Raw genomic sequence first — 60,948 nt, 5'->3', positions numbered from 1 at the left:
GAGCATGAAAATTGCATGAATTTTTTATTATGAATAATAACAAAATGGCCAGAGATCACCATTTCCTGCAACACATTAAGATTTTCTCAAATCTTAGTGTTATTGACAAGAGCAGAGGCAGAGAAAAACATCTGAATGTGACTTTTACAGCACAGCAGGTCATTCTTGTTCGGCTCTGTCTGTAAAGTCTGTAAACCTTTCTGGGCAGCATTGTTGAGAAAGGTGTGTTACATTCTTTGGAAAAGTGTTTTTTTCTGAGCAATCGATTTGGTCACATAGAGTGTTTTGTGCGGACTTACAGCAGGAAATGACGGCATTTATCTTAACCATGAAAGAGGTGTGGTTGTTCAGCTAGTGAATAAAGCTACTGCTGTGGAATTTGAGCTGCATTACAAGGCCCTTCCAGCATGCAGGTACGTGCCTGAAGGACAGCTGTACTTTTCTCCTTCAGTCTCCAGGTTTCAGATTATATTTAAAGGTAAATGTGTGACTGTTAACCAGGTAAGGATGCTGACTGCTGCTGGGTACGGGTTCATCTCTGCACTGCTATTGAGCTGCAGCATACATGCTAAGGTAAAAACTAAACTACACAAAGCTCGACTTTCTTTCTTTGTCTGTGATGCATTTACACAAGGTGTTTAAAAGTGTTCTGTTTTATTGCTAGAAGCTGCAGAAAGCAGGTTCTCCTCAAGGTATGTTACAAGACACTGTTCGAAACTGGTCTTTTTTTCTTGTTTGTCTTCTCACACTTGTCATGCACACCTCAGGAACAGACTGCACACAGATCTGGAAGCTCACACCACAAGCATCTAGTGGAGTTTATGTAATCCAGCCAGCCGGAGTCAAGACTCACTTTAAGGTATGGAAGCTGACAGGTTCGTAAAATCTGTCTAATAACTCACAGTTTACTGATGTGAGAATAAATCAAGTTCGAGATAATAATACAGTAAAGAGAGCGTCAGTGTGTGAACTAGGGAGGAGTAGTGTGCAAACACAGGTGGGTTACCTAAGAGGTTACACTGATAACAGGTGGGTGCAGCCATGTTGAGAAGATTACATGATGATACATGAAGATTTATAACATCTGCTATGCAACAATGTTATAACAAAGAACATGTTCTTTCAGACAGATCATGTCACTATTTTCTCAATTTACTTCCTGGTTGACAGCAAAAAGAACCACACCAAAAAACATCAAACACAAATGTCTCAATGCCAAATACTGGGCTAACATTATTTTGGCGGAGATGCAAGCAAGTCACTGTTAAACACTCCTATGCAGCACTGTCCTACAAGAATAGGAATAGGGAACAGACATTGGGACTGGTTTTTTTCTCCCACATCTAGACAGCACTATTATAAAACATCCTAAAATGAAATCTGGTTTTGTGGTTGTCAGGTGTACTGTGAGATGCGTCTGGATGGAGGTTGGACGGTGTTTCAGAAACGCAGTGGAGGAAATGTTTCCTTCAACAGAAAGTGGGAAGCTTATAAAAACGGATTTGGAAACCAGACACGTAAGTAAAAATATCTCTTTACCTGCTAACTTTCAAAAGAACAGTGGCAGTCAGGTCCCAGAAAGGGATCTATAGGATGACACAAACTTAACATGCCTTGGTGGATTATCGTTTTTTACATGTAAAGCAATGTGTTCTGTGCAAAGACACTAGAATCATGTCAGTACTCTGCTCTGTGCTCCACTGCTTCCCTCAGGTGACCACTGGCTAGGACTGAAGAAAGTTTTCCTTCTGACCAAGAACAAGTCGATGAAGTGGACCATGAGGGTGGACCTGTGGGATCATGAAGGAGGAACAGCTTATGCAGAGTACAAGAACTTCAGGCTGAAAAATGAGAAAGCAGCTTTCAAACTGCATGTGGGGAAATACACAGGAAATGCAGGTACTGACACCACAGTGTCATTTTCATGTCATTTTATGTATACAGGCTAAAGTAGCATCACATCCACTGCTCAGGTTAGAAGTGACTTGACCTTTGAGGTCTTTCACTTCTTTTACCATCTGCTGCAGAGCAAGTGTGCATGTGGCTGTCTGGCTGCATGTGGCTGCCCTCTTCCTGTTTTGAGTTGTAAACTCCCTGAATTGTCCCTATCTGTCCAAAGGTGATGCCATCCGTGGTGCTTATCCTGGCATTAACCAGGATGGCTACAGCTTCAGCACCGTCGACCGCGACAACGACGGTTGCTCCCCCTGCATATTTGGTGACATTGCCGAGACGGAGTGCGCCCTTTCACAGGGTGGTGGGTGGTGGTACAGCAAGTGTGGCTCTGCCAGTCTGAACGGCGAGTGGCATCCCACTGGTGAACACATCGGCTGGTCTTCAGGCCTCCACTGGCTCACCTGGAAACCTCCTGCACCGTACTCAGCCAAGGCCTCCCAGATGATGATCAAGTCTGTGTGAAAGAAGGGCATGCCTGAGAGTGTGCGCTCTTTAAGACACGTAAAATGAAGCTGTCAGAAAAATGGAGGGAACCTGCAGCAGGCTGCTACTGCCAAGCTGAGTTAGTTTAGTCTTAAATCACCTTTTTATAAAAAAAATTTGTTGTCATTTCAGTAGTTTTTTCTTGTTTATAGTTTCAGTTTGTATTAACTGTAGATTTTTGATTATTAAAAAAACAAGACATTAAGAATGTTACAAATAAAACACCAAACTCTATGAAGGCACTTTATTCATAGTAGACATCGCACATTCTTCCTTAACCTTGTTGTTCTAAATGATATGACCAAAATTAACAAAAACTACTCACAAAGTGCATTTGGATTTTGTGTGCACTGTATAACCACCCTGAGCTTCACAAAGTGACCCAACATTCTCACAGCAATATAGAATGATTGAATTAAATACATGGATGTCATTTATGAGTTTTGGGGAAGCTAAAAAGATCCTGCATTCATCAGCTTTCTTCACAGCCTTTAGCTGTGAAGACACAACAGCTACTAGAAGGAAGACTGGACTGAGTTAAAGTGATGGAGCTTATGTATTATTCACTCTGCTAACACACACTTTCATTTGTTGCACATTTGGTTGTCTTACATTTTTTTAAAGATGCATTATAAATATGTGGGCTGCAGTTTAATCCTCACGGTAATTGTAGACAGGTTTATTACTGGGCATGTCTGTCCGTGCATGTGCTGCAGCATCTAGCTGCCCTTTACAGGGCATATGTAGGACAAGAGAACATCAATCATATTCTTAATTATGGGGGGTTGTGGGTGGAGACTGTGCGGCAGGTGGTGGGCCAAGCCCATCTCCCAGGCGTCCACCAGATGGACATTGATTCCTTTGAACACGGCCCTGAGCACCATGTCACGCTGCAGTGAGTACCAGTCACTGTTGGTCAGCGTCTCATACAGTGTCAGAGCTTTGAGGTTAGCGGTCCGGACGACAACCAGTGTGTCTGGAGCCCTGGACAGAAGTCGCATCACCGCCTTGCGGATGCTTTGGAGTCGGTGGATGTAGACCTCGATGGGGAAAGTGCTAAAGTGCGACCATATTCCAAGAACGACAACAGTGTTGCTGCCTCCTATTACACTATCTAGTTCATTGGCAATGTAATGGAGCTCACTGGTGGGGACTTTGGCAAAACGGAGAGGAGGACCGTGACAGCGGTAAGTCACCAAGATGTTGTTTGCATAGTCCAGGGCCATTAAGGGTCCCACTTGCTTGTGGTTGTGCAGATTAAACTCCTTGAGGTCTAAAAGAGAACATATGAAGCTGAAGTGTGCAGAACATCAAGCTGCTGCTTCAGATCTCAGCAGAACAAATACCTGGTAGCTCTTTGTTAAGGTGTTCAAACCACTGCCGAATGGTGGAGTCACCATACAGGAGGACCTTCTTGCCGTTCAGGCACTGAGTGATGGCTGAGGAAGTGTTGAACTGGTGAACTGTGGACCTTCCATGTGACTGCCAGGCACCCTGATAGTAATAGCCGGAGGGTTCAGACTTCGCTGTGCTGCTCTTCACCGCTGTCTGACCTAAGGAGTGAACAGATGTGTGTTTTTTGTCTGTAGCTCTAACTTTCTTAATATTTAGAAAACTTTTGGGTTGACAAATGTACTGTCTTATTGCATGCTTAGTATTTTTACCCTCTACAGTAATTATTACTAAGAGAATGTGATCGCAAAGGTTGGCCTTTACCTTTCTGTTTTGGCATCACGGTGACACTGTCACCTCCTGAAGCTGGAATGAAGACTTTCATGTTGACACCACTGAAGCCAAAAACACACAGTAACATTACACACACCCGAACTAAAAAAAAAAGTAATAATATTGTAATGTGTGGTCAGTACGGGTTTTATGGCCATTTACTGCACAGCAGATGTTCTCAACTAATGGACACATGTTAGCTAGTGCACATGGCATTTTGCCATTGGCTATCTGGAAACATGGCTATATTTGAAAAATAGCTTAAAGTAGCAAGAGTGAAGCTTATTTTTAAATATCAAACATTTCTTTCTATGTCCCACCAGGAACATAAACAGGAACAATACCTCTGAAAGAGCTTCTCCTCCCCGGCCTGAAGGTTTTGTTTGAAATCTCCCTTGGCGTGGTAAACCCTGGCATCACAGCTCAGCCTCTTTGGTTTGTAGCAGAACCACGGCTCACCTGTGTAGGGGTCAGTGTAGTTGCACACAGGCTGCTGTGTGGGACGCAGACATACGTTACAAGTTGTTGTTTCAGTGACTGAGCCTGAGCGGAAGACGCTCTGGAAGAAAATCCTGTCAGGCTGTTCTCTGGTCAGCCTGTGCAGCACCGTGACAGCCTCACTGGGGTGGACAAGAGTCACCTAAAGGATTAAAATTACAAATAAAGTGAAAACGACAAGTTGCTTTAAAACAGTACAGCCTGTTAATTGAAAAAATCTGTTTTTGGTGGTATGTAACATTAAGTTAGTGTCACCTCCACTTGTGCTCTTCCTTCCCAAAGCAAACTGAACACAGCAGTGTAGCTGCCATTGAGATGATCCACCACTTGTCCTGCCACACCTGCACCCAGAGTCGAACTGTGTAGCCGAGCAACTATGACATCACCTCCAGACTTCTTGGGACGGCCCTGGAAATTGTACATTTTGATGAAAACCTCCAGTTTATCCCCCATGTGCCAGCGGCCCCTGCTCCTCTGAGGGAGAATGCTGAAGGTGCTGTGGGCTGGATCGCTGGTTTCATTCAGGTAGAAAGGAGAAGGCAAAGGAGGAGTATCAGGCCAGGCTATGGACTGTAGAATGACCTTTTCCTCATTGGCGTCCTTAGGGGACAGAGGTGTGAAAGTGCAGAAATCCAGAGGTACAATCGGGATGACAGAATTCACTTTTTTCTGAAACTGGAAGAAGGTTGACAGAGAGATGGTGACAAACAGACAAATAAGTACAAACATGTTTCTGGAAAAACAGAAAAAAACTAAATTCCTTTTTTTTTTAACCTTTGATTTATTTATAATGGCTTCCTTCATCATTTTTGTATCTTTTATTCTGACAGAGTTAGAGCTTAAAGTGCCCCTGAAATAGCCGCCTACCTGAGCAGGCACAGGCAGCCTTTCTGCATGTGCTCTGCATGTGCCACACAGCTGGTGAGAGAGAGAGACACAGAGGGAGGGGCATAAAAAAATCAATAAAGCACTAACATACTGACATAAAATTATATGAACACAAGGGTGTGCTGATTTATCAGCAGTTTTACAGAACATGTTCATGTTAAATTTGATTTCACCTGTAACTGTGTCTGTATTAACAACACTTAAAGAAGATGATGCTACCATGTTCTCACCTCCAGGATTCCCTTGTGAGTTAGCATGAAGATCAAGGCAAACACGGCCAGGAACACAAAGATGGTGGCATATTTGGGAAGATACGTGATGTTCAGACTTTTAAAAGTTCTGACCTTCATGATGGAGGATCAGTCTGCATCTTGGCTCTGGGTTAAAAAAAAGATATGAAAGGTTAACAACAGAATGACAGTAGACTATACCGTGTCGTTCTCTTGATGCAAACAGCATGTTGTGGCATTTGTTCATTATTAATCAAGGACAGAGGTAAAGCCAGTCGCTGCTGTACTCATGCAGTTTACACACTGACCGCTTAAATCGTTTGCAATCAGACAAAATGAACCCTCACACTCGTCAGATCAGAATATATTTGAGTCTAATTATTCTATATCTATATCTTTCTGATTTAAGAAAACAAATGCAGTGGTCTGAGTTCTTCTAACACTACTTGATTTATTTATTTCAGTGCCTGTGTTTGTGAAGCACTCCACTCATATAGTTCACTGATACTCTTATCAGATTTTGTTCAATGTTCAACCTGTTGATCCATGACAAAAGTCTGTTAGTCTTTGGGTTAAATGTAACAGGAGGCGCAGTACAAGTGAAAAGCAGGAGCGTTCTAAGCGACCAGACTACACACGGAAATGTTTTGTTTCCTTAAAAAACACTGTCATTTTATCTATATTCTGTATTCTGAAGTCATCTTGCACAATTCACACATGCCCTGGGTGACGTACAGTCAACAGACACTTTTATTTGCACTGTGTTCTCCGGCAGCCAAATAATAATCAGTCCTTGTAATAAAACCTTCTGTTGGTATTTTATTTTGAAACTATTTTACATGAAGTTCTATCTAATGCAGTAAATAACACCTAGTGATCGGTGTTCACTACTTTACACAAATATGTGATCATCAGACAAGAAAAGAGGGATATCTGTAGCAACAAGCCTGAAAAGTTGAAATGTTTATTTATGTCTCACCTCAGCAGAGGTTCATCTGAAAAGGACTCGATGTTCTCCTGCAGTCGCCCTTGTTGTTCGGAGTGTTTGTCATCTTTGTTTGACATCCACGCAATGAATGAAAGAGCAGTTCCCACTGCTGTGCAGCGAGGATCCACCTCCTCCTGTTATATCTTGTTAACTACAACCACACCCACCTGTTACACCATCCGTCGCTGAAGCATGTTGACAGTTGTTGTGAAATATTGTCCCTTTTTTATACTATTAAAGTCAAAAAGATGTGTTCTAGGACACGTCTAAGATAGTTGATGCTTAGAGGAGGTAGTGGGGGGGGGATTTTGCACTAAATGAAAAGTCATATGCTAGATGTACAAAACAAGAAAAAAAAATATGGTAAAAAAATAACATTGGTATTTATACCTTTAATTTAAACACTGTTAACACACTCATCGTTTTGTTTTCCTTTTGAGGATATAAATGATCAAACTTTTAATTTCACCAAAACCTTTTTAAATTTTGATTTTCACACAAATTCAATGTTTCCAGATAATGAAACACATGTAAAGTTTATTTTTCTTTGTACATTAAAAGGTTGTACAAAAACAACAGCATATTGCATTAAACTTTATTTCTAAATGTAATTTAGACCTGCAGACCAGTGTGTGTGAGTGTGTGACCAGGGAATCACATGAGAAAAGAAGGTCAAGAAAAGCCTGGGGACTGATCATACCACTCTTATGTGTGTTTGGCCATTGGAAGATGGCTGCCTGTGTACAGTGTTCAGTCTCTACTGTTTAAATTGCAGGTGTGTGCAGTAGTGGAGAAGGCACGAGACTCCCATGAAAACACTCCTATCATTGCTGTTAGTCATGATGACAAGGCTTGATGCAAACCTGAGATGATTTAAGGCTAAACACACCAAATCTGACACACTGCTTTATTACCAGGCAGCAGATTGGACAGCACGTTTCACACTCTGCTCGGATATGTGGGACACTATAAAGGATTATCTGACAGATCTGGGCTGTTTCCCTTGAGTCAAGGGAACTTCCTCAACAGGAGTGGTTTCTGTCTCTGAGACTCTCAGAGCACACTCAGCAGTGTATTACCACGGCTGGAAGCCAGACACACACACATACACACACACACAGCCTGCCACTGATTATCTGTGCTAATGTGTGACATGATGATCTGCAGCTACAGGATCAGGGCTGTACTCTTTGGACAGGGCCTGATGTCAGGAGGGGACCAGCGTGTGACAAACCAGGGTGCTTATGCTAACTCCTTTCCTGTTTTATAATGTTTCCACCAAGTAACAGCACTGTGGGAATTTCACTTTTTTGTCATCATCATTTTTCAGTAGGTGTTTTCTGAGATATTTAAAACAAAATGATGACCCCCCCCCTTTCTACAGACTGTAGAGGACATTTAATATTATTTGTTTTATGACCTGTAGCTTAATCCTGATTAGGGAACGTTACCTAAGAGACGCCTTGGAAGTTTCACTCGTGTTGTTAGTGGCTTTGATCCTGTACCATCAGCTGTTCATTAAGTTTGTGGTACTGTGATAATCCTTCCAGGACTCACACACACTCTGTGGTGTTTTATAGACTTTTTGTCTTGTGGACTAAGATCTCATCAACCACGTGAAGCAGCCACGCCTGCAGTCGTGCGTAAAGACCGCAACGTCTACCCGCGGCACGAGCCCAGAGAGGCTGACATGATGGAGCTGAGGTGAGCTTGTGCGGGACAGCAGGTTTGAGTAAACACACTGCTGGAAGTAGGTGGGCAGTGGGCGGAGTTAGGGATGCTTTGGGGTACAGGAGAAGTTGCTGCCCGTACCCGCCGAAGCCATGCGTAATAAGCGCGACAGCAGCCGGTGAGAGGAGAATGCTGGATCATGAAGCAGGAACCGACATGCGGCTGGTCCACAAGATCAACACAGGTATGAAGATCCAGGCCGGGGGCGAGCACATGGGCTGCAGCAAGGTGGCAGAAAATCAGGACAACCAGGTCATCTGTTTGCAATGTCAAGATGAGGGGGTGCGGGTATGTCCGGGAAGTCCGCGCAGTCCTCGCCGCTCCATCGCGACGCGCCTCTCCTCCGGATCCGCAGGTACCCTGATGTGAGAGAAGCGAGAATGCGGGCTGTGGGAGTGTTGTTCTGTTTGTCTGGATAACAACAGAGTATCCCTTTATATCATCAGCTACACTCATTCCTGGATAAAGTGAGGGTAAAATCGTTGTGCAGGAACTACCAGGGTCCTCAGAAGAAAACGGTCATTTAAACGTAGCAATTTTTATTGTTATCAGATGGACAAACACACACACACACACACACACACTACTGTTTATGTTACAACTACATATATTCAATATATCTGCATGAGCGTCTGCCTGTTTTTTTCAATGAACATCTTGCTGTGTAATTCATTCATCTGATGATGATAAATTATAGATGTCACTTGAAGCTGCTCAGAGGCTGATAGGGTCCACGGGCTGACTTCCTATGGCTTTAGAAATAAATGATATGCCCTACACGGGAGCAAATATGAGTGCTTAAGCTAAAAAAGACTCCCAGTCAGTGATGAATGTCCACAGTCTGCTGCAGTTGCTCTTTCTAGATGCAGCTGTAGGTGTTAGATTAGAGAATAAGGAAATGAGAGTTTTGTATAAAAGTTATTTGCACTGTTAAATGAGCAGAAATATTTAGATTCAGTTCTCAGCCCAAAGCAAAAATCTAATGTTTAAAAGCAGTGTGTGCAGTGCCAGTGTCAATACTCCATACAGATATGAATTAGACTGTGGTCCTATTGCATGAGGTCAAAGATTGAATCGAACACTGATGAATATTTTCATGTTTACATCACAATTCCAATGTATTAGCAGCCACATACTGTACATTAATGAAAAATGTTTTATTTCATCTGCGTTTCTACATAATTGAGTTGTCCCAGTCATGGTGTTAGTATTTGACGGCTGCATAATCCTTCAGCAGGTCAGCATGTGCCAGTCCATTAATCGATCTATCAGCATGGATTCTCAGTGTAAGCCATTGTCTAAAAGTGTGTGTCTTGCTAGATTTGGCCAAAAAACATGTGCAACACATTTGAATCTAGTACACTACTGGTACCGCACCAAAAGGCCAAATTAACTTTAAGCTGTGGAACAATGTGCACACATCAGCAGCTCAAAGACCACATTTGTCCCATACTGAGTTGGTGAAGACCAAAACAAAACTACATTTAAACTAATTAATATTCAATTAAGCTTCTTAAACCTATGCTGCTTCATATCTGATAGGTGACTATAAAGTTTGAGTAGGTGAGGTCTGATAGAGTTCAGATGATTTATCATTTGACAGACACAAGTCTATAAAATAATAAATACATTTAATTCAGTCACTTCCTGTACCCAGCAGGCATCAGCATGTAGTGCACGGAACAGTTATTAATTATGGGCTGTAGAAGGCAGCAAGGTCTGTGAGCCTGGGAAGTGTGCAGATAAAGGGACTCCTTAACATGATCAGGGTCAGTGAGGGGCTGTCCTCCTTTAAGTCTTTGAGAGTTATGATCTCATTCTCGTAACACTGCTTTCATTCACAGCATCTGACCACGGTCGGTGGTTTTATTTCCTATGTATATAAACTAAAGAACTAAAGCTGCCAGACTCATGGATTTTACTCCCCTAACTCTGCCAGGGTCAAAGTTTTCCCTTTCTGTAGAGCTCAATGTGGATCAAGGCACTAACATTTCAGGATTAGGGACTTCTGGGCTGTAACACTGCAGGGTCATGGATTTTCCCAGGCAGCCAGGAACAGCACTGGTGGACAAAAAAAAGAGAGAGAGAGAGAGAAAGAAAAAAGAAGTCTGTGCCACTGCCTGATGTGTGATCTCTGCTCCTGTCATAGACCGAGACCCCAGCAGCAGCAGCTACAATGTCTCTTCAGGAACTTTCTACAGCTGTGTCAGTCAGATCACCATCGGTAAGTAAACTGTGTAAACTTTGTGTTAGCTTTATAGTAATTGTAAGAGCACTTTAATTGCTTGGTCATTAGCGATAGTTCCCCCACTGCCTGTTTGTTGTCACAAACGATGTTTTTCCACTGCAGAAACTCAGCAGGCAGGCTCCAAGCTGGTTCATAAGGTGATACAGTATTTTAATAATAAATCAATACCCCTCGACTTGTGGCCAAATAAGCCTGACCAAATAAGCCAACAAAGCCTTGTGTTCATGTTTCATTATTCTTTTGCCATTCTTTGAAATGCGTCCCAGTCTGAATACCTGCTGTCACGATCTGGTTCATAGAACGGACAAAACTTTAGACCACACAAGACTGTATTAAATTAAGAAAATTTAATTAAAAAAATTAATTAGAAATTAAAGCTGCAAGCAGCATTGCGGACCCTCGCACACCTTGCAATCCGCGGGGCCATCGCTGTCCCCTCTCCTATGCTTTCCTTTTCTCTCATTTCCAGAGATGTACAACAAACACATGTTTACAAGAGAAAGTTCCTGTTGCCAGTAGGTGGCGCTATGACTGTATCATCCTATTAGCATATATATCTGGTCAGACTCGGGTCCATAGCAGTACTGTAAGATTTTGTCCACATTGCATGAAGTATGGTGGTGGTACCGCAGAAAATAGAGCGAGTTCCTTTGTAATGGTGAATGGTCAAATTTGAGACCACACCCCCGCCACACCTTAAGAATTTTGAAAGAGTTTTGGAATGTGTCTATTCCTATGGTGTCCTGAGTGGACACAGTGAATTTCAGCTCAATTGGGTGAAGTATGCGAGGCGTGAAAAGTTTTGTAGGAGGGTCAGAAATCGCCAAAAATGACCACAAAATTCAAAATGGGGGACTTCCTGTTGGGTTTGGAGGGGGGTTCAAGAGACTTTTTTGTGCGTCTTGGGGTGATACATATGTGTGCCAAATTTCATGATTTTGTGTCAAACTGGCCAGAGGGGCTACGTCTTAAGGGGCGCTATAGAGCCATTTTCCCATGTGCGTTTCAAAAGACAGCAAATTTCAACATTTTTCGGGCGAATTAATTTCCCTACCAAGTTTGGTGAGTCTTGGGGCTTGTTAATGCCCCCAAAAATGCAATCATTGAGTCGGAAAAAAACAATAACCCCTAGGGTTTGTAATAGGGCTCTCGCACCGTTCGGTGCTCGGGCTCTAAATAGATCAGTAAATCAGTAGTGTAGGCAGTGTTGTGTGTGGGCGTGAGTGTGTATGTGACCTGCGTAATGGTAAAACAAAGCAAAACCAAACCAAAACAGCCCAAAACTGACAGCTCAGGCACCTATATATAATGTGCCACCACCAGGTGAACAGGTGACCACTCCCAGGTCCCAGCACACTGCAAAACCCAAAGTGGATCTGAGGCCTGGGAGTGTCACACTGCACATATTGTGCTAGTTTTTCAGAGCGTACCTTTTTTTCTACATACATATAACATCACTGTGCTTCAGACAGTACAGAGGAAACAAGACAAACACAAAATTAAACAGCTGATATATAAACATACATGTTTGTCAAAGTGCCTCTCCAGTTTAAGAATGGAGTGAACAGTATTATAAAGGGTCAAAGAGTGCAGAACAAGACTGGAAAAAGATGGAAGGCCCAGAACAACACAACAACAATACACCAGGGAATTAGCTGAGACTGATGTGACAGAGAAGACATTCCTGTAAAAACTACACTTTAGCAGAAAAGACACCAGACTGAAGTATGCTGAGGATGTGGAGGAAGATTACACATACTGGAGTATGCATAGTATACTGCATACTTGTGTGTCATATGGTCAGATGAAACAAAACTAGAGCTCTTTGGTCACAGAGTTATTGTCTTAAATTGGAGGATAAAGGCACATTACACCAGTAACACAGTTCAAATATTCAGACACAGGTGGTGGTGGTATAATGTTGTGGGAATGCTTCAGTGCAGAATCATGAAAAAAGTACAATATCTAAAGGATCTTGAGAGATTAGAGATTAGAAACTCTAACAAGTCCATTTGCCCTGCTTTAAGCTCTTGAAAAGTCATCAGGTATAAATGGGGATAACTGCCAGCTTTAAGCTATAAACCAAGAAACACTTGGTGGTAATGAGGCTGTTAGATATTATAAACATTTCTACACTGTATTTTTGCAGTTTGCATTATGATATTACAGTTTGATATTTGGATCAAATATCAGTGTTATATCAGGCTGAGGGAATATGGGATCTAAAAGTTAGTATTTGCTATGCAGCAGGAAAATGAAAGATTTCCCCTGACATGCAGGTTTGTTGGTGTGTCGGGGCTTGTTGACACCAAATGGTGCATTGGTGACGAAGCTGTCTGAAATCATTTTCCTGTCAGTCACAAAACTGCAGCCTTCCTGCCATCTGCAATATTTTGGCCTTGCTTACTGACATTTTCTCGAGGAATACTACAGCGGTGTGTGTGTGTGTGTGTGTGTGTGTGTGTGTGTGCAGTGGGAGTGGCTGCAAGCTGTAAGCTGACAGTGAAAGGTTCAGTTCAGGCTGCTGCAGGTGTTCCTCTCTCTGTGCTAAATAAAAAAAAACTAATGAAGTGCTGAGGGAGAGCTTTGGACCGCTGAGACTCGCCCTGTTGGTTTTACAAAGGCAAAGATCTATAGTCTTTCCCCACTCTCTGACATCAAAAAGAGTTAGTGTGCCGCCTGTGATTTAAAAGCTCTGGCCTTTGTTTGAGTGGAAAATACAAGTCAGCATCGCTGGACGCTCCTAAAAGTTCTAATCGATGATAATCTTGCATTAACTCTGCCCTGTTGGAGGAATGTGCCTCACTTGTGCAGCTCAGAGGAAATCTCCACACTGAGGTAGGATTCAGTGAAGGATGACATGTAAAATAAACACCAACATGCCACACACTCAGAGAAACAACACGTTTGTGTCTAAACTGGCATCAGACATGAGACAGAGTCTTCAGCTTCAGAGTCGTCAGCAGTGATCTAACCGTCACACCGTCAACACTGTTTTCCAACACACCTCCATTATTAGATTATGAATTATGGGTGTTTCCATCACAGGAAGAGCAAGTCCATAGGTGCAGGACTTTGGACTTCACACACCAGGTGTGTGTGTGTGCGCGTGTGTGTGTTTTGGTCAGCAGTGTGACAATGACAATCTGTAGCTGCTCTGGACTGGTCTTGTACAGCTCTTTGAAAGTGGAGCAGGGACTCTCATGGTCTACGCTCCAGGCAGGTCACAGGTGCTGTCCACATGCTTCAGCCCCATGCTGAACTGTGTTGGACTGGGACATAAAATGGTGGTGTGCTTTGTCCTCCCTGCTTGTTTACACTCTCATGATCTGCTTGTGAGTGGTACATAGTTTGCTCAAATAATGAATAAAAGTCAGCCATCACCCACATCTATCAAATCAGCTTGTTTTAAAGAACCAAATTGTAAAGTGTTAATGCCGAAACTTGGGCAGAAGTGTGTATCAGCACAGACAGATAATACACTCCTTCACTCATTTTCCTGACTGACAGGCTGACAGTATCTGATCTCCACCCTTTTGTAATGTAATTTGGTGCATTAAAAACCATGGAGCTGTCATGCAGCACACTCTTAGTGTTTTCATAGCAGCTGCATCACTGGCAGAAGCACAGGCAACCCTCTATCCACCTCAAGGACTTCCTCAGGTAATCTTCTGCAGACACTCAGAGCTGACTCCTCATTATACAGTGCAGCTTGTGGCCCAGTTTGATGCACCTGCACATGTTTTCTTACCTCTAAGGGTGTCAGGAAGCGGAGGGGCTACAGATCTAGGCCTCGCTCTCCTCGGAGAGCTGCAGGGGCACATTTTTTCTGATGACTGCGACATACATATCGCTTAGAACACACTATGTCTGCGCACTGCAAGTTTTGGAGGTCGTTCAGATACATGCCAGGTGTAGATTACAGAAGCACCTCCACCCCTCCCCCCATTTCAGGTGACTTTTATGAGATGTTGAGAGCTGGCAATTCAAAGCAATTGTTAGTGTTTAAAAAGACACATCCGCTTAATGTTAATAATAATAATTTACTTACTCGGAGCAAGTTTAAGACCACTGAATCAGATTGTAACTTTTGGTTGGAACAGTGAATGCATCACCAGCCATTTTAGTTTAGTTGTGCTTAATAAAACATATAGCTCAAACGATCTCGATCCACAAACTGTTCATTCAACAGCACAGCAGCTGTCAAGAAGCTTTTTGGGCATTTGTCCATCAGCCTGATGAAATAGTCTGAGCTTCTTGTTCACCAAGAGAAATGAAGCCAGTGCAGGAGTGCCAGAACTGCAGTTCCACAACTGTCCACTTGAGGCAAAAGTAGGACTTCAAAGTTAAAATTCCTGGTAGTAGAGCAGAAATAAACAGCCTCCACTGTAGACCTATGGCAGCACATATACAGCATGCTTTCTAAGGACCATCCTCACTGCTCTGTATGGTGTGATCTGAAGTATAGCTGCACAACTGTAACTGATATGTCCTGCATATGAGACTGTGAGATAAATTGTCAGTGCAAACAGTGCTATTTTTGTCAAGTCTTTGTCAATAGGAGGTGGCAGTATGAGCAGACATATTGTTTTGTGTCTTAGAAGGATCTTCTTTCCTTTAAAGTTTTCTTTGCTTCCCATAGGTGTTTCCCTCATATGCAGCAGTAGTTCCAGTAATAATTCATATACTGTATTATAAATGTTAAAAAGCAGCACAGTCATTTACTGGTCTATTTTTGCTTATAAGCTTTCATCCTCTAAATAAATTTCTTCCCATAATATCCAACAGAGCTGTTGATGTTTTCTTGCCAAAAGTTACTGTACATGACAAATTCCTCCCAGGGAAAATAAAGACCTCAAACAAACATTATTTCAGGGACGCCCAGCTTTACACATCCAAACTCCATATTGCGAAAGCCCTTTGATCGTAGAGAACTGTATGTTAGATTAAATCTGCTATGAGATAAAGAGTATAGCTCAGACTTGCCACCCCCGACCCCCCACCCCCTCCCTGTGTGTGGACTGAGCTGGAGCTAGAGGCTCAGAGACGAGCAGGCATTCACTGCTCTGCTATTGATTGGCTTGTGTTTGTTCGTTGCTGATGTACCTCTGAAATCTGCTGGGCTTTGTGTTTACTGGAAACCAGGAGGTGTGTGTGTGTGTGTGTGTGTGTGTGTGTGTGTGTGTGTGTGTGTGTGTGTGTGTGTTTTGTGGGGTTTTCCAGCCCCACAGTGTGTTACATAAGTTGATAGAAAAAATCAGCACATGTATAACAATACAAACTGTATACAAACTCACTCAACATAAAGGTCTATGAATGTCAGCAAGCTAATGGCTACAAAGTGCTACTTCTAACTCATATACTGTCGGCAAATTATATACTTATATACTTTCTGAGTTGCAAAGAAAAGAGATAAATTAGAAGATCAAAAAGAAACAACATAAAAGTCTTTTATGGCCTCTCTGCCTGAGCTGGTTCTCTAGTGTTGTGAAACTGAGAGGGAAGCCTGCAGAGGGGAAATCGAAGGCCTGAGGCGACCCTAGCTGGTTCAGCAGTCTGCAGGTCCTCATGAAGAACAGAGAGCAGCAGAAAGTGTGACTGACAGAGGGATCAGGGAGAGCCTCCTACACCTCGTCATCACCCACTCCACACCTGAAAATTGACATGTTTAAGGAGTTGTTTTAAAAAAATTATGATAGAATGATGATTCACTGATGTTGGCAGCTTCCACCACTAGAGGGCAACATTGCTGAGGATAATTTCTTTGGTTGTTATGGTTCGTTTATCCAAATATAAAGATATAATGTCAATAGGAGCACTTTTAGTAGAAGCAGTTATATTTCCATGTTTTTTCAGTGTATGTTTATCATGACAAATATTCTCACCCTTTGTCTTTGTTCTGCTTATTGTCCTTTTGCAGAGTTTGACCTCGGGGGTCAAGTGGCCATCGGCTTTTCCCACTGGAAGAGTCCTTTCCCAGCAAGCGGACAGAATCTCCCCAGTCCAGACTGCATCCACTCAGAGGCTTCTGCTGTCCCAGTCATCAGTGAGCACCCTGAGCCGGTGTCCTGTCCTGCCTCATTGTCTATCACCCCGCTGCCCACCTGCAGTGCCAGCCAGGAGACGCTGTGCGACAGCAGTACGAGTACGTATTAGGTCACTGTGTATGAATATTTAACTAATATTTAACTATCAAAGGCTAAATATTATCATTATTATTATTTTTATTATGTGTGTGCTTGTTTGTGTACTTGTTTGTGTGTGCCCTTCAGTCTCAGATTCACACACTCACAGTGTCATAAGTACCAACTGTCGTTGTTTTGGGCTGCAGCAACACTGACACAGCCAGCCCTTTTTTCTGATTGGCCACTGTCAGAGCAGCCTGATCTGTCATTGGCTGCCCAGGAGCCTGATTAAGCCTGAATGCCTATGAGGGGAGAGGCACGCACCTCCTCTCTCTCTCTCTCTCTCTCTCTCTTTCTCTCTCTCTCTCTCACACACACTGTAAACATCCTGCTCATGCTTGTTTTTTTCTCTCTGAGAGGATCTTTGACAGCTTTTACGAGCTTTCTCTGCTTACAGGTTTTAGCATCTTCAGTGTGACAGATCAGTATGAGTGTGGGTTTGTGTGTGTGTGATGATGCTGGATCGAGCGATGCAGTGATTAGGGGTGAGAAGTGAAACAGTTGGGATGCTGGTTTCCCTCGTGGGACGTCGTGTTTGTTTGTTTCCCTCAGTGAGGTCATTTGCGCGATGGGGCTGGAGGGGCAGAGGAGGTGATCACAGCGTGTGTGTGCATGTTTGTGTGCGCGTGTGTGTGGAGGAGTCATCAGGCTGTATTGGCATTTGCTGCGGCTCAGCTGGGAAGGCCCCCCCCAACCGCTTTCCTCCCCTCTGAGGGGAGAAGCTGCCTTTCTACCTCTGCCCACCTTCACACGGTGAGTGTCGTCAAGTTGTCTTGAAGCAAAGGCAGCTTGTTCTCCAGAGTGGATGTTTCATTGCTGCAGTGCGCTCGCTCATGTGTTGCTGTGACTCTCACTCCCCCCCTTATTATGCTGCTTCATCTCTCACATGTAGTTGTGACCATGCAAGCATATGACCTTCACACACTCTCTCTTTCCAAGCTGTCCCCTTTTTTTCTCGTGATTGTAATTCCACATTTTCTCATACACTCTACTTCTTCATCCTCCATGATGCTTCGGTTGTAAGACACAGAAATGGGTCACATCTCTGTGAAGACTGCTGCGACTGTGTCATCCAGGCACCAGTAGCAGGTCGGCAGCTTGCGAAATCTCCATCCCCCTGGCCATCGGGGAGAGCGTTCAGCTTAGGGATGATGGGTGCATCCAGATGGAACAAACGCTCCCTCCTCACAAGTGACTGACACCCAATCCTCTTGGCAACAAATCGCACACACACCCCCATCTCCCATTCTTCTTCCCTTTCCTCAATGCAATCTTTTATTCTCTCAGTGTGAGCTGTTGTGCTGGGCTGTGTTGCGCAAGAAACGTACAGTGTCAATAGAACATATATAAGACAGTTAATGTGGTCTCATTTATCACAAAAATATAAATTTCATTATTAAATAAAACATGTTTTATGAACTTTGTTGAATAGGGCTTACAGGGGAAAAAAGCAATAAATAACTTACAACAACACTCTTTTAAGATGCTTCTTGTTTTAAGTCTTATTTTGAAAGTCAGCTATAAGCCTGATTACATCATCAGAGTTATTTACCAAAGGTGTGTTCACACACAAAAAAAACATCCTCACATATTCTACCATATTGTACCAGCTGTAACCTACAGATGCTAGCAGAACTACACAGCAGTGGACACATGGGCTGAGGGTGTGTGCATGTGTGTGTGTTCTTATCCAGATCAGCCTCTCGGTAATCTCAGCAACAGAAACTCCCATCAGACACTACATCACTCTGCTCTGTGCAGTCAGAAAACAGTGAGCTTCACATCAAGCTTTTTCTCCGTAGAATTGCTGTGCTAAAGCTGCAAATCTGAATCTCCTGCACAGACTGCTGGATGTCAATAGTGCATGTCCAGTTATATAAACTGACGCTGAAGAGTGAAATTTTTGGAATGTCCCTTTAAATCCAAATGAAGATGTGCGGTACATTATGAAAGCTGTATTAGACAATGCTTGCCAATGAGGCATCAATAGTATTTTAACAGTATTTAGATTCACTAACAAAACCTACATTATTTCAAATTCATAGTGTAGATATACCTTGCTGCGTTAGTAAGTGACTAAAGTAACCACAGTTACTCGCAGTTACGATAAAGTCACACTTTGTTGACAGCAGAATAACTGACAGCATAAGGGATAAAATATGTATTAAATATGTATCTGATACTCTGAAATAACAGCCGTAGCCTAGTTACTGCTGCATGTATTTATTATTGAGCTCCTCTTTTAAAAATGAGAGATTCAAATTCAAAACTATCAAGCTGGTAAATTTAAATTATTGATTCAACATACTGTAAATTAAAGGAGAATAAGTCTGCTGACACAGACACAATGGGATCTGCAGATTATTTTGATAAAAAAAAATCTTGACCCCCATGGATCTGCTCAAACTGCAAAGGACTGGCAGCTGAGGACTAAAGATGTTATCAGAACCAGTCTGTTGTTCAAAAATATTGTGTATGATAACTAAGCCAATGACCATGAGTACAGCCACAGCTTCAGTACCATGTGACCTCAGCTGTGGCTTGAGTTACAGACGTACCAATAAGGCCGTTAAAGTTTGATGGCTGCATTGTTTGACTGCTGTCTCAGCACAGCAGCATGATGTAGGCTAAGATAAGGCGTCCTCTGAGAGCCAATATTTATAGTAAGCAATTCTCCTAACCATTAATGAGACTGACGAAACGGGGTCACTGAGTGTGTGTGGAATACAGGGAGGTGAGCAGAGGTTTGGACGCTACAAGACCTCTGAAAAGGCAGATCAGATCACTTATCAGCAAAGCTTTATTCATAGTGGGAGATGTTCTGACCCAGGCATCTGGCCTTATTGATCATCGGTGTCACTCAGGCCTGCACACATATATTCCACCTTTAAATAAATTCATATTTTTGTTCACATACGGCCCCGTCATTACTATCAGTCTGACGATGATGGGCTGCGGCATCCATTGACTCTGGTGTTTTCAAGCATTACCAGCTTCCTTATATCATCCATCTTTTGCTGTTACTATGGCTCAGCAGAAAAATGTAGCTGAGTCACCTTTGCTGTCACAAAGGAAAACTCAGACCTGTAAGTCACAAAGTCTTCCTGCTCTCCAAAGGCCTGAAAGTATGAGTTACAAACCTGTTTATGTTGACTTCATTTAAGCTGTTTTGCTAAGCTTTGAATAATTTCTCCCCCCAAGAGACAGTCTGGAAGACAGATAGACCCAATTAGCCTGTGTGTGCCTGTGGAGAGTGTGTGTCTTTTCAAGGTCTTTCAAGGTTAATCCTTATTAAGGAGATAAAAGTTACTGAGCTGTCATTTCCTTTGACTTTCACATCTGCTATCAGACGCTCTTTTGCCTCTTCTTTTCATGCTACCTTCTCTCGTTTGTGTTTGCAGTATAGCAACAGCTGTGGGAAAAAGTTTAAAAGTGAGAGTAGTTACTGTATGTAACCCTGCAGCATCACTTTCATCACGCCCACAATAAATTCCGACCAATCACAGCATGGTTGCCGCACAGCCTTGAAAGACAAAGTTCGGCCCAGACCCTGTGCGGAACAGCGGGCGGTCAGAGACAAGAAATGACGTCATTTTGTGGGCGTAACGTCTGCACGGGGGAAAATGTTCTTTGTCTCGTGGAGTATGGATCCAGCTTTAGAAGAAGGGAGGGACGTAGTTCTTGTGTGTAAAGTTGGTCTCACAATTCTCCACACTCAGTCAACAGGTTCTTATATGAATGGTCTTGGTGGTTTTCCATGATCAATAACCTGCTATAACAGCTGACAGTCGGCTTCATGTGCAAAAAGGTCACATTTTTACTGCCCAATTAAACTGCTTCTTTACAGTGGAGGGGGGCATAATATATCAATGCTGATTGAAAGATTGGCTGATCAGTACAGATGACTCAGTCAATACTTGGCCAGTAGCTGACAGCAGGACTAGACTTTTTGTTGAGCCTGTAAAGTGCGAGCAAGTAATAGATTCCGAAGGCAAAACAAGCTGTATCAGAGGATTTAGGTCTTCGGCTTAAAACACTGAAAAATTCACTAAATAGAAATTTTCGGTGTTTTTCAGGTGTAAGTTTATCTCTACATGGGTCTGAGCCCCAGCCACAGAGTCCCCACCGACACAAAGTCCCACTGCAGCCCTCAGCCTCTGGCTACCAGGCTGCAGACAGACCCCTCGTCTTCCCATCTTGCGGGAAGGCTGACATCATGGAGGCCTCCTCTGCTGAAGCCCCCGACTCCAGCGCTCAGGACGATGTGCCCCCACTGGGTAAGTGCCAACACCACCTGAAACATTTGAAGTGAGTAAAATGAATACTTACCTCATCTATAGTGCTAACCCAGCATGTCCTGAGGCACTGGATGTGGTTACAGGCTGGCAGCTACATGGTATATTAATATTTATTTGTTTACAACAGATATGATCAAAATGCCTCTCGCTGCAGAATGTTTTATATCATTCATTAATTCCAGGTCAAAATAAAAAAAGCAGATTTCCTCAGAGAGATCATTTCTCCATCTCTGCAATGTGTAGGCCTATTGACTAATTGTTTTGGCTGGTAATTGTTTCTTTCATTGTTGTTCCTAACAGGACCTCATAGAGAAAAATGTTCCCTGTCTGTTATGTGATTGTGTTTTACTAATCTATCCACCATCTTTCAGCTGTGAAGGATGTTAACGTGCTGCTCGAAAGGGAAAGGTCAGAGGGCATCAGCAGCCCGTCCAGAGAGGACGAGTCCACCCTGCAGAACCAGGGTACTCACAGCAGCATCCTTGAAGACAACACAAAGTCTGAACCAGGCCTCCCAGAGGTCCGTTTTCATATCAGTTCATTCCCTGCTAAAGATCTAAGCTTGTTTTAAACAGATGTAGTAATTATGTGAATAAAGAGCAATGGCTTCCTCTATGAGTAAAAAGCACTGACCTGACTGTCTGTGTCCTCAGGGGAGGAGTAAGTCCAGTGGCCTTTGCTTCATCGATAGAAAGAGCCGCATTGACTACATCCTGGTTTACAGGAAGTCCAGTTCACAGTCAGAAAAGAGGGAAATATTTGAGCGGAACATCCGAGCAGAGGGACTGCAGATGGAGAAAGAGGTAAAGCACCGTAGGACTAGATGACAGCAAGGAAAACGTATTCTGTTAATCAGTTAAACAGAGATCATAAGCAAAAAGGCAGCCACCTGTCCAAATATTGTCTCTTTTAGAGCCAGCCTCAAGTGGCCACTGAAGGAACTGCAGTGGCCATCTGCTTGTTGTTGACCCCCAGACATTACTGACAGAAGGGCAGAATTTATAAACACATTAAAAAACTGACTGCAAATAAAAGAAGTTCAGGAGGTCCTTGTAGTGGCAAAGAATTAACTGGCCTGCAGGAAGCCACATGAGCAACAGTCTGTCTGATGGAGCTGTTTGATGCTCGCCCTGCTACATTTTAAAACCAGTCTATGTGCTGGCTCTGACAGCTGAGTGCTGGTCAGCTACCACACTCACAAAGCCAAAACAAATGTGCTGATAGCAATTTTCTCCACTGCTGCTTCTTATTTAGCACAAGTGCCACTTAGAAATGTGGATGTTGTGATGATGCGTTCAGCACTATTGCTGCTGCCAATGCTGCAGTGTGAAGGTCACCATTATCTAGAACACGCAGGGAGGAAACAGAAACACATCTACTTGTCTGTTTATTGCATGTATTTTATTATTTTAAGGCTGTTTTGTACCTTTAGACAGGCAGCTGATGTACAAACAGATAAAATCATATTTCATTTGCTTATGTGTTGTTTGATTTCTCTACAGGGCTCTTTAACAAACAGTGATGTGATCTTCCTAAAGCTCCACGCACCGTGGGACGTTCTCTGTCGCTATGCAGAGCTCATGAGCATTCGAATGCCTTTTAGGTGAGTCGACATTTCTTATATTGCAAATAAAAAAAATAACTGTAAGGTTGCCTGAGGTACCCTTAATACATTAAGGGTAGCTCAGTAAATGTGTGTTAAATGCATTCCTTTGCTATTTCTTCTTCACTGTCTTTGGCAGTATGTTTCTTGGCACAATAATGCCACCAACTGGTGGCCAGCAGAATAGCATTAAAAAACAGTGTTTTGTGTGTGTGCTTATTCTTACCTTTCTGTCGTCCAGGAGAAAAATCTTTTACATGCACAGACGGCACAAGTTCATGACCAGGTCAGTGTTCAGTCTAAGAAATGATTTATGAGTTGCACAAACTGGAGCAAAACTCTGAAACTTCTTTTACAGGATGGAGAAGCGTATCAACAAATTTCGTGGCTGGCTTCCCCGCAAGCCCATGAAGTTTGACAATGACACCTTACCAGATCTGGAGGAGAACGAGAGCTTTACCGCCCCCTTCAGTCGATCCAGGATACATCAGTGAGTTTGTTTTAGAGAACTGCCCCTATAAAGCTCAAATACCCAGAGGTGATTTGAACTCAATCTTACACTGCCCACTGGTTCACTTGCCATCTCCTCCCTTGTACTATTGCCTCATAATATTCTCTGCAGAAATAAATACAAACACACACACACACACACTCACACACACAAGGGCATGTCATTTGCAGTAGACAGATTTGTAATAACTGGCTTGTTTCACTGCAGTTTCATCATCCACAACAAAGACACATTTTTCAACAATGCCACCAGAAGTCGCATCGTCCACCACATCCTGCAGCGTGTCAAATATGAGGAGGGGAAAAATAAAATGGGTGAGTTCTTCCCTGGTAAATGGATAAAAGAAAAGAGACTATGAAATATAGAGCATCTGATATTTATATGTGCAGACAATAGCAGCTATAGGTTCTTCAAAAATGATATAGATACTGGTGAGCAAATTACAGTTCCATTCTTTATGTTAAAGGTTTGTTTTTGTTTTAAACACCTCCATGTGTTGCAGCTTAAACGTTACATTTGCCTCAGAAAAATCTCCTTGTTCACAATTCTCTCTTTTTTTATTGCAGGGCTGAATCGTCTTTTGAGTAATAATTCATACGAGGCCGCGTTCCCTCTTCATGAGGTATTTGGCTCATTCATTTCTACCCCCTGTTTTTAGATTCATCAGTGACACTACTGACTACACCACTTTATCAAATGACTCATGGACAACTGAGATTCGGGGTCCTTAGAGTGTCTGTGTTGATGCTTTTTTAGTGCTGGTATTCACAAAAGCACATTGTCCTGTTTTGTTACTGAGTAGTAGAGAAACAGTGACCTGTTTATTTAAAATAATTTAGTAAAGACAGGCTACAGATGTTGTAATCTAATCTGTGTTGATTCTGTGTAGACAGTAGATTATATATCTGTCTCTTTGTACACACTGTAACAGGGGAGCTACCACAGCAAAAACTCTATCAGAACACATGGAGCCGAGAATCATCGCCACCTTCTGTACGAGTGCTGGGCATGGTGGGGGGTTTGGTACAAGTACCAGCCACTGGATCTCATCAGGTAAAAATCACATTTAGAGTGAAAGCACCGATACAACATAAGGACACACACACACACACACACATATATATACATATATATATATATATATATATATATATATATATATATATATATATATATAGTAGCTCACCACTGCCAATGTGTGAATGTGATGTGAAAGAATAATGCATCTCAATGTAAGCGCTTTGAGTGCCTGCTCAACAGAGCAGAAAAGCGCAATATAAGACCAATGCATTATTATTATTATATATATATATATATATATATATATATATATGAATCTGCTGGTTGCTTGGTTGCTACAAACGGGCTGTTTGTGTGTTCTGCTGATGTTCTAGGAGATATTTTGGAGAGAAAATCGGTCTGTATTTCGCTTGGCTGGGCTGGTACACTGGGATGCTGTTTCCAGCAGCTCTGGTCGGCCTGCTGGTATTCCTGTATGGTGTTTTCACTCTAGAGCACTGCCAGGTCAGGTAAAGACATATCCTGTCTTTTCTGATAAAAACATGTGTCCCTAGAGCCTGAGATTTAACAGAAGAACAAGCTTTAGCTGCACACAACAGTTTGTTTGTGCTGTACAAATTCCCAATAAGTACAGTTCAGACAATCAGTTTAGTTAATGAACAGTCATGTAGCTTATGCAAAACTACTTTGGTGTAAGGCAACAGAGTGTGGAATTGTCCTTTGTAGCTGATAATGGATGCCGAAGCAAATGTACAGTGTAATTAATCAGACAAAAAAAGAACAAAACATACATTCATTGCTATGGGTTGACTGCCTTGGTCAAAGCCAGTATTTCTTGGCTATTGTAATTCTGGAATCTAATGGGTTACATGTTGTTATCCAGCAAGGAAATCTGCCAGGCCACTGACATCATCATGTGCCCCATCTGTGACCAGTATTGCCCCTACCTGAGACTGTCAGACAGCTGCATCTATGCCAAGGTACTGTCAGCACAGCACAGGCACAAAACAATTTTGCTGGCAGATTTTGCATGAATACACTGACTGATTGTATTCATGCAAAATCTGCCAGCAAAATTAACTATTAAGTTTAAAACGTGAACTTTATATCTTTGAATGTTTATTCCATTATAAAGAAAGTTCTGTGTTTATTTTAAGGTCACCCATCTCTTTGACAACGGGGCAACAGTTTTCTTTGCTGTGTTTATGGCAGTTTGGGGTAAGTCTCTAGTATTTAATATATTTAACCACATGAAGGCCAAAACCAATTTAAGATGGATGCTGTTCCTTTTAGGAAATTGACACAATTACACTGTTAAAAAAATTGACAGGATCTTCACACTCTGACAATTAGCAATGTGAGATGTGTTTTTAGCACAAAACATGAACACAAAAAGGTGCTAATTAACTTGAATGTACAAGGCAACTTTAGCATTTATGTGCGTCATTATCCACCTACTCACCTTTCTCTAAGTCTTATATTTTTAGCTCAGTTTTGGTCTCAACCAGTTGCTAAGGAAAATATGTTAATCTCTGTGTACTGGTTGTTGCTGAGTAATCACTATTTTAAACTTGGCACATGCACAGTGTGTTCATCATGATGGGACCCTTGAATGTCTACATTTACCTTGCATGAAAGGTAAAAGTATCAGAGGCTCATCAGCGCTGAACAAGGTCCCAGTGTATAGATGGTGCACACAGAGAGTCTATGGTGTGTTCAAAACTTTCCTCTGCTCCAGACATGGCAGGAGATGAACCAGCAGCATCAGTGCCACATAGCTGATAGGGGAACTCTTTAGAAATGCCTGGGTTAAAGAACGGCAGAGCTGAAGAAAAAAGGGAAGATGAAATGAAAGAAATTACTCCCATTTCCAGGCACCCATCTTGCCTTTACATCGGACTCATTGAATATTTGAGGGCCTACCTAAAATAAGCACCAAAAATACTGTGACACAAATGCTCACCACTGAGTTTTTTAGCCTCATCTGGATCTTTGAGTGCCTCTAGTACTGTCCTGTCGATTCTCCAGCATCTCAGCAGGAAGAACAGAACTAAACACAGCTGGAGGGCAAAGGCCAGGGAGACCAGCACGATTATGGAGTCATTAACTGTAGAGGAGAGAAGAGGCGAATCTTAACCTGTCACCAACTTCACATTCAACAAACACTTGATATTCAAGATATGTGAATCAAGAATGTTACTGTGGTGCAGTGTAGGTCCTGCCTGTGTGTTAATAATTCACACAGACATATTCAGTCAAGTGGTGCAGCAGAAACCCTATCTGTCACACTTACTAAATATTTTATGGTGAGTTGCAACAACAGCAGGACTCAGAGTCAAGCAGGTTAATAATTTAAAGTTACAGAATCAGGAACTTCTACTGAGCTGTTATCAGAAATGCTACAGTACCAGCTGATAATAGATGTGATGTTGACTCCCAGTGGGTGACCTCTGGTTGAGAGGAGTCCGGAGTCACGGTGTGGTTCTGGAGGATCCCCATCGTGCAGATTCCTCAAAACTCCAGAAGACTCCGTGTGCAAGCAAGGGCAGGTGTAGATCTTATTTTGAAATGTCAAAGATCAGACATGGTTTATGTTTCAATAGTGAAAAGTACTTACTGATGTTGTTTAGTAGGATGTAGTAGGTGATGACTGTGCCTAACCTACATAAGAGGAAGAAGAGGAGAAGAACTGGATGATAAACATAGCACAACTATCAGAAGAGCCCATATAAATAATAGTAAGAAGTTCAACACAGTTCCAAGCAGGTGAAAAGCTAATACATACTGAGCCAGCTATTATGTTCATGCAATTCTGCTGATGTATGTAGGAAGCTTTGACAGCTTTGACCAGAAATACATTTTAAATAACTATAAAAACAATTAATAATAAAAGCTGTCCCCCGTTACTGGCACGTGCAGTGGTCAGCAGGACAGAAGAGTACACCAAAATACATATATACAAAAGAAAGGTCCTCTGGCCAGTAGGTGGCGCAGTGACTGTAGCTTATTAGTATATCAATGCGTGCAGAGTCAGATGTTCAGCAAGTTTCATCCACATAGGATGAAGTATGTGGGAAACACAACCACACAAACATCTATTTCCTGTGAGTTGGCGAAGGGTCAATTTCGTGGTGGCGCCACAGGCAGAGCGTGTAATAAAGCTCTACACTTTTGATAAGTTTTGGTCCTTATGGAATGGCGACAGTGTCAAGTCGCGGTTTTCGTCGGGGGACAATTTTGTGCCAAATTTGGTTAGTTTTTGAGCACGTTCAGGGGGTCAAAATTGCAAAACCGTGGGCGGAACAAGAGTAAGGATTAATTAACACTTGCATTTTAATAGGGCTCTCGCAGGTTTCGTGCTCGGGCCCTAATAACACCAGATCGTATCCAAACCAGCTAACATTACTGCAGCAGTTGAAAAACCAGAGCTAATGCTAACCAAGTCAGTTATTGCTCAGCTGAGTGACAACAACACAGTCACTTACACTGACACAGTAACATAGTTATTACACATAATGTCCAAAACAACTTAACATCAGATGGTATCAGGTTGGGGTTGTGAGCATATTATAATGAGCTGCAGTCAGTGACCTGCTGAACAAGCACATACACAAACAGTAGTTTGGGCTGTTTGTCAGCCTGAGGCCTGTATGATGCGTCAACAGCTCATCTGAATGTCCTGACACTCCACACTGCACAGCCTTCATCCCCAGCAAACATTTACTAACACAGAAACACATAAAACTGACACAAAGGTAGCAACTTTAGATAAAGCTCTGCAGACACTTTTTAATGAACATTTAGTGGCTGTTTTCAGCTGCTTGTGTATTGACAGGACAGAATGGTTAAAGGGTTTAAACAAAAGAAGATTTTTAATTAAATTATGTTAATGTAGTACTCTGTAGTCAAAAGCAATCTCTCACTGATCTGTCTTCAACAACATTTAAATGAGTTACAAACCTCTAAACTAAAATGTTGGACCACACAGTTAAACCATGTAAACAGGCATTTTTTCTTACAATAATGCCACATCGCAGTAGCTTTTGAATTGTAAAGTCTGTTGCATAATGCATCCTCATATTTAAAGCAGTTGTTACAGCCACAAAGGCATATTAGATACAACAAACATCGAACACACTTACCTTGCAATCACTCGTCTCAGTGCTGTTGCTGCATTTGTCCAGATGAATATATTTGAGGGTTCAACTGCAGTACAGAATCCAGTTAAACCCCTCATTAAAGCTCCTCAGAAGTGTGCCCCCCTGCTGGCTCTCCATGGATAGCAGTGCCCCCTCTCAGACAGCTGAACCTTCACTTTCAAAACATCTTATAAAAAGGAATGTGAACACGACAAAGAAAAAAAACTAAGAGCATGTTGGAATTACCGAGAAGAGAAGCTTCTGATCAGAGCAGGAATACGGCAGTATTTAGCAGAGAGCAGGATCAACGTGTGCAATAATTAAGCTATCCACAGGACTTTGTTCAGCAATTCTACCCTCCAGGGTTCAGCACTGTCTCTGGGAGTGTCCTTTCTGTGTGCAAATGTGAATGAATGTCATCATGCACTGTAAACACTGGATCAGTCTGACTTTATCCAGGACACATCAAACTGTTTTATTAGCATCATATCTGCTTACTTATTAGTTATGACACGATTTCTATAAAGCTTCATTACCTTTTCATTTACCACTTTTATACAGTACTCATGATAGTAGGCTGACATTTGGTCTGTTCGGTTTGTGGTGTTAAATAGCATTGCTTATAGCAGCTCATTGTGTTGTTTTAACACTTTTGAATGAATGATGGTTGTATTAGGAGCTGAGTTGATCTATAGCCAGAGCAACTAGATGCTAACTGTTTGCTAATGTTTAATAATGTGCCTCTGCACAGGTACCTGAGAATTTGTTCCCGTGCTAAGATAGTATTGTATAGTACATCTGGTTATGTATATCACACTATGTATATCACACTGTTGGTCAGTCAGACAAATGGTTTTCCCCTGACTTTGTTTCCCCTGATGTCCACCAGCAACAGTCTTCCTGGAGTTCTGGAAAAGACGCAGAGCTGTCCTAGCATACGACTGGGACCTCATCGACTGGGAGGAAGAGGAGGTGCGGCATTTATTTCTGCTCCCTTTCACATACCATAGGTCCTGTGAAAACAAATGTAAACAGTTTAAACTTCTTTTTTGTTGAAAGGTTGTTCCTGAACTTTAAGTTTCACCGCAAACAATGAGACTATCAGGCCCTAATGCTTTTTTTGCCCTTTTTTAAGTCCATGTCAGTTTTCAGGAAGATTTAAAAAAAAAAAAAAAGCTGAGCTGACAAGCTCAAGCCCTCACACAGTTATCAACCATTGTACAAACATTGATAATGTCATCTGTGATATGTGTCATCCTCTAACCCTTGTCTGTCAATGGCAGCTCTTCCAGAGGGTGTAAGTGACTCAGGATGACAAAAACAAATGACGAGGCCATTAATAAACTCTGGCTCTGGTTTTTTGACAAAGCTTTAGGATATAAAACCTGTTTAGCTGCTTCCTGTAGCAGTCGCTAATTATAGTGACAGCTGGACACAGGTAAGAAAAAAAGAAAAACTATAAGTGGATAAAGCTTTGCATGCTAATATCAGACTACATTTTGCAGGTTTCATTGAAAATACACTTTAAATTTAACTAAAATATATTTTACTCACACCGCAGCATAACCTAAATTTAGTTTTTTGTTTTATTGGTTTAATTACATGTTTTAATAGAAATACCACTTTTGCTCACATGTCCTCTGAATTGTCTCTCAGGAGGAAATACGCCCCCAGTTTGAGGCCAAATACTCCAAAAAGGAGAGGATGAACCCCATTTCTGGAAAGCCTGAGCCTTACCAGGCCTTCACTGATAAATACAGTCGCCTCATTGTGTCAACATCTGGAATATTTTTCATGGTGAGCTCACACTTTTGCATTAATGCCTAATTTAATTTAACTACTGCAAATAATGATTTTAACATATTTCTGTTATTTATTTTCATACCAAGACCCATTTTGTTTGATGTCAGAAACTAAGTGCAGTCAAACAGTGTTTCTTCCTGTCTCTGTCATGTCACAGATACTGGTGGTGATTGCTGCCGTGTTTGGCATTGTTATTTACCGCGTGATCACCGTCAGCACCTTCGCCGCCTTCGGCTGGGCTCTCATCAGGAATAACTCTCAGGTGGCAACAACGGGCACAGCAGTGTGCATCAACTTCTGTGTTATCATGCTCCTCAACGTGGTGAGATTCTGCTGCTAGTCTATGAATGGGTTCCAGGCAGTGACAATTAATGTCTGTTGCACTTTGTATTTGTAAATGCTCAAATGATTTACTTTCTTAAGATAAAGTAATTATCCCTTTTTTCCAGCTTTATGAAAAAGTTGCTCTCCTACTCACTAATTTAGGTAGGTCCTAAGGCCAAAATGTTAACTGTTATGTTGTTTTATTTACTCATACTGTTATAAAATAAGTGCTTAAAATGGATGATTAAAATGTAATGTTATGATCTCCTGAGACTTCCTTCTTGCTGAATGTGCCACCACAGAGCAGCCAAGGACGGAGTCAGAGTGGGAAAACAGCTTTACTCTCAAGATGTTCCTTTTCCAGTTTGTCAACCTCAACAGTTCAACCTTCTACATTGCCTTCTTTCTGGGAAGGTGAGGGAGTCACACATGCATGTGACACTGCAGAAGTAACACAGCCATTAATGTAGTTCTTAATTTATACAACCTGTTTTACACAGACAGCGGCACCATGTACATTGTGCAGTACCAACTGTTGTGATTTTTCTTTGGCTGACAGATTCACAGGGCGGCCTGGTGCATATCTGCGCCTTATCAATCGCTGGAAACTGGAAGAAGTGAGTAATGACTTTGCTTTTCCCATTGAGGACTTACAGCAAAGCACTATGAATCTGAGTATTTCTAAGTTGGACATTAATCTATTACTGTATTTAATCCTCATCAGCAGTAAGCAGTGCCCATGGGAACATGCAGGGAAAAAAATAACATCGAGAAGTGGTCTAAGGGGACAAAAGGCCTGAGCCAGCACTTTTAGGTGCTGAGCTAATGTGCTCCCACAGGTGCAAACATGTACAGTATGAGTGTAATTCCAGTCAGCCTTTTGTCATCATATAGAATCATAACTGTGCTCAGTGAAGCCCTTTAATGCAAATATGCAAAGTTGCTACAGCCTGCAGGGACAAGCTGTAATAACTGTATGGAAAATAATGATGGTACTACAGACTTGTAGACTTGTTTGCATGATTAAAACAACAGATGGAAATATAGCCAGTGCCTCCAGCTCTTATGTTTTAAAGGACCAGGTTTTGATTCTCTCTCTCTCTCTCTGTCCCTCCCTCTCTCTATCCCTGCAGTGTCACCCCAGTGGCTGCCTCATTGACCTCTGTATGCAGATGGGGATCATTATGGTGCTAAAACAAACATGGAACAACTTTATGGAGCTTGGCTACCCGTGAGTCTCATGTTTTGCTAGCCATGATAGCAACAGTGGTTAGGGGATCCATGTTGGCTTTGGCTCAGGCTGAACAGCACTACATGTGTTGACATGGTAAATAGGTTCAGCCTGTGTGTACCGGTAGTTCTGTCTGTAGGTCTAAATTTGATATGATGATTCTGACCATTCTACAATCTCCTACATCTACCATTCCTCTATATGTGGACAGTATAATAACATCCTCTGTTGTCTGACTAGGCTGATCCAGAACTGGTGGACACAGCGGAGGCTGAGGAGAGAGCACGGCCAGAACGCCGCAGCCAGCTTCCCACAGTGGGAGCGAGACTACAACCTGCAGCCAATGAATGCCTATGGACTCTTTGATGAATACCTGGAGATGAGTACGTTTTACCTCCAGCACAATGTTAACTTCCTTTGCTGATAAATCTTTAATCAATCAATTTTGAACTGTAACGTTACCCCAAATGCACTCCTCACAGTTTAATCTTCCATAACATAGTTTTTTTAAACAATACATGTTTTTCATTTTGTGACCAGCAGCTGCAATCCATGTTATGTAATAGTGACATGCACTTGCAGTGGATTGAATTTGAGCTGGAGGCTTTTCCATGTGCTCCAATCTTTCTTGCAGCTCTCCATCCTGTTATATCCGTATCTGTCCCTATATTTTCATATGATACATAATATGACTGCAACGTTACTCCCACATTTTTTCTGCCAAAAATTAACTAGTTATGAATAAAATGATAATTTGAACACAGTGTAATAGAAAGTAGCCATTAAACCTCTCTGGGGCAATTTTACTTGAGAAGTACTTTTACATTTTTTTCTATTTTTTTCCTATACTGCAGCTAGTTACCAGGTGGAAACTAAAATTTTTAGCCTCACTTTTGGAAAAAAACTCATGCGGTCCATACAGTCATAATACATTGTAAAATTTTTAGGAAAAACTACAAGAGCATTTGAAACTGAGAAATTATTAGTTTTCCCTGATTCATTACTTTTAATGAGATGCTACTACAGTCTGTAGTCATTTATGTAGTTTACCTGCACCACATATTAGCAGCCAAAGATGTCTCACAACCACAACCTATCACAGTCATCCAGCTAATCTTCATATGGTTCTGTAGAAACAAATAAACTAGATTAGTGCCCCCACCTGATCAAAGATCTGCCTTTACCTGTTTCAGTTTTACAGTTTGGCTTCACCACCATCTTTGTAGCAGCGTTCCCTTTGGCCCCCCTCTTGGCTCTGCTCAACAACGTCATTGAGATCCGCTTAGATGCCTATAAGTTTGTCACACAGTGGCGGCGACCACTGCCATCACAAGCCAAAGACATCGGTACTTGTTATCTTCTCCATTTAAAGAGACAGTTTCCTGTTTTAGGATCTAACTGATGCATTTGTGTGTTCGTGACAGGAATCTGGTATGGTATTCTGGAGGGAATTGGCATCTTGTCTGTCATCACCAACGCCTTTGTCATCGCCGTTACCTCAGATTTCATCCCTCGCCTTGTTTATGCCTACAAGTATGGACCGTGTGCTGGTCAGGGTCGAGCAGGGGAGGGGTGAGTAATGATAAAACATGGTTTTCATGTTATCAGTTTAGAATTCTAACTCTCTGTGTGATCCTCAGGTGTCTGATGGGTTATGTTAACGCCAGTCTCTCAGTTTTCCGGGTGTCTGACTTTGAGAGGAGATCACAGCCAAGGACAAATGGCTCCGAGCTGTTTGGGGAAGCTGTGAAGTACTGCAGGTAGTTTTTGCAAATGTGTGTCTGCACCGTTGATCATCAAGCATAAAATGTTAAAATGGTTAGTGCCTGAGGTGCCTGTGGCTCTCACAAAGAACCCCCCAATGGTTTCAGCTGCAAGTTATACAATCACTGTTCACACAAACAGCTAAATGGGCTAAATACAACACTTAAATCACATGGTGAATCACGGAGTTGAGCAGATCATCAGTGCTGCTCTGTGATGAGCTCTGACCTTTCTCCCCAACACCAGGTATCGTGACTACAGGGAGCCTCCAGACTCTGCTGAACCCTACTCATATACGCTGCAGTTCTGGCATGTTCTGGCAGCCCGTCTGGCATTCATCATTGTTTTCGAGGTCAGTGTTTTTACAGATGACACCAGGAAGCAGCACACAAAATGGATTATTCCTTATTGTTGTGTCATGCTGTTTACTTTTTATGTCTTCAGCATGGGTGGCAGGATACATGTTCCTCAGTGTTAATGCAAATACAGACCTTACATCTGTTCATTCAAAATGCATGTTATATTTTTACATCTGTACAATATTCCCTTTAAAACATAGAAAAACAATTGTGGAATAAGCAAAAAAGGTAAGAAAATGTGTATAGACATGAAAGGTCAGAAATGTTTCAAATATCAGTGTAACAGGTAGAGGATGGCTCACCTGGCAGAGCAGGTGACCGCCCTCATTGCACCTGCCTGCCCCCAGTTAAAGGACTTAGCATTTAAAGGCCAAAATATCTTTCAAATATGCAACTTCCCTGTTTTATCATTGCATTTTATCACTGATATATTAATAGCCATACCCATATATTCTTTGGGTCTGTTTTTGCAGCACATGGTCTTTGCCATCAAGACCCTGATTGCGTACCTGATCCCTGACCTTCCCAAGGACCTGCGGGACAGAATGCGCAGAGAGAAGTACCTGATTCAGGAGATGATGTACGAGGCTGAACTGGAGAGGCTGCAGAAGGAGAAAAACGAGAAGAAAAAGAAAGACAGAGCACATCATAAGGAATGGCCCTGAACACACCAACGGGCACAGGTATGGAGACTCAGACTAAATAAGGTCCAATGGTAGGGTTGGAACTTTGCCTCCCTCCAGTCCACAAACAGTGGTTGGTAGCTAAAAGTGAAAAGGCCTGCATTTCTCTGGTTAAACCCTAGATGCAGAAAAAGTAGACCTGTTTGTTTCCCTGTGTTTACAGGCTTTACATAGATTTTCTCATATTACCAGGACACATGACTCGTGTTTTCACCACACAGTGAAGGGAGAGTGCTGGTTTCCCTGCATGTACTAGACCATCACCTTCTTCCTGCTGCTGTCAGACCAGCACCATCTGTTGGACAGTCGCTGTCAGCATCCAGCACACAGTGACCATGGAGCCTCTGTGTCTGCATACATAACACATGTCTCTTGGAATATTTGGCAGCAGATTTTTCTTCCACAGAGTTTTCCTCCACTTTGGACTCTCAGCAGCGTATGTCTTCATATCCTGAATGTAGATTTCAAGCAAGACATAACTTTTTAGATGAGAGGAACCCCTCTCCTGAGCTTACTGAATGATAAACCCTGTTTACATTTCTCCTAGTTTAAGGAGTTCATGTTTTGTTTCATTGTAAATAGAGATATTTAAATGAATGTCAGGCCATCCGCTCAGTTGTAGTGTAGTGCAATAAAATAAAAAAAATAACAGTTACATGAAGATCTATCCAGGCTGTGGCACTGTCCACTGTTTGCTTATGTTGGAAACACGTTCCACGACAATTTAGATTGATAACCTCCATAATAAACATTATTTATTGTAAATAAATTTGACTGTGTCCTTCTGGATTTTTTTATTCTCTTTGAACGGTGGTGAACCACTACACAACCTAAATATAATGCTCCACTGTGACCAGCTACACTGTGATAATAATACTTTATAATAATAAACATGTTGGCATTTTACTTAAAAAACTTTAACATTCAATATTTTCAGAATTTTTTATTTATTTTAATTGAATTTCCTGTTTTTCTCTTTTTGTAAGATTTTAAATCAAAAACTGCAACTAAGTATTTATATATCTATGTTTTTTATTTGAATCTTAACAACATGGAGTCTACAAATATTAGATTTAGTTCAATCAGGAGAGACTAGATGTTTGGATGAGAAAGTATTTATTGAAGTACAATGAATGAATGAATTGTGCTTTGGCGTTCTAGACCCCAATGCGATGACCGACATCCGAAGGGGGAAAAGACAGGAGATGTGGCCGCTTAGACAGGAATCCCCCCCGGGTCTAGACCTGGTGGTGGTGAAGGAGCAGAAGAGCAGGAGATAAGAGGCCTTGCCCTGATGAGGAACTGGTGGTGCTTGGGGTGGAGGAGGGTTGCCGAAATCGATCTGAAAGACAGCTGGAGAGGAGATGGAGAAATTTTAAATGAATTGCTGAGCAGTGATTGGGCAGCAGAGAGACGGCTCGGCCGCTGATTGGTGGGGGAGTTGCTCTATATTAACCAGCTGATTAAGTGGGAGGCAGAGAGAGAGAAAAGGGACGAGGGAGAAGGAGGGATAAGTGCGAGGAGGATGATGAGGGAGAGGTGGTTGAAGGAAGTGATGAAAGAGTGAAGATAGTCTTCCTGATTGAACTTGCGCTAAGAGCTTCATTTTTGAAATCTTGTCATCATTTGATCACATTTGACCACACCAGCAGTTCTCTTTTATACCACGAGAGGGGAGCAGAGTCTTTAGTTGCTGTTGAGCAGAAGCTTTTCACGTAGATCTCTCCCATGACATGACCTTGGTCAACACAAACCACTGGAGAAATGAAAGGGTGGGGGATGTGTGGGCATCACTTTGTGCATCATGGTTCTTTTCTCAAGGCTCAGCAGCCTGTTAATTCCTCTCATTTCACATAAGCAGACTTTTTTTGCTCTACAACTTAACATAATGCACAACGCTGCATTGATGTTGAGTCCATTACTGTTTTGTTGTGTGAATGCGTCACCACCAGTAACAATGCCATCCGGACCGGCAGTGTGTTGCTAGACATTCCTGCATTGTAATGCCCCAATGCATCTGTTTATCCAATGTCTATCACTACGTGCATATTTTGAATTTACAAATAATCATAGATTAGAGTGCAGAGGCTTGTCCTCCAGCATGGATTACTCTGATATGGGAGTCGTTTGCACAAACTCCATTTTGATTATTAAAAGCAGGGCATGGAGGAGGCAAACTGTGTTTTGTTTCCTATTAAGGCGACTCTTCTCCCCTGTAAGAGGATTATTCCTGACACACGCTCAGGAATTATGTAAGGCTGTCAGAGGATAAAATCTGACATCTCCTCATATCCTGCATTTTGGAAGCTTGGTGTAGTTGTATGAGGTGTGGTAGAGCTCTGACCATGCAATATTTCTAACAAACACACCATATAACTGTGATTTGGCTTACAGTAACAAAAAGCTCAGTTTATCGTTTCTATTTATTTCTACGTTCTCTGCATCACGCCAGAGCTTGCTGTGCTACTGTACCATTATTATCTAAAGAGTTTTGTCATAACCACCTCAGTCTTTAATACCCTAAAGGGGGCATCTGCTCATTGTCATTTCCTTTTCAGGGAAATGACTGCAGACAAAATAATGATAAATAATATCATATATATATATAAACATTCGAGCCTCACAACAATGCAAGAAAGAAAGATCTACAGGAAAAGATTAGGGAGTTGGCAGGAAAACAGGACAGGAATCATCCAAACTCCTCTCTTCTCTATCCCCACCTCCCAAAAAATAAAACTTCCCTCCTCTCGCTCCTCTTTTCATTAACATATTGGATATTCAGCGTGTATAAATTCAATATTATTCTTCCCTAGTTTGAAGTATCCTAACTCAGTGGCCCTGCTGACTCTGTCAGAAGTCAAGAAGTCAGGGACACCCCTGCAAAAAAAAAAAAAACTTTTCCACAGGGAGCTGATCCCTGGGGCCTTTCTGTGCTGTGTTTGATTGAACTTGTGGTGTTTTTGTTGGTCTAGCCCATATACCTGTGCATATAGTTAAGCTATTTTAACATTTTTTAGGTTAATATTATGGAAGATCCTCAGATGAAACAGAACAGCAGATTCTTGAGTGGATTTGATTTTAGTGTGATGCACATTCTGCAAATACATTGTACATTGTAGATGAAAAAAATCAACAAATTCTAATTTATTACATGGCAAGTAAGTAAAAAGAAGGCAACCTGTAACTTTGGTATATAGGATGGGTGTCTGTTATATGCAAGAGGTCAGATGGGATCCAAACACAGACATAAGATGGCCAAGAAATCCAACAAAAGGTGAGCTTTATTACAGCCACAGATATATATATATATATATATAGATAGATATGTATATATATATATATATATACACACATATATATAGATATGTATATATATATATATACACACACACACACACACACACACATATATATATATATATATATATATATATATATATATATATATATATATATATATTAGATCAGACATTCTGAAGGACAAAACTATCACTGCCTTCCTCAGAGACAGAGAAAATTACTGCAACCAAAATACAGTCCTTTCACCTTCCCTCCCATGAAATCTGGGTCAGCTTCAGCTGTAGTGACCACTACCGTCTTTTCACTGAGAAATGTAGCCCCTCAAAACACACAGTGTTGCCTTAGAGAGTTATTGCTGTACATTTTTACATTCAAAAAACATGGATTGGTATTAATATACAATTGCCTTAAATCAATTGATGAATGATCCAAACACAGTAAAGAGTATCAAGTTTCATGTGGTCAATAAGCAATTAATACAAATCTAATCTGATGAAGAAGCATTAGTGTGGTGTAAAGGTTGTTACCTGTAGCTGTAACCAGGGGCTTATGTGAAATAAAAGCTTTGTTCTTGCTCCCCAATGGGTTTCTTCATTCTTCGTCACACTACCATCATTAGTGCCTGGCAGAAAATTAACTCACTTTATTTTTGGCAGTCATTTTTTCTATGTAATTGGCTTTCTCTCTTTCCCCTTTAACATTATATTGATTACTGGAATAATCTCATTGTCCTTAGAGTTGTAAGAATCCATTGGTAACAGTTATTATAGTTTTGACATTATGTTTAAACATGGCTGGAGCCGTTTTGATGAAGTGTAAACTGCACAGATGTTTGCTCCCTATTTCAGGCACATCTTACTGGCAATTTTACAGATAATGTGCTGTGTTTATCCTGTGAATTCAACTGAATGATCTCACACTGCTCGCAGCACACAGCATGAAAATGGCAACAATATGCAGCAATAGCTGGCACAAATCAATGTATATGCCAGATACACTTGTGTACAGTCCTAACATTACTATTCCTCCCTGTCTCATTGTGGACTAAACACTCAGCCCTTGAACAAATATTCACATTGGTCTCTGAATCACATTCTTCTTCCTCCACTCACACTGATATGCACCTTCAACTAAAGTATATTAGCAGATGAAACATCCATTCTCTTTATTAAGCACTCACTGTTTTGGGTTGAAGCACTTTGTCATTCAAAGCTTACAGAAATATATTTTGAACTCTCCGCACATCTCTGGAATTTTAAGCTAATTGTTAGATATATAGCAGAGGATTGCGTTGATATTACAGAGGGTGGTTTGCTCTTAGACTAAAGAGAATTAAGGGACCTGCACTTTATGTAAAAATTTTAAAACTGCCCAGCTTGGACCCCTGTCTGGCAGTCAAGAGTGATGCAGGTTAGACAGTGAGCTGAAACTTAGCTGTAACATTAGCTAGTGACATGCAAGCCAGTGTTTTCCCCAGGAATTTACATAAATGCCCATGTTCAACACATTAGTAGTCGGTCATTGCATTAGCAGGCAAACTTAGCTAGCTATCTATAGTTTGGGCTACTCTGTACATGTAAAGACACTGCACTGCTTCATGCCCATCGGCCTCCCTGAGCTGACCACCAGCATCAGATCCCATCACGGCTCAACCTGTCTCTGGAAACAGGATATGTACCGCAGATACTTGAAAAACCTTCACTGGACCTGGACGTCTTAGGAAACTACAGACCGATCTCCAACCTCACCTTTTTTCTAAAATATTCGAAAGAGCTGTTGTAAGTCAGCTAAATGACCACCTGCATAGGAACAGTCTGCTCGATGCTTTCCAGTCTGGATTCAGAGCCCATCACAGCACAGAAACAGCACTGCTTAAAGTCACTAATGACTCTTGGCATAGGACCGTGGACTCGTCTCTGTACTCGTTCTACTGGATCTTAGTGCTGCCTTCGACACAGTAGATCATCGCATCCTGCTACACAGATTAGAACACGAGATTAGGATTACAGGAACAGCACTGGTTTAAATCATATTTATCTGACAGATTTCACTTTGTTCATGTTAATGATGTTTCCTCCACATGTACAAGGGTTAATCACGGTGTTCCACAGGGTTCCGTGCTCGGACCGATCTTGTTCACCCTCTGCATGCTGCCTCTAGGAAACATCATCCAGAAGCACGGCATAAACTTTCATTGTTATGCTGATGATACCCAGCTGTATTTATTCATGAAGCCTGAAGAAACTGAGCTGCTAGTCAGACTACAGGCGTGTCTAAAGGACATAAAGGACTGGATGACCTTCAACTTTTTACTATTAAACTCGGACAAGACTGAGGTCATTGTTTTTGGACCTAAACATCTCAGAACTAGTTTATCAGATAATACTTTCTCTCTGGATGGAATTACTTCCTCCAGTACGACTGTGAGGAACCTTGGAGTTATCTTTGATCAAGACATGTTGTTTGTCTCTCATATTGAACAGGTCTCCAAGACCGCTTTCTTTCACCTGCGTAATATTGCTAAGATCAGGAGCATCCTCTCTCAGAGTGATGCTGAAAAGCTCATCCATGCTTTTGTCACTTCAAGACTGGACTACTGCAACTCTATTGTCTGGATGCCCACATTACTCAATCAACAGCCTGCAGCTGATCCAGAATGCAGCAGCTAGAGTTCTGACAGGAAGCAGCCAAAGGGATCATATCTCTCCTGTTCTAGCGTCTCTTCACATAATCTGTGTTTACTGTCATCCTCGTAGTTTTGTGCCTCGCTCTCGCTCTCTCTCTTTGCAGGTCTCAAGACCTGCATGCTGACCTGCAGTCCGGCCCCTGAACTCTCCTGTGCTCATTGACTTCATCAGCCCCTGCTGCTCATCTTTGCTTTGATTACTATCAAATTACTATTACTACTTATGGACTGACGATATATATAGATATCCATTATAATATAATCACTGTTTCATCTTGCTTGTCATGTTTGCTCCTCTCTCTCTCTCTCTCTCTCTCTCTCTCTCCATCCTCCCTGTCCTGTCTCCCCTTTCTTCTCCTCCTCTACCCAGCCGACTGGCAGCAGGACTGGTTCCCCCTTAAGTAGACGGGTCCTGCTCAAGGTTTCTTCCTCTTAAAGGGAGTTTTTCCTTGCCACAGTGCTCTTAAGGGGGTTCAGGCTCTGGGTCTCACGCTCTGAGTTTCTGTGAAGCGCTTTGAGACAATTTCTGATTGTAAAATGCGCCATATAAATAAAACTGAATTGAATTGAATTGAATTAACATCCAACTCCTAACAGCCATTTTCCTATTCTTACATTTGAGTCTTTAAAGAAAGTAAATCATACTGTTAATCTAGCTGGGTCATGTAGGGCACATGCAGATTTCAACCATTTGTGAAAAAGAGCACGAGCATGAATGCAAGATGTTATAACAACTATCCATTAGCGATAGCAGTATTAATAAAGATAAAATGTGTGTGTCACATGTGCATTTGTCACATACAAAATTGTCTTCTGTATGTGATGTAATGTAGATACTGGTGATGGTGCTAGTATGGGTCACAGTATTAAAAAAGGTAACATCCTGTTAATCATTACCTGTATCTCCCACTTTTCTGGCCAGTCACACATGTCAGCTGCCACATATACTGCCAGATGGGCTCCAATTCTTTTTGTGTGTTCAGCGTTTTATAGCATTTTTTAGTGATAATCTCCATGGTTTTTGACTCAATGTTATTTGTTTTGGATCAGGTTTACAGTAATCACGCTGCCATTTTGGCTTTTACCTTGTGTCCTGAGTGTGTATAACTACAACACATAGTCAATATTTTTGAAGTATTACGACCAAAACTCCAAGAATAAGAAGACATTGCAAAGAACAGTCCTGCAGGATGTAATAAACTGCAACCAATTTATCGCCAAGAAGCAGCTTTTTTTTTACTGACCTCATTGATAGTTCAGATATATTATCTTTTTATCCTGTGGGTAATAGTATAGTATAATGTCTTTGTGCAATATGGTGGTACTGTAGAGGCATATGAACCAGTAGGTACGCCATGCATTCGAAAATGTCATTTTTACAGAGAGGTTTCTTGCATATCTCACATCATAATGACAGAATACATTTGTATTACTACTGTATGTGCTGTAGTTTCTTGGTTCCTGCTATGCAGAAGGTGTGATTACTAGTGGACTAGTGGACAGAACCATGATCAGGACATAGAGGGTGCAGTTCAAAGGTTAACATTAATAAAATCATGTTAATTAAATAATGGGAGCAATTTGGTAAATTATTCCACTGTCTTAAACGTGTTCACATTAATGTTTCAATTTCAGCTGCAACCCACACATTCATTACACTCCTCCAGCATTTGAATTATAGATAGACAGAAAATAGCTACATTTATATTAGGAGAGATTGAACTCTTGGACCATATTTAAGTATCTAATGTCTCAACATGTTTGAGAAGAATTAAAATTTACTGCATGCAAATGATTATAAAACAAAAAAGTAATATAATACATTGAATATAATCCGATTTTGGCATTAAATCGTAAAGATTGAAGTGAATGCAAACATCAGACCCATGCATATTGAAATATTGATCATCACTATACTTCCTGAGCGGCTAGCATATGGCAATAACCTGTCTAAGAATACTAAAGTGAAGGTTTATGACAAGCATCTTTGAATCTATGCAAGATTGGAAAGTAGTGATTTGGACCAGTCCACATAAAAAACCTCTAAAGCTCTGCCGACCGAATCCCAATGCTGATGAGAGAGCGATAAAAAATGAGAAATAGTTGCTTAGATAACTACTGTTTACATCTGGATAGTGCAAAGCTGTCTCAGAATGGACAATATGTCCAACCTCAGTGTTCAAATTCCCCTGCTTTCACATGTTTGTGGGCGGTGCAGGTGATCTAAGAAACCCCTCCCGGTTACGCTCTCGTGCGATATACGCACTGTGCAGTCAGAGAGAGAGAGCTAGCGGTGGGAGCACATGGACATTCGGTGGGGATGAAGTTGTGCGTAATTAAGCATAAACCACAACAGTCATCTGTACATCTAAAGCCTGTAATAAAGCCATCAAACCAGATCCAGTTGCTGCAGTTGCTCTTTCTGACAAGACTTAGGCCAAGCTTGTGTACACCAGCACCGTTCATTCTATTAACTAAATAACACTCAGTTAGCATGCTAATGTTGAGATCGGTGGCATGAATATACAGAAGTGTATGTAGGGAAGTAAGGGTTCAGATAAAAGAAGTGGTCTTTGCCACGGGTGATTGGAGACAGTGTAATGCCGTTCATCTAGGGTAGGTATCAGGTAATGAGATAATGGCACATATCTTGGCCATCCATGGGTCCATCTATCTCCTAGTTAATCTGAGTATAGGCAAAGTATTGGAATGTGAGTGGACCAGGTAGAAATATGCTTATTGGAAAATTTGAATGTTTTATCATTGAGGACTATGGAGGTTAACTCACTTTTGGATGCAGCTTCTTGGGCACTTCAGGAACATGTTGTCTTCTTTCTCAGCCCCATACTGTACCATATTTCTATCTACAGAAAGAACCGCACACAGCACACAAACAATAACAACATTCATTATCACTACTGTTTATAGAAATAAACCAATTAATAAAAAGCTTCACTCATTCAATTTCACTGTCTGTCTCTTTCTGTGTCCTTGAAATAACGTACATATCATTCAGCCAAGTGGCCACTTGAAGCAATTGGCTAACTGGAACAGGAAATTGAGTTGTTAAATGTTGACTCCTGCAACCTGCAGCACATTTCAAACAACACACTCCAAATGTCACCATGCTGACCTGTGAAAAGCACCTTGTTTCGATGTGCAGCAAAAGACACTTAAATTAGTCCCAGTGGGATCTATCACCACTAGAAGCCTTTATTCAACACCTGCCATTGGCCTGTCACCTCTGAAAGCATGAAGCTGTAGTAAAAAGGCTCTTAAATTACTAGACTTTCATACCAAATGTCTTTTCAACACCACACATAAGACAGAAAGATGGGAGGTTTTAAAGTGGTTTGGGTTTTTTTTCTGGTAGTGACAGGAAAGGGTTGTAAGAGGATTTCTGGAAAGGCGATTTGTTGACTCACTAAGAGGTTATTTGGCATCCTAAAATCCGCCTGATGTAATGCTGCTTTTCAGTTTAGGTCGGGGTGACCAAAAGAAATCTGACCAGAGAGAACAGCCAAATGTGATGAAACAAGAATACAAGTTTTACTCTTGTATTCAATTATAAGAACACTCCCTTTGGAAAATGGAACAGTTATTTCATACATTATTATCACAGTCATGTCAAAGAGTTGCCTTGACTTGTGTTTAATAAAGCTAAATATCAGACACAGGTAGCATAGACATGTACAGCTCAGGAAACTTAACATGGCTCTTGGTACCTTCAGAATGATTCCACACACCTACAAAAACCTAACAAAGGCAGGATGGAGGAATGTGGGTCACAGTGGGCTCCGGGGCAACCTGGCAAACTACTTCTGGTTTTTGTAACACTGATAGTGGCTGACTTGGACTTCATCACAGAGCCCAAGCTCCCCTTCTGTCTGACATGATAAGGATCCATTCCCCAGTAACTGTGTAAAGCTGTGTAACAAGGTGGAGGACAAGCTGAAAAGTCTGTTTATAACAGGACGAATGAAGATCGAATTGACAAGCGTCCCGTCAGCTGAAGTGTCAAACCTGCATGGCAATTTTCATCATATAATTTCACACACTCAGGCTCAGACCACACACACATTACAAACAAAATACATGTATTCTTACACGTTATACACGGATGAAGATCAGTGGAATTTTCCTGAGGTCTCAAAGGATTGAGAGGAACACTCCTCAGGAGAAATATCACCTGATGCCTACATTCCTCACAATGCATCAACCTCATAATATTATATGTTCCTCACTCTCACTAATAATCAAAAACATTTAACGCTGGCTGGTGGATGTCTACCGAACATAAGTATGTTTTTGGTCACATGTTTGCACTGTTGTTTTAAAGCTGAAATAAGTAAAAAGGACATTTGCCTCTTTAAATATTGACAATATATGTGATTGGAAACAGGGATAATAACAGGATATTGGAGTGAACCAAAACATTAAAGTTGTGGTTCTAAAATGCTTTATATTAGCTACTCCTCCAAGATTTCTAACTATACCTACATAGCAATTATCTTCATTTTAAAGCAATAACATTTGTTGATATGTTTTCATCTGGAATATCCAGTTGTGATGGACACTAGTGACTTAAGTAGGTTTGGATGAATATGCACATTTAAAATCAGTTTGACCACCACAGTGATTAAACTATGTCACACTTGGCTCATTGCAAACAATGAGAAACATTGCATAGTGCAGTTTTAAATCTTAAAGTAAATTTTAGCACAAACCAAATCCAGTTGTATAACTGTGGTGGCACAAATGTGAGAAAATAAACCAATCAATCAAACAGCCTTTTGTCATTTGAGTCCATTATGTTTTTTTAAAGTCTGCATCTCTTACTTCAAATTCATGGCCCGTGTACGGATCCCTTATATTACTGTATAAATGATCTTCAACAGCTACACATATGCCTGGCATGTTTGGAAAAAATATGCTCCACAGCAAAAGACAGATGGTTAAAAATAACAAGGGCCTCTATGATGACATTTTTCACATTTCATGCTGTACATTGAATAATACCTAACTTATCAAATCAGGTGGGAATTTTCCTCTCAGCCCAATGTAAATGTAAATGTAAAAAAACAAAAAACAAAAAAAAGACACCCACATTTAGATAATCTGTGTGATCTTTGCAACAATTTTCTACAGCAACATTTCCATATGAACCCTTATTATAAAAACAGACAGCACTTACAGTGGCTGCCCACAAAGGGATTGCAGTTTCTGCTTTTGCCTAAATACACAAACTCCAGAGTGCATAACTACTTCACAAGAATCACATTGCACTACTTCACATCAAATGGATTTTTTTTTCATTAACAAGAGTAAATAAATCGTTTGGGTCTAGTCTGTAAGAATCCAGCAGGTATTTCCTTTCTGTCTGTCTATGCTACATGAGCAGCATCTGTGAGGGACTGCCCCACTGTCCTACTTCCATTCTTTAGAATTCCCTCAGTGGTAATATGATCCAAGTTCATTGGTGGTGTTTTTGCGCCGCCACTGTCACAGTCCTCTGCCTGAGGTTCTAGGAATGCCACCCTTTTTCCATTTGAGCGTCGCTGTGCTGACTCTACCTCTCTGGGATCCGAGCAGATCATAAGGGCTCGCCCACCACACCCCCTGGACCCGCCGCCCCTGCTTTCCCGACAGCGGCAGGGGGTGAGGTAGAGATAAAGCAGCACCAGTATGATGCTGACCACGCAGGAAGCAAGAGTGGTGAATGCAGTGTTGAAATGTTCTGCAGTGCTGCGGTGTGCTAAGCCACTGGCAGAGGTAATGCTTACATTTCCAACCACTACTGTGACCTCCAGAGATTCGCTGGGGTTATAGTGGCGTCCACGGGCTACCACGCATCCATATGTACCAGAATCTTCTTCGAGTGCTCTGCGGATTTCAAGGGTGCCATTGGTGTGAACTGTTAGGCGAGCACTTGAATCATTGGTTGATGAATTCAGTGCCATCGTAGGGGTGATCCAGAACACCAGAAGCCCCTCCTGGACAGGCAAAGTCAACTCAGGGCATGGTACTCCCAGCCATTTACCAGGCTCTACTTGGTATGTCTGTGTCTCACGGGACATGTCCGACACTCCCTGCTGTGTACAATTATACTGTGATGCTTCATTTACTCTGCATGGGTATTCACTTCTGAAATTCACCATAGGGCGGTACTGTTTCCATATCCAGTACTCCAACAAGGCCAGCAATGCACAATCACAGACTAGTGGGTTTTCCTGCAAATATATTTGTCCATGGCGGGTGAGAGACAGCAGGCTCTGGATGGGCACCTCAGAGAGTCTGTTGTAAGACAAGTCAAGAAAGGTCAGGTTACGGGGCCCTTCAGGTTCCTCATAAAGCCCCAGTGGGAAGGCAGTCAGTCTGTTGGCTGAGAGGTAGAGCTTCTGCAGACTGTGAAGGTCTCTAAAGGACCCTGGGTTGATCTGCACAATCCAGTTACCAAACAGCAGCAGCTCTTTCAGTTCCTTCAGCCCAGTGAAGACAGAGGAGTTTAGCACAGTCAGGTGGTTGGAGGAGAGATCCAGGTGCAGGAGATGCGGTGTCACAGTGAAGACATTTATCTCAATTCGGCTGATGGAGTTTTTGCTAAGAACTAATGTAGTAAGTCGCTCAAACATGTGGGAAATCCAGTCCACATGCAGTGCAACAAGGGCGTTGTGGCTCAGGTCCAGCCGTGCGGCATAGCTCGGTAGATCAAAGGGCAGCACCGACAGATTGCGGCCGCTGCAGGAAATGATATCACTGGCACAAAAGCAGTAGGGTGGGCAAGGGGCCACAGAGGGAAGGAAGCCAAGACACAGGAGGACCAGTGCGGCTGCAGCAGCAGGGTTGCAGCGGCTGCCCGCAACATCAGTGTTGGCTAAAAACTCTGACGCAATGGGATGCATCCTGGCTCTCCCTCAAGATGGGATCTCAGGTTACCGTCTCACTGGGTGTGCACATGTCAGGTTCACGAGCAGCTGATAATGCAGGGCTTTTATGAACTAAAGAGAAGAGACAAAGAAAAAAAGACAATGGAAATACATTTTTGATATTTTAAGTTCGACATCTCAGAACATTTTGTTTAACCCTCACAGAAACAGGACACAGTAAAATAAAACATGAATTAAGTGGTAAGTAGACACAATAAAAAAATAAGGACCAAACAGGTAAAGGCACTGCATGCATGTCATTCTAAAAATAAATTGTAATCCACATTTAAATACTACAGTGATGGCTGCTTGCATCATCCACACATGACGACTGTTAGTAAATGCTGGAACAAGTGTAACTTAAACCATGGACATTAGTAATACCCCCCCCCCCCCCACACACACACACACACACACACACATTTTCCAGCATTGCTCGATGTTTACTTTGCTTCAACTCACACACTTATGTGAACAATTTTAAGGCTATCTAGCTATATGATAAAAGCAAGAATGTGTAAAATGTTACCATTGTATGATTTTACAGCTCTTCATTTCCAGCTGTTTCACTGTGAATCTGCAAAATAACAACTTAGAAAGAGTTAATCAGATTACCAGTAAAGAAGCCCTGGAATGGAAAACATACCTATGTAATAAACAGAAAACTAATGGGATTATCACACATATTCGAATAATTTCTGTGCCAAGTATTTCACATTAATACCAATCACACTGTGGTAAATCTTTCCTGTCACCATAAACTTCGTTTTGGACTGTTAATCAGACTAAACATGACTTCTTATTGGTCTGGCACATTTTTGTATGCGTGTTTGCATTAATATCTTTCTTGTCTAAAATAATTTGATTGACTAAAAAACTGTAATTATTTTCTCAATGCATATTTGTCATCTTTGATGACAGTATTTTCTGTTTCAACATCCCACCAGATTGTCAGTGGCAGTTTACAGTGAAGGAATAAAAATACTATAAATATTTCAGTCATAAACACAAAAAAATTGCTATAGAATTATACCTATCATAATCTGCCTAAATAATCCAGCTGTGTCCTCTCCTGCCCCATGCCCCGTGACCCGGTGGAAAAGTACCGCACATTTGAGGAAGTCAATGCAAACACTCAGCTTACCTTTACGCTGCCTGTTCATATCATCATCCCCTCTGCCTTCACATCCAGACGCGCTCCTCGGACGCGCCGCGTGCGTGAATTCTAAGATCCGGACTGTAACTCTGCTCTTTTTTGGGTAAAGCGCATCGTGGTTAATCCACCGCCAGCGTGAGGAGGAAGCAGCTAAACTGTTCACCTGCAGGTCGAGTTGCATGTCCCCGTGGGAGGGGTCTTCCATAGAGTAAAATATGGAGCAACAGTACGCCAGTGATATGAGAGCGGATGATGCCGAGAGGAGGGGAGGGAGTAGGTGCGGCAGAGGGAGAGTGGACAGCATCAGCACCACGCGGTGTGAATCGTTTGATTATTAAAAAAGGAAAATTGTGTGTGACTGCACACCTGACTGACAAATGGAGCTTCCAGCGCCTTTATTACAGCTGCTATTTGAATCTGATGTTTGCATATTAAAGCTGCTCAAGTTAATAATTTTAATGAGTATAAAAGGGACCGAGTTTTTTTATGACTATATTTCACACTTCTGTTGACCTTTTACCTTCTTCTGTGCCAAAAAAAGCAGTTTCCAGTGCCATAATAGTTTGCATTTCCTGTCTGTCTAGAGGCACGTTGCCTACTGTGCACTACCTGTTCACAACCAAAGTAAACAGTTAACATCCTTTGAAACGCAACATAGACATGCAGAAAACCATGCAGATGTTTTTTGGTTAATTTTTTTACCCTATGAGGAAGACCCCATAGACCTCCATGGTAAATTAATGAGAAGGATTTGACAAAGGGTGTGACTGGTTTAAGTGACTGATGTGTTAAGCTATAAATTATTTCCCTACTTACTTTACTTTATGCACTGATAGGGAGCTCTACACTAAGAAATCATTTGCTGTGTAACTGCCAGGTCACATTAACCTGAAAATCCAGGTGGTCGTCAGCAATGTTCAAGTATCATCGTGTGACTGACACCCTCAAGTCCTTTAAATGACTTAGTTAGTCTCCCACTGTGGAAGAGACAGGCTGTTCCTCTGAGTATAGAATCATTTGAAAGGTTTAGATGCTGTTCTTGAAGAAGTGTAACCCCTGCAGATATGGCAGTAATGCTGTTGTAGCATTATGCCATTAATGACAGCTTGGCAAAGACAGCTTTAGTTCATTAGTGATAACATCATTGCAATTAAACATCTGTGACCTTGAAGATGTCTTTTGTCACTTTAACCAGATGAGCCCTGGTGTCATGGCTGCTGGGATAAACCATGACACAGAAAGTGCATTCAATTGTGGAAAATCGAGGCTAACAAAAATGCTCTTCTTTTTTTTTTACTGTACGAGCGGAGCAACATTTCAGGATTTGCTTGTTGAGGCAGAATATTCAGATGTCGTTAAGCTGTGCAAAGGGTTTACATAATCCCTGTCTTTTTCAAAATACCATTTATCTGTGTATGGCTAGAAAAACAAGTCTGCCCATTACATTCACATGCAATTTTATTTTTTACAGTTCACTCTATCTGTGCCTATACTATTTACCACTGTGTGTGTGTGTGCACATGTGTCAGCAGATGGACCCTTTCATACCACATGAAAGTGTTCTTCACCTAATCAGTTCGTCGAGGTTGTAAGCTGTGAGCTTGGAGCGCCGTCAGGCCTTTTTTTCCCCCTTTTGATTCCTTGTTCGATCTTCAGGAGCCACACATACACATCCAATTTAATACCTGACAAAAAGAATGTTGTGGGGGAAAAAAATCAATCAATGGAATTCTCATTTCTGAAGATAAGTCAATTCCATTAGCTGAGAGAAAAGTCAGAATGAGGCCTTATAATCCTGACTTCAGTCTAATCACAATGCACACGTAATTATGAGCTTTCCACCCGGGACACTGTGACAGACAAATCGCTCTATGTTTCCATGGCACCAACCATCAAAGGGGAAGGTCTGTGGGGATTTTGCCAGAGTGCCCGGATCATGTTGTTGATATGCAGTGGATGGATGGACCACCAGTTTTCGAATTTCTTATTCCTTTTCAGACAACTCTTGCCTCTGTAAAGAATGATACAGAAGCACACCGATATCTGTGCAGAATACGAAGCACAATCTTCATAAATCCCCTCTATGACATCACAGGACACTTGCAGTTCACACCTGGGAATCAGTGTCCACAGATGCCTGCTAGTGTCCTGACTTAAATGCATGTAATTGCATGCATTTTGCATCCCAGGTGTAAAATAGACCCTGATTACATGGTTAGAGCCACCACCAGCAGGGTTCCGAGTGCTGGTTGAGGACACGTCTTAAAGAGCACTGGTTTGGATAGCTTTTAGTTTAACTGGAGTTCAAGGGCCCATCTGTAAGTCTGCAGCGTCTAACCACTTATTAGGTGATGAGATGGTCATTCCACTGTGTCTGTATGTGCTGTAAATTCACTTTTCAAGACACAGAAAGTGTCATTAAAAACTATTGTTTCACTTTATTTTGGTAAATTTCACTGAAACATTTTGCACTATAGATTTATATTCCTTTTAAATGATTTGGATTCTAAAGAAAGAACCAAGAAATAAATCTACTGCATAAAATATAAATTCATCACATATTAATATTGTTAATTAAATGTGTGGGATGTTTTTGAGTTAGCAAAAAATGGGGTGGTTGGGGGCAGGTTACACAATGCAGCATCTGAGAGGAAGTAAATGCTACATGGGACATAATGGCTTTGAGAACTTTAGCGTACAAACTACATCACTGAGCAGAAGCACCACATTTATTCATCGTGTATGGCAGCAAAAATCAATACATTTTTTCTTTCCACACAGAGGATTTTTAGATTTGTAAACATTGTGTTTAAAAGTAACTGAACTGAATCCCAAATATTTACTGCCAAAGACCATAGCTGTCAAGTGTGCATCTCCCAGCATCAACTGTCTCCATTTGTAGCACTTCAAGGTCACTTCAACTTCAAGGTCTGAGTATCCTAAACTGAACTGTGTTTTTAAACACCAGGTGAGAATGAATAAACCCGCTGATGGAAAATGAAATCCATCCATCATCCACAATGGGTTTTAGCAGAACACCATTAGGCAGGTCATCTTGTGTCATATTCCCCTTTTGAAAGGACCCATCAAATTATGCAGCTGTTAGAACATGAATTATAGTAACATCCCCTTCATTGTTGTTCTCATATGTAGAAAATGTGACCCATACTGTCCTTATACTGAACTATAACAGAAGAGAAAGATGCGAGGAAAAAAGCACAGCATAGATTTCTTGGAAGCCGTCTCACTGCCTCATCTGACAGGTCTCTATCCAGCAGCTGCTGTTAATGATGACCCTTCAAACGCTGGAGACTGTGATGGGAGCTGCAAGAGTGGTTTTAATAGAAGAATCTGCCATACTTGATGGAGTATGTGTGTGTGTGTGTGTGTGTGTGTGTGAACTAATACACTACTTTCCCATGGATATCTGGTGATGGTTTACAATTATTGGCACAAATATATACTGGTACTATATTCTATTACCATCTACTGTCAGTGTTGTATTGCTGCTGGTACCCGAATTTCCCTGAGGGACCTTCCCAAGGGGATTAATAAAGTATATTCTATTCTCTACACAACTAGAAACCAGCACAATCTGACATACAATGTTCTGAATGGATGCTGAAAACGCATAAGAGCATAGGACACTTCTCCTCTATGCACAGCTGATTTTAGCATGGGCACACAGCCTCATCAATTTATCATGTAAGGCTTCCTATATGTTCTCACATGACAATATTACATGTACCGGTATGTGAAAAATCCATACTAATCAGTGAATTATTATGTGTGTCTGTTCACATGTGTGTCATATTTTATGGCTTTTTGTAGTTTTATCATCCTTAGAACAAAATTTTTATTTCTACAATACCTGGTTGTATTGATCTATGCTATAGGGCACAATATAAATCTTAATTGCTGCTGGAAATACTGATTACTGATGGGTAAATTGTGTATTAGTCCACAGCTGAAATCAGTTCTTTATGTGTTAACTCTGACTTCTTTCTCTTGAACATGGTTAAAAAAGATGACTGACAGAAAGGTACATATGTTCGTGAAGGAATGATGGTTGTCATTTATATTTTATAGTAGTATGCTTTTATGTATGAAAGTGTTGTGTATTCAATAATGCATATATGTAGTTTTATGCATATAAGAGGTTTGTGAAGCAGGAAGTTAAAGAAAAATAATGAAATGGAAAAATAAGGGTGACCAAGTAAATACATATGTATGAGCAGCAATACTCACTTGCAGTGTGTATGCTTTGTTATCGGCTCAGCAGGGGGAGAACCACATTTTTCTTTCCCGTTTCCCTTTTTCTCTCTTTCATAAATTGGCGATGTGTGTGTGAACACAGTAACACATGATTAAAGCAGCACACACACTTTAGGCTCAGATGATTCAGACAGGACTCTGTAGCACCTCAGATTCATGTGCACACACAAATAGCTGATGTGTTTTGTGTGTGTGTGTGTGTGTGTGTGCGTGTTCATACAGCAAACACTAAGACCTCCACACATTCATCCCTGCCTACCAGCACCTCCTCTGTGTGAGTTAATGTGTGGGTTTAAATAATGCATGTAGCACCTTGCAGGACCCTTGTGACATTAAAACTCGCTTTGAGTGTCCAAGCCCACATTTCCACCGTGAATACTAAAGAAAAACAACAATAGTTATGCAGCAGGGAGAATGTGCTGAGGTAACGTTCAGTAAAAATACCACACTCTACATGATCTGCTTGTCTAAACCCTGACAGTCACTATCTACAGAGGGAATGTTTGGCTGGTTTTCATGTGATCTTTGACTCGCTTTAGGTTAAGGGGATGTGTCAGTTGAGAATAACCTAAAACCAGAACCTACCTCCCACTGAGTGAGTCGGTGTTGGCAGCAAAGACAGACAGGTGTCATGTGAAGGTTTTGGATGGACAATGCCCTCCTAAAGTCTAACATAGGAATAAAAAAAAACACACTGACTAAGGTACATTTTAGTTTCCTCTTTGGGAAGGTGTGTCAAGGCTCTTAAAGCAGCTGCCTTCAGCTGATGTTAAATTTACTTGGACGAATCCCAAAACAACAGGTGGTCCCTTTTGATTTGGTATTGTAATTACAAAACAGCCCAACTTAACCCACATATTTACAATGGGTGAGGTAAATAGACCGTTTCAGTAGACTCAGATCTGATCTCCTAAAGGCCAAAACTAAATATATCATCCCATGAACTATAAACTATTACAGCACTGCAGGATGCTCAGAGCACTGCCGTCAGCCTGGACAACTGAACACATCATTTATCCAAATTTTATTTGTTTTTATTTTTATTGTTTTTTAAAACCATCCATTGCCTTAGGTGAAGCACTTTGATTTGTGCTTGTACTCCATTGCCTTGGGGACCTGTAAGTTCAGTTAAACCTTTTTATGTCATTTGTTTGGTATCTGCTTTACAGTTTTTTCTGATTGCTTAAACACTAACAATGATTCTTATAGCACAATTTCTAAAACTATTAATAGTTATAGCAAAATCACTCACTGAGTTTGCAAAACTAAAAGCAAAAAAACTGCTTTACACTCAATTTGCACTTTTGTAACACACAATTTGCAATTGTATAAATATAATCCACTTGACAGCACTCTTTTTGCTGAACTGTAAACACAACTCACTGCTTTACACACAACTTCCAAATTATCAACACACTCCTAGTAAAACTACACACATTTATGGCTGGTATTTACACTATTTTGCCAACTGTCTGGCTACACTGTCACATGCGAGAACTGTTTTACATCATTAGTTCACTTTGCAATCAGCATGAGCTCTGTAAATAAGCCACAGGTAAGCTTCAGTGTGGAGAACAATGGAGGGAGAAGGAGACTGAGAAGAACGAGAATTAGAGGAGGATGAGGACATGAGGAAGCAGGAGGAAGAGGACGAGGAGGTGAGGAAGGAGGAAGGGTAAGAAGAAATAGAATTACTGATGTCATCGGAGCTACAATAGTGGATCATGTGATCAACCATGGAATGACCCTGAACGGGTTCAGCCTGAGCCGCTACACTGTAGCAAGCATCATGAGGCTTATTGAGGCATATTGATGAGAATGGGTTAGTACAGTTCCTTCACAGTTTTGTAGGTGTACCATACTCTAATGAGAAAAACATCAATACTGTACATGTAAAACTGAAACTGTTACTCCATAGAATTGCTAGACATCCAGCATCTGGAAGGAGGCATGCAAGGATATGGACCAGGCATCATGTCAGGCCTGGATACGGCACTCCAGGAGATATTTTCCCCGGTGCCTTGGACTAGAAGACATTGCATGTGATGTTGATGAAATTCTGTGGCCGGACCCAGAGAGACAATGAATGACTGATTTTCTCTCTCTTTCAGTGAAATTGTTTGTTTTCTTGTGTGTGTTTTGATGTGTGTGAATAAACATTCATACTTGAAATTTGAATCCCTGTGTGTTTATAGAACTATTTATGACAAAAGTTTGACCTCACATGGACAGACCTTGTGCACAGAGAAAGCAAAAGCCAGATGTGTTTTCAGTTAATACCATCAGTGTGTAGTTGGCACATTGTGTGCTTAGTAATATGATGGTTTGTGTTAACTGTGTGGTACAAAAATACCATTTTTACAAAGGTTTGAAGAGTTAAGCAAGATGTATTAGCTTTTGCAAAAGATCTACAATGTTTTGCTGATTTGGTGTAAGGTTTTTTTATTTGTGTGTAGAGTTTTGCACAAATAGCCAATAGTTACAGAAATGTGCTTAAGCAATCAGAAAAACGTGAGTTTAAACGTGTGTTTTAACGTGAGCAGTTTGTGGCATGTCAAGAACACAAGACTGTAACAGATCACACAGAGCTGTGACACTGCATATGTGAACAGACCAAGAAACCTGACACTGAGTTAGGAAGAATACCTGACAGCACTATCCATACGGTGATTGACAGGAGACCTCTGCAGTGCAGAAACAGCAGAACTCACAGAGAGTACAAACCATAAATAATCCCATGGATCAAAGTATGCAGAAACCTTGGACAGGAGATTTACATTTTATCCATTTAGTTTACTTTTCCAATCAGTTATATACTGGGATACTTTCCACATCACCAAATTACTGCAAAACTACCAAATGTTACTTTCATCATTCAGGTTAATGAAGTGAAAAGCAGTTTGCAAAAACATAATGAGAAAAAAAGGAATGACACGTCTGTCCATTAGAGATGCTAATTTCTTTGGATGGAAGTATCTTTGTTTTGCTGCTGTACACATTCTTACATTTGGCAGATTTGGGTCTTTGTGATGGCAGCTAACAATGACAGCTTTTATTCTCCATGGTGTATAGTATTTAATGTCCCGATCTCTGATCCTCCAGTCCACCACCAATTAAAGCTTTAAAAAAAAAAATCATATTTTATCTTCATTCATTTGTCCCTTTTAAAACAGGTCTAAAGAAAGATTCAGGAGACAAAAAGCTTCGCTATATGTGCTGACAGGGCATTAAAGTTTATACAGCAGGATTTAGAACCCTCTGGGTTCTTCAAAGATGTCAATGAAAACCTGCATCAGTCCATCTCTGTGCTCAAGTTTTCCAATTCGTATGGATAGTTGGTGCCATCAAGTGGGCATATCAGGTACTTCTAGTTGACAGATAATAGAAGGAGCTGCATTTACAGTTTTTTCTGATTGCTTACAGTTTTTCCGATTGCTTAAGCACATTTCTGTAACTATTGGCTATTTGTGCAAAACTCTACACATAAATAAAAAAACCTTACACCAAATCAGCAAAACATTGTAGATCTCTTGCAAAAGCTAATACATCTTGCTTAACTCTTCAAACCTTTGTAAAAATTGTATTTTTGTACCACACAGTTAACACAAACCACCATATTACTAAGCACACAATGTGCCAACTACACACTGATGGTATTAACTGAAAACACATCTGGCTTTTGCTTTCTCTGTGCACAAGGTCTGTCCATGTGAGGTCAAACTTTTGTCATAAATAGTTCTATAGAAACACAGGGATTCAAATTTCAAGTATGAATGTTTATTCACACACATCAAAACAAACACTAGAAAACATACAATTTCACTGAAAGAGAGAGAGAGAGAGAAAATCAGTCTCATTGTCTCTCTGGGTCCGGCCACAGAATTTCATCAACATCACATGCAATGTCTTCTAGTCCAAGGCACCGGGGAACATGTCTCCTGGAGTGCCGTATCCAGGCCTGACATGATGCCTGGTCCATATCCTCGCATGCCTCCTTCCAGATGCTGGATGTCTAGTAATTCTGTGGAGTAACCGTTTCAGTTTTACATGTACAGTATTGTTGTTTTTCTCATTAGAGAAAAACTTAGAGTGAAGGAACTGTACTAACCCATTCTCATCAATATGTCCTCATGATGCTTGCTATATTGTAGCAGCTCAGGCTGAACCCGTTGTCCAGCTTCCCTCAGGGTCATTCCATGGTTGATCACATGATCCACTATTGTAGCTCCGATGACATCAGTAATTCTATTTCTTCTTACCCTTCCTCCTTCCTCTTCACCTCCTCGTCCTCTTCCTCTTCCTCCTGCTTCCTCATGTTCCTCCTCTAATTCTCACTCTTCTCAGTTTCCTTCTCCCTCCATTGTTCTCCACACTGAAGCTTACCTGTGGCTTATTTACAGAGCTCATGCTGATTGCAAAGTGAACTAATGATGTAAAACAGTTCTCACAAGTGACAGTGTAGCCAGACAGTTGGCAAAATAGTGTAAATACCAGCCATAAATGTGTGTAGTTTTACTAGGTGTGTGTTGATCATTTGGAAGTTGTGTGTAAAGCAGTGAGTTGTGTTTACAGTTCAGCAAAAAGAGTGCTGTCAAGTGGATTATATTTATACAATTGCAAATTGAGTGTAAAGCAGTTTTTTTGCTTTTAGTTTTGCAAACTCAGTGAGTGATTTTGCTAAAACTATTAATAGTTTTAGAAATTGTGCTATAAGAATCATTGTTAGGGTTTAAGCAATCAGAAAAAACTGTAACATTTAAATACTCACGCCGACACAGAACGCCAGAAGCCACAACGTGAGTCACCTAGCTGCTTCTCTTTCCCTGAGTAGCCTCGTGTCTAACCAGTCTGTCACGAGGGACAGTCGCATTCTAGTGACGTCACACATGCCGACGCAGGTAGGCACCCTACAAAACCGACGGTGTACCCCTGCTGGACACCTAGCAGAATGTCACTGGACTGTAAAAATGATTATTAGCTGCCTCGATTATAAGAGGTAGAAGCACATTCTTTGACCTGGTTACATTAATAAAAGAAATAGCTAAACCATTATGTTTTTCAATAACAATATTTTAGCCTGTGATATATCATGTGAAAATAACTGTTGGTTAAAGTTGTTTTCTTACAGGTGTACTTCCTGCCTTCATAAACATACACATGCCTAGGAGACACCAGAAACCACAGGTTTTTCACTAAGTGAATTATAACTTTCACTTATAACTGAAATTTGTTTATAAAACATTTATTTGGTTTGAAGCCTTCAAATTCTTGTTCTACATGCTAAAGCATGTCATACAAATGCAATAACAGCTCCTAGAATAACAATGTGATCAAACCAGTTCTAGTTCTAATCTTATTTCCAGTTTAAAATCAAAACACAGTAGCTCTGCTGCACGTCCAGGGCTGAAGCACTTCAGAGCAAAAGCTGATTGCATGTAATTCAGTAAAAAAAAGAGATAAAAAGGCACTGTTCTGTCTACACAAACACATGAATGTGAACTGTATGTTTTGTATGCATAGGTGTGTGTTTTGAGCCGGTTTGTCGAGATGTGTTTGTGTGTGTGGCCCCTCCTGTCAGGGATCATTTTCTTTCACCACTTTGTTGATGCATGCGTACTTGCACTGACTGTGGGAGGGGAAACTGACTGTGCATGTAATACATCACGCTATCATCACTGCATGTATGTAAAGACATTCCCCCACAACACACATACACACAGATGCACACGTTCCTCTTAACCCAGATAGGTGTAGCTTAGTGGAGGTCAGGGAGTTCACATTCCTGGTAGAGAGCATAAGGCCTGAACGTGTCCTTGAGTGAAATTCAAACGGTTTCACTGGCGTTAGGTTAGATATGTATTCGTTCATGTATTCTCAGTTCGCCATCTTCTTGACAAACATACAGAATTCTGTATGTAAGTGCTGCTTTGAAGCCATATTTCTTGCAAAGTCAAATGGATTGCCTTTTGTGGCCAGTTCAGAAGGTGCCAAATTCAAAAATATAATATAATGACAGGAAAATGGTGAGGTCCATTTTGCAGGGATTAGACAAAGCACTGGCCTCACACTCGGCGGATCTCGCCAAGAAGCGTGTCATCTGCAACTCCGGAAACAATAACATTCTCGCTCAGGGACTTCTTTTAGCCCCCCCTTCAACCCCCCCTCTGACCATCAGGACAAAAGTTCAAGGAAAAGAAGGAGGGAAAAACTGATTCCCCTTGATAAGGCACGGCCGTTTAGAAAATTCCAGAGGCCTTTACCATTTGTTCAGCTGCCTGATGGAAAAGTACAGAGCTTTGGCCTGGCCATCCTCCTGCCCACCCACTCACTTGTATGGTAGCATAGCATTTCATCCTTCTGAGCTGCAGCTCTGTGCACAGAATTAGTTCAACTCAATTTGTGAAAACAACTGGCGCATGACGTTCCGTCAGACAAATCTCTGTTTGTGCAAACACTCTCACGAGGGACAATTTCTCATTATGAGCAGTGACACAGCAAGTCAGCAAAACAACCCTGGGAAGGACAGGGACATATTGTAAAAGACTTTTCTCCCGAGTCCAGGTAATTTCAACCTATAAACCGCCAAAGTTATAAAAGTTGTGGTTATTTCTACTCTGGTTATGCTCAATGCTTTCCTGAAGTTGCTTTTGGCAGAAAGTCATAGTGCAGTAAACCACCTGCTTAGCTCCAAACAACCAATCAGTCATCATCTTGTCATTCAATAGGCTTTAACTTACATCATATTCTCTTTTAGCTATACCCATGCTGGGATTTTCAATGAGATTTGTTAGCTAGTCCTGGCATTTTGTAAAAGTGTATTTTTTTACCCTGATAATAAACGTCTAAAGGTCTTTTTCTAAATCCTCAGTATTTCTGTTGCCTTATTGCCAAAAATTAAGATTAAGATTAAGATATACAATATAACAAGATGGCGCTGTCTCAGACGGCAGCTTGTAGTAGCAGCTCCCAGCATTTTTGCATGTTTTCTAACTTTTTTTTAGTGTTTAGTGTGTTTATGTACATCTACTTTTGTTCGTGTTTTTGTGCCCAGTTTCTTTTATCTTCCCCTTGATCTGCTTTATGTGTGTGTATGTACATATTCTTTCTTTGTTGCTGTCATGTGTGTGTATGTGTATATAAGAGTTTTTGCTGTGTTTATTATATTTATCCTTTTAAAATGCTGCTACTACAACTCAATTTCCCCGCGGGGATTAATAAAGTTAATCTTAATCTTAATTTCTGTTGAGTTATTGCCAGAAATGTAAGTAAAACAACAAAATTGAAATCCCTCCCCAGTGACCACCTTAGCCTGCCTCCTGTCTGTATAACAATAACAATAATCTGGCCTTACACACTGACCGCACAGCTACTCCTGCTTCCTGTCACTGACTGATGTCTTTACAGGAAATGCTGCATGTATGAGACACTTAAGCCTTAGCACATCCTCACAAGAGTTCCAATGAGAACAGTAGCAGAACTGAAGAAGCCACTTGGGTTGTGGCGAAACCCCAAAAAACAATCCTTGAGTCCAGCTGCCTCGAGTTAAACTCTTGGAAAATCCTCACAAAGGTTTTCTTTCTGAACATAATTTACACACACACTGCAAGTGACAAACCACAAAAACATTGGTCAGATAATCCTTTGCTGAAGTGCCTTTGAGCAAGGCTCTGTTCCCGCATTGGCTACAGGAGAGCAGGCAACATTACAGGGACCAGTATGACCAGCTCATGTGACCAGTGAAGTGACCAGAGGCTGCTTTTATCAGTAACATGAGGACAAATATAGCTAATGGCTATTTTTGGGTTAAAAAGAGAAGAGAAAAGAGAAGAAGAGAAGTGTGTGTTGGCTCGTGTGTCAGAGGATTGTATTGCAAAGTCTGAGGCCTGCCAGGTAGAGTGTATTTTTATACAGGTGAGAGAGGTTGTGTTAAGATAGCAA

The 60,948-nt window shown here is 41.3% G+C and overlaps 4 protein-coding genes across 7 annotated transcripts; 2 read left to right on the top strand and 2 right to left on the bottom strand.

Moving 5' to 3' along the window:
* The first annotated feature begins 355 nt into the window (after positions 1-355).
* LOC114432600 (angiopoietin-related protein 5-like) lies at positions 356-2,673 on the top strand. 2 transcript variants are annotated; one of them, XM_028400708.1, is made up of 7 exons: positions 356-413; positions 502-573; positions 665-692; positions 768-859; positions 1,400-1,517; positions 1,714-1,899; positions 2,120-2,673. In XM_028400708.1, the coding sequence occupies exons 1-7, from the start codon at positions 408-410 to the stop codon at positions 2,416-2,418; spliced, it is 801 nt and encodes a 266-aa protein (XP_028256509.1). In that variant the 5' UTR covers positions 356-407; the 3' UTR covers positions 2,419-2,673. The 2 variants fall into 2 exon arrangements, with proteins under 2 accessions (XP_028256509.1, XP_028256510.1); XM_028400709.1 differs by having other exon boundaries at positions 390-413; positions 668-692.
* On the bottom strand, positions 2,650-6,897 carry LOC114432599 (NXPE family member 3-like). 2 transcript variants are annotated; one of them, XM_028400706.1, is made up of 8 exons: positions 6,760-6,897; positions 5,781-5,927; positions 5,530-5,580; positions 4,918-5,337; positions 4,509-4,804; positions 4,156-4,226; positions 3,786-3,992; positions 2,650-3,712 (listed from the first exon to the last, which is right to left on the bottom strand). In XM_028400706.1, exons 2-8 carry the CDS (start codon positions 5,898-5,900, stop codon positions 3,159-3,161), a joined length of 1,719 nt encoding a protein of 572 aa, XP_028256507.1. In that variant the 5' UTR covers positions 5,901-5,927; positions 6,760-6,897; the 3' UTR covers positions 2,650-3,158. The 2 variants fall into 2 exon arrangements, with proteins under 2 accessions (XP_028256507.1, XP_028256508.1); XM_028400707.1 differs by having other exon boundaries at positions 4,918-5,070.
* A 1,758-nt stretch (positions 6,898-8,655) lies between these two features.
* On the top strand, positions 8,656-34,981 carry LOC114444598 (anoctamin-4-like). The gene is made up of 29 exons (XM_028419298.1): positions 8,656-8,854; positions 10,649-10,723; positions 16,668-16,892; positions 21,009-21,209; positions 21,602-21,750; positions 21,884-22,033; positions 22,733-22,833; positions 23,075-23,119; positions 23,192-23,323; positions 23,552-23,658; positions 23,911-23,966; positions 24,276-24,397; positions 24,739-24,873; positions 25,248-25,344; positions 25,522-25,582; positions 29,393-29,475; positions 30,160-30,300; positions 30,464-30,628; positions 30,756-30,792; positions 30,933-31,044; positions 31,190-31,247; positions 31,764-31,861; positions 32,102-32,244; positions 33,055-33,207; positions 33,286-33,433; positions 33,502-33,621; positions 33,872-33,977; positions 34,458-34,667; positions 34,860-34,981. The coding sequence occupies exons 1-28, from the start codon at positions 8,656-8,658 to the stop codon at positions 34,647-34,649; spliced, it is 3,411 nt and encodes a 1,136-aa protein (XP_028275099.1). The 3' UTR covers positions 34,650-34,667; positions 34,860-34,981.
* Positions 34,982-44,536: 9,555 nt separating this feature from the next.
* On the bottom strand, positions 44,537-48,909 carry LOC114431796 (amphoterin-induced protein 2-like). 2 transcript variants are annotated; one of them, XM_028399428.1, is made up of 3 exons: positions 48,724-48,909; positions 48,109-48,170; positions 44,537-47,651 (listed from the first exon to the last, which is right to left on the bottom strand). In XM_028399428.1, exon 3 carries the CDS (start codon positions 47,553-47,555, stop codon positions 46,038-46,040), a length of 1,518 nt encoding a protein of 505 aa, XP_028255229.1. In that variant the 5' UTR covers positions 47,556-47,651; positions 48,109-48,170; positions 48,724-48,909; the 3' UTR covers positions 44,537-46,037. The 2 variants fall into 2 exon arrangements, with proteins under 2 accessions (XP_028255229.1, XP_028255228.1); XM_028399427.1 differs by having other exon boundaries at positions 48,109-48,156.
* Positions 48,910-60,948: the final 12,039 nt, after the last annotated feature.

This window comes from Parambassis ranga, chromosome 2, assembly GCF_900634625.1.
Source record: "Parambassis ranga chromosome 2, fParRan2.1, whole genome shotgun sequence".
Lineage (NCBI taxonomy): Eukaryota > Metazoa > Chordata > Actinopteri > Ambassidae > Parambassis > Parambassis ranga.
Note: the sequence above shows the minus strand (reverse complement) of the source record. Positions and strands in the feature narration are given on the sequence as shown.

Bases quoted from the DNA above. Each gene is read 5' to 3' on its own strand.
- LOC114431796 (XM_028399428.1), bottom strand. From the start codon at position 47,555: ATGCATCCCATTGCGTCAGAGTTTTTAGCCAACACTGATGTTGCGGGC.
- LOC114432599 (XM_028400706.1), bottom strand. From the start codon at position 5,900: ATGAAGGTCAGAACTTTTAAAAGTCTGAACATCACGTATCTTCCCAAA. The intron at 5,338-5,529 runs GTAGGCGGCTAT...ACCTTCTTCCAG, and splicing joins GGCTGCCTGTGCCTGCTCAG to TTTCAGAAAAAAGTGAATTC. The intron at 3,713-3,785 runs GTATTTGTTCTG...GTTCTCTTTTAG, and splicing joins CCTTAACAAAGAGCTACCAG to ACCTCAAGGAGTTTAATCTG.
- LOC114444598 (XM_028419298.1), top strand. From the start codon at position 8,656: ATGCGGCTGGTCCACAAGATCAACACAGGTATGAAGATCCAGGCCGGG. The intron at 25,345-25,521 runs GTACTGTCAGCA...GTTTATTTTAAG, and splicing joins ACAGCTGCATCTATGCCAAG to GTCACCCATCTCTTTGACAA. The intron at 31,045-31,189 runs GTGAGGGAGTCA...TTTGGCTGACAG, and splicing joins ATTGCCTTCTTTCTGGGAAG to ATTCACAGGGCGGCCTGGTG.
- LOC114432600 (XM_028400708.1), top strand. The intron at 574-664 runs GTAAAAACTAAA...TTTTATTGCTAG, and splicing joins GCTGCAGCATACATGCTAAG to AAGCTGCAGAAAGCAGGTTC. The intron at 860-1,399 runs GTATGGAAGCTG...TGTGGTTGTCAG, and splicing joins GAGTCAAGACTCACTTTAAG to GTGTACTGTGAGATGCGTCT.